A 61,062-nucleotide genomic window follows, 5' to 3' on the forward strand; every position below is an offset into this window, starting at 1 on the left:
CAGCGCTCCGGGGCCGGGGCCATGAGGGGCCGGGGCCGGGCCCCGCGGAGGGGCCGCGCCGCCATTTCGCGGCCGAGGGGCTGGGTGGCGACCCCGGCCGGGCCCGTCCCAGCCCGGGGTCCCCCCCGTGTGCCCGCTGAGGGGGGCAGACGGCACGGTGTCTCGGGTGTCCCTGTGGGAGAAGGGGTGGAAAGCCGTGTGGGTCGGCCACTTCAGCTCCCGAGTTGGAAAAGCGGCTGGAGGTGCTGAGTTCGGCTGCCTCAGGCGCGGGGGTGTTACCCAGCCAGCGTATCGAAGTGTTTTTGCCCGAGAGAAATGGCCAGGCTGGATTTATTTATTTATGTATTTCCCCCCACACACCTCGCAGGTGTAGAGGCGGGTGCAGTTGCAGAGCAGGAAGGCAAATCCCGAGCCACGGGAAAGCAGGGCAGAAGGCTGAAGCAGCATGGGGATGGCTCTGGTGCAGCACCGAGGTGTAGGAAGTGGAAGCATTTCTGAACAGCAGCAGCAGCAGCAGACGAGTGTCTCTGAGCAAGTGTCAGAGTGTCTTGGCAACAGTACAAGATGTCTGCAACTTTCCTTCACTTCTGCAGAAAACACGTCATGTAGGCAGTGCAGTGGTGCGTGAACGCAGCAGTGGAGGCTTGGTTTCGAGATTTTTGCATCAAGAGCAAAGGCTTGTTTGGTCGGTGTAGGGAGACTGAAAATTTTGTGACAGAGGCTATGGCATTTCTCGCTCTGACCATTAATTGGTTGTTACAAATCTGCAGTGCAGTCATGGTGGTTTTTTTTTTTTAATTTTTTTTTTTTTTTTTTTTTTTAGCTCCTCTCCTTCAAATTATTTATTCTAATAGCAATATTAGTTTTAACTGGTGTAGAAAATGAACTAGTTTCTTTGGTAACCAAGTCAGTTAAACACCCACACAAAGTTAGAATGTGTTAGGTGCAGACATTTTCCCTTTTGGAAAAAGATGTGGGTTTTGAAAACCTCAGCAGTAGGGCAGCAGTATATGTTCTCAGGGAGTCGTTCCAGAAAAAGTTCCGTGTACCATATGCAGATTTATATCTAAGTCCTGATCTTTTGTTTATACACACATATGGAACTTGAATATATTACCTATAAATTGATTTCTCCACTGACTTCACGATTATGTACTTCTTTCTCTTCACAGTATTTCATCCATTCCACTTTCCCCCTTACTCTTCCCCATTTGTAGGGAATAGGTGGCTGTGAAACAGCATGCAGTGGGAATACAGCACAGGCGAATAAGCTTGCAAATACATGCTGCATTACTTCCCACTTTATGTGGTGCATGTAAAAATGTGAACTGTTGCTTTGCCCCCCTGAAATTGTAGAGGTGAACCACAATGGCTTTTGTAGATAGCTTCCTTTTAGGGATTTAAATATAAATGTGGCCTTCGTGTTCTTGGTAGTTTTTTGAAAGCAGATAGGTACATCCAGGATTAAAATTAATTTGCGAATATGAATTGTAAGAATATGTCTAATAATCCCTGTCATATTGTCTTGATCACAATGAGTAGTTTAGTCTATAGCAGAAGCATAAGCTTGGAGACTTTTATTGCACTTTCTCTAGAGAGACAATAAATCTCCCCAAATTAAAATGTACATTTTTAAACATACTTGTTCCCGTGTATGAGGCAGGATTGTACTAGTACCTGAGAACTGACAGGTAGTCATAAACAGAGGCTGCGCCTGACAAGGCCATTTCATTGTTCTTGTCTGAATGAGGTATTAAAATGGAAACAAACAATGAAGAGTGAATTGGAAGGTTTTACATTCTTTGTTTTCCTGTACTGAATCATCTGTCATAAAACAGAAAAGTAGGTATGTTTTTAGGTAAATATGTTTTTATGCTAATGCTATGACTTCTAATTGCAGTTCTTCTAGAGTGGGAAAAGCCTGACACAAATACAGAGAGCACCTGAAAGTACTCTTATGCAGTACTTGTTATTTCATAACACCCGTTCCTGCACTACAACAAAGTACATAACACACTGTGCAATTCTGCACTAGAGAGCTTGAAAGGATGCATTTCCTACTTTACTGGAGACTGATGAAGATAAAACTGAGTGATAATGTAATAAACACTTTTTATAGTACTGCATAGTTAAAAAATAATCCATTATGAATAAAAGGTAACGAAAACATTAGTTGGAAGAAAAGCTTGACTTGAAGAAAACAGAAACATATTGCTTACTCTCCTCTGGGTCACTTATGTCATCCTATGGCCACACCACTTTCTTAAGCCTGCAGGGAACATTTCCCTCCAGGCTTCTGCACATTCTGCTGTCTCCTCCTGGTGCCAGACACACTGTTTTCTGCAGCATCTTTCTCAGGCGCTTCCCGTCTCTCATTGCCATAGAGACAGTGTGTGCCTATTAGAGACAACTGCAGAGATGTGCTCACTCGAAACCAGGGATGGCTGGAGAAGGCAGACCACGAGCAGACCCGTAGGCTTCAGGTGCTGGGGAGAGGATTTTGTGGCAAAGTCCTGAACTGCATCGTTGTTTCAGTACAGAAAAGCAACAGGCTTCAGGAATCCCTCAGCAGGCAAAGCGACCTCGTGAAGTGCAACCGAAAAGCTTAGGAAACCCATTCCAATGCTCTGGGAACTATATCTGAACCATGTCCTATTAAGAGACTATTAAGAGCAAAAATAACTATTTGTATTAAAGATGACGCACAGCATGATTTCATATTTTTAGTAATAACCAAAGTGCTGTACATAGCAGGAAGCTAGGGCTTTTTAGGGACGAGCTAAGCAAGGACTCAGGACAGCCTTAATTCCTCCATCTGACCCATGGCTTCTGTGTGGTCCTGACCAAATTGTCTCCCTCAGTTTCTTCTCCTCATCTTATTGGTATTACTTTCTTTTTCCCCTTTGTAGGCCAAGTAGGATCCTATGGCCACCGTCCCGGCTGATCTCCATGTGCATACACACCGTGCAGTCACTTTCACGTTTGCTTCAGAAAAGGCCTATGAGCCTTGAAGCAAGCTTGAGCAGCCGTGGTGAGCAGCCGTGTATGGAGAGACAGGCTCCACGCAAGGTGCCTCAAAACACAGCCCATCATGAAGTATCTTAAATCCTCATATGCAGTGACAGACCGTGTGTAAGCCTCTGCTTAGACCCAAACTTGAGCTAGCACAGCTACTGTAGTTGGGGTGTATATTGTTAGTCACATGGTGAGGAGCAGCTATAGGGTAGAACATTGCTGAGCTGGTCGATGCCTTCTGTGCTTGCAGGTAAGGAGCAGCGGGGAAGAAGTGGGTAGCAGAGTAAATCATGCCCCTACTTTCCCCACCTGGCCACTGTACTGGGGGAACTGGGGTGGCACACTGCATCAGGAGCAGACCCAGGGCACGCAGCACCCCTACGTGCAGGTGCCTGGTGCCAGGACCTGCGGCCCTGTGCTGGCCAAGCTGGTGTCAAGATGAAGCCTGAGTCTCAGTGGGGCCAATTAGCTTCAGTACAGCAACACGTGGCCAAATGAGCCGCAGCTCTGCAGCCACCTTACTGGGTAGTCTGCCTGGGTCAATCTGTTGTGGTAAAGCCACGAGGACAAGGGATGTAGCTGCCAGGAAGGAGTTGAGGTACAAAGGTGGTATCCATCATTGCTGTTGTTTCTGTAATGATAGCTAAAAATAGCAAAGGCCAGCATTTACAGATACAGTTTCTTATAGATATTGCAGCTCTTTTAGCTCCAGTTTTTAACTCTTTTTTACTTCAGTTAACTCCATTTTCCCACTCTTTCTGCTTTTCTCTCTTTGTACGACGCACATCTTAGTCCACAGCAGCCCTCAAAAATGTGTGTAAGAATATGTTAGCATGTTGGGCTGCAGTAAACACTACTTTTATGTGAAGAGAAAACAGCTTGCAAGAAAACTTAGTGTAAACTCTATAGAGAAGCACAACCAAGCCTATGCCTATAAAGTGAATGAGCACATAAAATACCCAGGGATGACTGGAGAAGGAAGAACATGCTCAAAGAAGGAGGTGATGGGGCATTATTCCCCAACTTTTCTGCTCCAAGCCCACTGTTGTGAATTAACAACTGAAACCCTTTATACTTCCCTCATTTAGGGAGGCCCCAGTGTGCGCATTTATTACTTCAGGGTTTGTGTTCATGTGCTTACATTTGTGTATTTACTCAAGACACAGCTGACGTTCCCACCTGGCACGAAGGTGAGGGAGGATGTGGTCACCTGCAGCGTGTGTAAGCCCTTCTGCACATTTAGTGCCTGGGTCAGGTTTGGGCTTCCTCTTATTTGGAGTCTTGCAGCGTTTAGTTTGCCAAACAACACCAGCTCCAAAGTAAAAGCGTCTAATGTAGCAAAGGCTGTGTAAGAGCTTTACGGTGCTTTCATCAAAACTTGGGTTAAGCTCATAATAATGGCCGTCATGTGCTGCAAATACATTAACACACTTCTCGGAGACGGAGCCTGCTTCCATTATGCTGGTTCCTGTGGCACACAGAAATTATTGCCTACCAGAGAAGTGTTAAGTGAAATGTCGCCAGGGGATTATCACCTCCCTTTCCCGCATGGCTTCGCTGAACTGAGCAGGAGAAGAGGAGCTCCCGCCACCCTGCTAGGAAGCCTTGAGGAGGATTCCTGCCTTGTTCTTTGCTTTAAATGTATTTTATTTTATTATATTTTCAATAAAGAAGGAAGAACCATTGTTTTGCTCCATGTTTATTTCTGCTGTTCTCATTCTCAACACTTCTAGCTGCCTTTGGAAAGCCTTGGGAGCTTTCATGCTGCCATGGCCCTCCATCTCCCCCTTCCCCTGCATGCTCCAAACACATTTCCAGCAGAGGCTCGCTGTATGTACATTGCTTGCAACAACCAACTATAGTGTTATCGCTCAAATTTTTTGAGTTAATCGTATTCCTCATCTGGCTTTTTGCTGCCAGCACCAGCCAAGGTTTCTTGACCCTTCTGCCTGGTCACTCTCACCTCCCCTGAGACTAATGTGCTGTGCTGTGAACTCTGCTCATTATTCACTGTGATCGTTGCCTAATGGTGACTTATGCAAACCGGTGTCACCTCAGAAGAGGCGTGCGTACTCCTCAGCTTGTGTACGCACACAGCTGATGGCAAGCTGCTGTTTTATGGTGTTAGGTGGTTGTGTCCTGGAGTGTATTTCGGCTGTGTAATGCTGTAGTAGCAGGGGATCATAAGACATTTTCTATAGCAAATATAACACCTGGGAGATAGATGCACAGATTTATGCAGAGATAGATTAAAACCTAATTGTGGTGCAGTGCTGATGCCAGTTTAAAAGGTTAAACATTTAAAATAACATTTGAGGCTTGTAAGCTTCTGTCATAGCAATACTGTCTTGGACAAGCTGAAGGTCTCGCCTCCTCTTTATTTTGCATTTTCCCACATGCTCCTAAGCAAAGAGGGCACCTGATGTACAGGAGCAAAGGGGCAGCCCCTGCACAGGAGATCAGGGTATGAGCAGACACTGCCTGGGGCTGGGAAGAGGCTGCCAAAGGGCACAGTGGCAGAGAGCTTCTGAGGGCTGCAGGGCACTGTGCCATGCATGCCTGCCAGGTAGGGTCCCTCTTCTGGCCCTGGTAAAGTGTTGTTTAAGCTCTGTGAGGGAAATAAAGATCATAAGCAGGCAAATAGATGCGAGGGAGCAGAGAAAAGGAGGTGGGGAAAGCAGGGATGACACCATTTCCCACTGTAGCATGTACGTATCGCAGGGTCCATTTAATTGCAGCTGTCCTCCTCCCTGTCTTTACCCTGCCGTCCCCTCTCCAGACAACTTGTGAGGGAACTGGAGTGAGGCAAGGGAGATGCTCTGGGAGTGAACTGAATGTAAAGAAGTGTGTGGAGCAGAACACGAGAGCTTGGGAAGAGGCACCAGATGCAGGGACACAGACAAGCAGATGTCCTGAGCTGGGTCAGTGGCTGAAGGTGACTTTTGAGTAAGCACCATTAATCCTCAGTCAAAAACCTTTTCAGAAGTGTAGCCAGGCTTCCCCTATTGAGAGAAATTAGGGTTGTTAAGTTGTTGTTGGGGGCTGCAGAAAAAGTCCTTGTCACAGAGATGACAAGGAGATGTATGGGACCCACGTTACTGAAGGCACAGTTGAGGAGTTTGAACTGGGCATCCTAAACACGGAGGAGATGCCTGCTCGGCTGGTTGCACAGCCAACACCGAGACAGCTTTGGCCTCCTGTAAGGCCTCCTGTGAGAGACTTCATTTTCTGTGACTCAGCTTCCATACCTGCTCACAAACAGCAGCGTGTGCATCAGTGCCATGGGAGTTGGTGCATCAGCGCTGCTAAATTGCTGAGAGCTCTTCGGAGGGACAGTGCTATGAAAAACATTTTAGTCAAAATATCTTTGTAAAAACGCTTAGCTTGGTGCCTTACCAAGAATAGTTTGTCCTTTTTTTTTTTTTTTTTTTTTTTTGATTTCAGGCTTGGGAGACATAAAATTAGAGTTTGATGAAAATTCTTTATTTCCCCCCCCCCACACTTTAATTTTTTTCCAGCCAAGAAAAAAAAATTAAATTATCTTTTTTTTTTTTTTTAATAAATTCAGATACGGAAATGATAAAATGGCCATAAACAATGTTTTCTGAATAGCAGTTTTTCCAAATTTTGTAGTCTATTGAAAATAGACTTGTCGTAGGGGAGATGAGTCTCTTCAGGAAAACTGACCCAAGCAATGGAAGAGCATTGAGCTATACAGTTCACACCAGGGAAATGCACTGTTACAGGGTAATCCAAACAAAGTGCTTTGAAACATAAGCATTTGTTGTCAAAATAACTTATTTACATTTTAATGGGACTACCTAAAATGACATACTTCTAAAAATTTTAATGGTTAGTAAAGAGAAAAATCAATATCACCCTCCCCTCACCCTACCACCAGTATTTTATTATGTGGTAGATATTATCTGCTGGAAGATCTTTCTAGTGTATAATTTCTGGTCCAATTCCACAAAGTATTAACCCAAAATATAGTGGGTGTCATCGTTGCCTCTTAACTCCTCCTGTACCCTAGAGTATTTTTTATTTGCTACAGAAATGAAGCATGTTCTAAAATGTTAGCTATCTGGTAAAAGGGAAGGATAATGCTGTGAACAGCATTTTGGTAAGTCATTAACTTTGTATTTAAGTGAGAAGTATTTTAATACATGTATGTTAGCTTACTCTTTCTATAGTTTGTTCAAGTTAAGTTGGGTTTAACACAAATCTGCATGATACAACTACCCAGTTAGGCATGTACAACAACACATGAGAGCTCACATTCACGTACATATGTGATATATTTCTATTTTTAAGACAATTCTGTTAAATTGATGAGGGTGGTGAGGCCCTGGCACAGGTTGCCTAGAGCAGCTGTGGATGCCCCATCCCTGGAGCTGCTCAAGGCCAGGCTGGATGGGGCTTTGGGCAACCTGGTCTGGTGGGAGGTGTCCCTGCCCATGGCAGGGGGGTTGGAACTGGATGAGCTTTAAGATCCCTCCCAACCCATGTGATTCTATGAAATGTAAAAGCTAGAATTTAGCCACCAGATGTGACTAAAAAAATGGATTTCTAACTCTACCTACATGCCATTGCTGAGAAAGCAGAAGAAAAAAGTGTACACATAGAGTACACATCTAATGATTTTATTTGTTGCAGTCATCCATTAGCAAAATGATAACTAACCAACCTTTTTGTCAACAGAGCACTATTAAATTTATCATTTAAGTTGCTAGGTAAACAAGAGAGTTAATGAACCAGAGACAAGCTGGTCATGATGGACAAGAAGTAAAGGGATTCTGCATTGCCTTCTCCCTTGTTCATCCTTTCATACCTGTGCTGTTTTGATTTGGCACTGATTTCACTCCCATTTTACACTTGTCTTGCACTGCAGTAAATAATTACACAAAGATGAAGACAATTGCAAATCAGGCTTGACATATTTCAGAGAGCAAATTGCAGGAAGTGTAGTTAGGACTCCTTAGGTGCTTGCCCTGGTTCTGCAAATCGCTTGCTAAGTGACCTTGGACAATTAACCTTTCTGTGTTTCTGTTTATCTAACTGTACTACCTCCCAGGGGTGTTATTAGGCTTAATTTATCAATCACTCAATACATTCTTATAAAGTATTTTGAACTGCCTGCTGAAAGAGACCATCTAGGTGCAGAACGGTATTTAGAAGGATAATTCACCTGTTAAAATTGGTTTGTAGCTAGTTCAGTGTTCTTGGTTTTATCAACAGAATTTGATCCGAAACATTTAGCAAGTAGAGACTGGAGAAAACTAGGAGAAGGTTATCAAGATCATGGGTATTTAAAAAGAAGAAAAATTTCAAGGAGTGGCTAATGGGTGGGTCTCCTAGACACAATGAATGGCACTGAGTCTTTCAAACAAGGTTAAATAAATCAATAGTTGCATTAGTATGCGTTACTCAGCAAAGCATCCTCAACATTTTTAGCTTGCAAGCCAACCCTGAAAAAGTAGGAAGATTAAAAAAAAAAAAACAACTGTAAATAAGGCTGGTCAGAAAAGACAATTTCCAGGTTTTGTTCTTATCTTTTAAATGAAAGTTTCACCTCAGAGAGAAACACAATTTACAAGGTACTTTTCCAAGCTCCTGCATTTCTGTGACTGCAAGGTTTAAAGTTGTAATTCCACCCATGAAGTAGGCAAAAAACAAAACAAACAAACAATCAAAAAAAATCCACAGAAATTCCTTCTTGGTTATGGGAAATTGTCTTAATTGACTCAAATTTCCTAAGGACATGGTTATTTTTGGTGAGAAAATATTCCTGTGTAGACTACCCCATAGACTCTGTGTGAAGCACTGGAGACAACCCTTTATTTGCCCTACCCCTGTGCAAGCCAGGAGTGTGTTGCAATGGCTGCTTCAAGACTCACACCAGAGGCCCTGAGAGCATCCCAAAAACTGAAGGCAACCATCTGGGTGCCAAGGGGAAGCTCAGCAGAAACTGGAGCCACAATGAATGCATGAAGCAAGGTGCTGCTGTAAAAGGCAGTTCTGCTGACAGCTAGAGTACTTCAGCTTCACTGGGGAGGAGAACAGCAGAGCACTTTGTGGATAGCCTGTTGGACATGTTACGTCGTGAACAGATAAAAAGGAAGGAAAAATGAATATGCAGCCACCAGGGAAGGTAGCAGTAGAGCTTGAAGGAACTGCTATTTTATAATGAAGAAAGGTTTGGAGATGTATGCATTGTACAAAATGACTTGAGATACGATGTTAAGCCTGTGTATCATTTCATTTAGAAATCAATCCTGCATGCTAAATAGCTGTGGTAACATCATTTCTTTCCTGATTAACAGGGCATTTTTCCCTCTTCTGAAGACACAGCACTGAAAAAAAAATAATAAAATAAAAATCTCCCTTATTCTGCTTATTGCTGAATGTGTTTTCTAGGATTTGGAGAACTCGTTTCTCTGCCCAGGGAGAATAGCCGGGAGCCCAGCTCGGTGCCAGGCTCAGGCTGCTGACTTAGCTTTTCTTCAGTGAGCACTGCAGCCCTTTTGCCTCCTACTCCCATCCCAAGCTGCAAACTAATCAGGCTTTTTCTCCTGCTGGCTGTGAAGAAAGAAAGCAATTGAAAGAGTGTCGTATCTATGCTGAAATACTTGGGAACGGTTGACATATTATGGGATGGGAGGGCCATAAGAGTGCAGAGATATAAGAGGATAATTAAATCGATGTGAGAGTGATTTCTGCAGTTTGCTTGTTCTGAAGCTGAAAGCACACCTTTATTTTTACATCTATTGGAAGCTCCATGGATTGTCTTTGGTGTGAGTTAAATTCTGCCTGGTTTCAAGTGAATGCTTTCAAGCCCAGCAGATGAAGTGACATGACAGCTGCCAGATCAGACCCTGCTATTCACATTAGCAGCAGCATTTCTGGCTGGAGTTTGGCACCACCTTGTTTTTAATTCTGCAGGGGAAAGGACGCTCAGACACAGGAGTCACAGCTGGGCTGCTGCTCCATCCTCACTCAGCATGGCATATCGTTAGTTTGTCATCTCCTTCCTCTGGGCTGGGTGAGGAGGGCTTCAACTCTGTGTAACCTTTTGTTCAACCACCAGCACACCTGGCTTAGGGGGTATGAGTTACAGTCCCTCCTGCTTTCTTTGGGGGGTTCAAGCTCTGTAGACAGGCGCTGATAAAGAGTCATGACTCTCCCTAAAAGTTAGCAACTTCTGAGGCTTCCTGCTACCGAGGTGTTGTGCTCACCTTCTTACAGCATCTGGCATTGTCATAGCTCAGTGATCGATTGCTGTATCTTGAGTGGTTGAACATAGTTTATTTTATTGTATGATCGCCTAATCTAGGAGACAGTGGAGGCCTGAATTTCCATAAATGCCCTTTTGTCTCATTCTGAGTCTGCTGATAGAGGTAGCTTTGCAGTACTCAGCTCAGCATTATGCCCATTTTCATCAGCCAAGAAGGTGTAGGGAGCAAAACCCTTTGAAAAACAAAATTTGTTCATCAATAGTTTATACATTGCTGGTGAGTAAATTATTTGGGAGCACCACTGCACTGCTGCCTGCAGAAGTGTTATAAACCCCAGGCTTTACTTACCAAGCCCTGGCCAAGCCTCCCCTGCTTGTATCCACTCTGTCTGGTGTTTCCTTTTTCCATTGCTTTATTCATAAGGTGGTGATTTTTATCGCTCTCTGCTCAGTAATAATGTGGTTCCTATCCTTCCTGCAAGAAGAAATTTCTTATTCTTTTTATTACGTATAATCATTCTTTCCTTAATTTATAGCGTGTCATGTATTATTCAGTGACATCTCTTGGCTCTGATTACAGGTTCTATATAATCTTACACACTTCAAAAATGATTGTTTAAATTACAATAAAATAATATCCAGCTCATTTATCTGGTGAATTTGTCTTTCATTTGCAGTTATCGGGGCCAACATTTCACAGAAAAAAACTTTCTTCAAGAGCCTTGCAGAGAGGTGGAGCTGATGTGCTGGGATTCCTTGGGAAGGAGACCGGAGCAGCCCTGGGGAGCCCTACCTGTTTTGGGGAGAGATGTTGAGGTTGGGTGACCTGTACCAGGGACAGCCACGTGTGGTGTGGTTTGTTTTCAGGTGGGAGGAAGGCTCCTACAGGAGGTAGGGCCAATGGAAGTGAAGAAATGAGGAGAGGCTCAAAAAGATGTTCTTCCTTGACCCCGATGAAATTAATTTTCACACCATTTAACAAGATCAATGAAATCCTCTGTGGTGGGGTATTTTTCCATCAATCCAGATACAAATTGCTTCTATTAATAGTTAAGTGTTGTGGTGTTGTTATGCAAGGCCTGTTGGAAATGGAGCTTCTGTTGTTTTTAGCAGTGGACACACACAGAACAGTGTACTTTCTCCTTTTGATTCTAAACAACCTTCTGCAAGTTTCAGCCAAAACATTTTGGTCCTTATATTTACCCTTTTTCCATGCATTTAGAATGTCTCTGGTTCTCTCCACAATCCCAGTTACCCGCTTTCTGTCTGAGAGGGAGAATTTCCTGCTGTACTGTTGTATAAACAGCAAGCCATAAAGTGTTCATGCCTGAGCTAAACCCTGGAGTAAAGCTACTAGAAACATGCAGGGTTTTCCCTTGCTTTGAGAAGACCCCCCGACTCAAGGGAGAAGATCTTTGAATGTTTTTTCAGAGTGCTGTAGGACTGAGTACAGCTGATGGGTGCTATGGGTCTAATCTGTCTACCCCTTCAGCTCCCTGGTCCTTATGGAGTAATGCAAGAAGTTCATATAAACTCACCTTATTTGCCCCAAAAGGTCTAATTTTTTTTTTTTTCTTACTCCTTCAGTTTACCTCTTGTTCAGAAAAGTCTGTTGGTTGCTCTTGTAGCTGGTGCAGCTCCTCTGCCCACCTTTGTGTTTAGCAGGAGCCATTTCATAGGGAAGTCACTCCTTCATGCCTCAATTCTTCCCATCAGCTGCAGGATTTATTTTGTTTTCTCATGCTAATGGTGCATCTAGGTCCTGACCCACTGGACAGGACAAACTGAGATCAAAATCTTGTATCTTGGGCCTGTTTTTAACCCCTTTCTGTAAAAGTCTGTAAAAACAGAATGGTACTTAGCGTTCTTTTCCAGGGTTACTTCAACCTGTTATAGCTGCTGTGCAATTTCTGTCTGGATGTCCAGATTTCAGCTTCAGCTGTCTCACTTTCTGAGGGATTGGGAAGGTGCTGGTTATCCACAACTAATCCAGACCCCTTGGCTCATCCTTTTTGCACTCATTTGGGTTAGGTGCGGGGTCAGCTGCAGTGAACAGCTCTTCCCCAGCTGTCAATCCCAGCATGGACCAGGAACAACAGGAAATCAGTTCCTACCCCTATCACACAGATGGCTTTACACAAGTTCTTTTATCAAATAAAGGTGAGGGAGTTCTTTGTTGTTGTTTTTTGAGGGTTCTTGATTGAAAACCTGCAGTACCTCCTTTTCTCTGGTTAGGATCCAGCACTGCAGAAACTCATTTTCACTATAGTTCAGCTGAAAACTTTAAAGACTGCAGACAGGAGTTGGAGCAGTCTCTGGGTGCTGATTCCTGTCAGGTTTATAGATGTATTCCTAAGCAAGTCGTTTCTGTTCTCTGCAGGATGTTGCTTCTATCTCTAAGGGCTAGGTTATGTAAAAATAATGGCAGAAGCCTGCCTGCCTTAACCTGGCAAAAGCTAGGAATCCTGATTGTTCAATGAAATGCTGCCTTTTCTATCGATCCTCCTCCCTAATTAGTGCTGCACGGTGGAGCTATCTTTTAATAATAGTAATAAAAAGAGTAATTTAGTTGATGATTGATTGGAGAAAACCTGAATATGTTATTAAAAGCACCAATCAGCTGTGTCAGAGGGGTGGGGGAGTGGGTAATAAAAATGGTATTTGTCAAAAATCATGAGATAGATTTGTCAATATCAATCACGGGAGTGGCTCCACCATGTAAGCATCGTACGTGATGTGGTCTGGTGTGAGAGAGGCTGCCTTCAGACATCATACATGAGGAAAAGTTGCCATGGACCTTAGCAGACCTCGCTGAAAAAAAATAAATGCATTTCAGTGGGATACTCTGAGTGTGCACAAGAATAGAGTTGGCCAAGTAAGCCCTGAGGAGTAGAATGAATGCAAAGCTGAGTTGGTTGGGATATCATGGATATGCATTAATGCAAAGATTGGTTGTGACTAATTATCACTTTTTGGCCTGACACAATACTTTTTTTTCCCACAAATTCCAGTTTGAGGGTTGGTACTAACGAGTCTCAAATTGTAGCCCTGAAATGTCATACTGTCTTGGTGTGGGAAGTACTTCCTGGGTTAAAATTCTCTTACTTTACTGCAATATTAACTTGAACAAATCGTGTGAAGGGATATGGTCTTTTGCTATTAACCTGCATTTGAGGAAACAGCTAATAAGACTCCTGCACTTATATCCCACAGGCCTCAGTACAGACATACACAAGAAGCCAGAGAAATGAATTCCTTTCATCCAGAAGAAAAAGGTAAGAAGAATCAGAGAACCTCGTCTTTGATGGTTAGATTGCCTCAGTCATGTAATGTCTCAGAAAACACAATATTATTAAAAACACCCTACAAAAATGTATGCTTACACTCTCTTGTAGCTCCTCCTAGCATAACCTATAAGGAAGTATTAGGGGTTCCCTGAAACCCCCCAAATCAAGCCTGTGAAGTCTCATACCCTGCTCTATTGCTGTGCTATGGCCTGGCTGGTTTGTGGTGTGAACTGCTTTAAATCACTGAGATGATGGGTGAGGATTAACAGGAAATGTATCTGAATGGTGCTGTGGGGAATAGGATTTTGTTAAAGGCAGGAATGTCTGTATGCTCTTTCTCAGACACAAAGGGCTGGGGGCTGCTGGTTGTTGTCCTTCGGTACTGCTGTGGGAGCAGATGGAGGTGCTGGCTCCATCCAGCTGTAAAATCCTAACACAAGAGGCTCAACGAGAAGCTCCTTTTCCCTGCTGAGGATAGACTCCTTCAGTGGGCTATCTAGCATGCTGAAATTAAACCCCGAGTTACCCTCTGGGGAAGCTTACGTCTTTCCACGGATGATATAAAGAGGCTAGTCTCCCACTTTGGGTAGCTAATTCGGTTGTTGCAAATACCCCCATAGTGCCGGATAAATAATCTGACATCACAGCCTTGGTTCCTATCAGTGTGAGCCAGGGCAGAGACTAACTGATTGCAACAGGGCTTTAAAAGGAAATGCAATTAGATGTAAGTCACCATTTCAGAGTGGTTGTGCTGACAGCTAGGGGATTAATTCTGCTCTCACTTATTAAGCATATGCTCCAGATTTTTGATATAATTTAAGTTGAAGAGAATATTACACGACAGGCATCCCTTTAAACTTTTACAACTTCTTGCATCTCCTTCCAATGCTAATTGTAATCCCAGGTGACGAGGCTGCCCATTTCATACCAACTCACTCGTGTGCTCTGCCTCTGGTGCAGCGTGGCGGAGCTCTGCTGCTTCTCTCCAGGCCTGTGACAGGGTGGGTGAAGGGACTCCCGCCTGCACTGGCTGCCCTAAGTAATTGAGTCACAAGGAAAACAAAACTCCCGTCTTGTAAATTGGCACTCCCCTTAGTTCTGCTCTGCTCTCCCTGCCTCTTCTCCTCTGCTTATTGTGGAAAAAATGTTTGTATACTGATGGCCATAGTTATGGGCTTTCAAAGGCCTGGACAAGACAGGAAGACCCAGAAAACTCATGTAGGCAGCTACAAAGAATGCTTTAAATCACTTTGCTTTAAATCTTTAAAAAATGCAACCCTTAAAATGCTTTAAATCACCATTGGGCTGGTGGGACCAGAACAAGCCAGGCTAGAGAGAGGTCATCAACACGGTGACCTCACTGGGCGTTTTTGGAGCTGGAGCCCTTGTTTCTCTCGAAGGTAGAACAACATAGGTGCTAGTGGCTCCCAGGCTGTGGCCTTCAGTGGGCTAGACTGTGAGTGAGAGTGATACTGGTGGTGTTGGTGTGAGGCTGGGCGAGCAGTCAGCCCTCTGCAGGCAGGGCGGCTGCTCCCAGGAGAGAGTCACACTGCTGGTGAGATGTGAGTACCAAGGAGCTTGTAGTAGGCAGGAGAGTGGGCATTAGGAAAGAAAGCCTTGGCTGTTTCCCTCAGCAAAATGCTCAGCTCCCTAATGCTGGTGTAGCCGTGTCACCCACCTCAGTATTGTGTTATTAATGCTGTAACACCAGTGCTGCTATTCTGTACCATGGGCAGGGGTTTTGGCTGTTTCACTAGCCTGGTGGGAATGGTGTATGGGAAAGGTTTGATGCTGTAGGATTATACTGAGGCACAGCACTCAGAGGAGCACATTCCAGGATAGCAGAACCAGTTTGGACACCAGCAGCCTCCTCACAGCACAGACTCCAGCAAAGATCTCTGACTAAAATATGCAGCTAAGACAGAGCAGAATGTGACTCATAGGCAGTAGCATGCTGACCTGAATACACTCGCCGAGTACGTGCTGTGGGTGGGCAGCTTAAACGCTTCATAAAGCCATTTCTCTTAGCCCTGTTCTTCCCCTGTCCTGGTCAATGGTGAAAACCAGGCTTGAAGAATCTGAGTTTCCCCTTTGCCCTGCAAAAGAAAGAAATGTGTGGTTCCCACCTTGCTGACATCAGGGGCTCCTCTGTCAGGCGTGTGTTCCCGAGCTGCTGCGAGGTGTGGGAGGTGAGGGTGAGATGGAGAGAGGCGGTGGGTTTGTGTGAACTGGTGGGTTGTTGGAGGGGTCTGCAGGCATCGCTACAGCTGGAGGAGGTGCGGGCACATGCATGCTGTGTTTGCTGGATGGTGGTGTTTGGCGTGTTGTCATATGTCTATGTACAGGCCACTCAAGGAAGGCATGAGCCAGCACAAAAATACAAACGTTGATAGGATTATTATGCACGTTGGCTTACAATAGAAAATATTTCACAATCCCTAATCCCTACCTTGAGCAAACAGGGATGAAACTTCTTTTCTTCATCCCCTCTGCCTTTAGGCAGCGGCTGTGGTTAGGCAGCCGGGTTGCTGATAGCCCTGATGCAGCAATTCCCATTGACTGGGTTCAGGCACACACTCTGTTACAGGCAAAACCTGCCTCTGTAAGGCAAATTCAGGAGAAAAACAGGGGCTTATACTTTCTTGACATTAATGAGAAGGATCTGGCATTAACTGAAAGTAATTGACAACATTAGGGTAATGATTAAGGGCTGGCCTTGTTGCCAGAAGGACAGATTAGAGAGAGATTTTTTGAGTCCCTGAATTATTCCAGAGGCAAGGAAGTGCATCCTCTCTAAATCCATAGGGATATATAATGGATCTACTTAAATTTTCATGTTGCAGCACAAAAACTTTCAGTCTCTGAAACAGGGAAACCATTTTTTCTCTACTGTGGAATAATACAGATCAGTATTATATGTCTGTGGAAATTGTGTAGCTCATCTAAAGGCATCTTGTTCATAACTTCTCTTCCTTACAAATAAGAGTGAGACAATTCAGCACCTTTAAAATATAACATGTTTTTTACTTAGCTAAACTTCTAACTTTTGAGTCACAAAAAGTGCTTGAGGGATTTTGACAAAGTGGAGTAGAACAAACTAAGGGAAAAGTGCAACATTCTGTAACACAAAATATTTGATCTAGCCCTAGTCTTTTTGGCATCAGCACTAAAACCCACACCATCTTCAGTGCAAGTTGAATTTGGATGAGTGCTGTTGAGTTTTGTAGCAAGAAGGTATGCCACTGACTGGTCTCTGCACATAGCTGCAGGAACTCTGGTCAATATGATCTACATAAACTTCCAAGTCTTTTGACAATGTTCTCTCAACAAAGGCCCCTTTAGGATCATAGACAGGCATGCGATAAGAAGGAGGGCCTTGTAAATGTAAATAGTTGTGCAAAAGATAGGGAAGAGAGGGTAAAAACAGTCAGCTCTCCCAATGGAGAGAGGTTACTAATAAATGTCAAGAATGCGTTGTGCTGAGACATGTGCAATTCATCACACAAATTGATGAACTCTTGAATACCAATATGAATTTATGGGAATTTATATGATTTATGAATTCATTTACAAATACTGCTCTGTAAAAGTGGGTGAATATGGACTACTGACAAACTTGGACTGATGATATTACATTCCTCAGAGCAGTGAGGGTAAGAGCTGGTTGTGCAGAACTGCACAAAGAAATTGCATTGGCTGAGGGACAATAAAATAAGAAAAATAGAAACTTTATTTAAAGTGGTGCATATCAGGAATCAACAATCCTGACTTCACACAACAGAATGATGGACTGAGCTGGCCATTAGCACACAGTAGAGGGGCCATGGCGTTATGTTGAAGGTTGGTATGGACCTTTGGGAAGGCTGGAGAGAGTCATGGAAGTAAAATCTGTGGAGATTACTGTCTGTGCAGAAAGCACCTCCACTTCAGAAGGTCCCTGAGCTGCAAACTGGTGGGGGCTGGAGGGTAAGTAACTTAAATGCCTCCCTGTTGCATTCTGCTTTGGATGTCTGCTGCTGGCTGCTGTTGAAGGCAGGATGCTAGCACAGCTGGACTTTCACCCAGAGACAGGACTGCTTTTCTTACTGTCTTATGCTTTCAAAAGATCTCTCTTTATAGTGTTTACTGTCTGAGCCAGAAATACTTCTCACTTTGGACAGAGAGTGCATAGGAAACAGAATAAAATATATCTCCAAATGTATTGGCTAAATCCAAAATGTGTAATGTGTGTGTTTAAAGTAAAAGAGAAATGAGATATACTGAACCTGTGATGCTCAGAAACATACCACTGTGCTCAGCAGGTTAATGCATCCTTGGGTCAAGATATGTGAAACTTAGTTATGGTTATATTACAGTCTGACTGTAGAAACAAAAGGATTTATTTTTAATTACATTTTTGAATCATCCAGTGTAATGCTTGCTTGTATTTGTCTCATCTTTAATTGCAGAGAGATATTCATGTACAAACATATATTCAGACTCAGTGGTTTTGGAGGAAAATATATTCTTATTTTAAGAGAAAATATCATTCTGTGCCTCGGCATCAATAAAAGGAAATGTTTTTCTTTGCCTGCTATTATTTCTCATTTTGATGATAGAAAACACAGTTAAAACAGAAAAAGGAAATTTTAGAACCCACTTACTGCTTAAGACCTTGGGATTTCTGTATATGCAAATGAGAACATCCATAGGCAAATGTCACCAGAAAATGCTTTGATAAAGACTGCTAAAAATTTATGTGCATGTAAATCCTCTCTGTACAGAGAGAATCCTTCAATCAAGGAATTATATACCTGACTTTTGGAAATTGGTGTCACCACCCTGCTCAAAAAGGGCCAAATTCAAAGTAAGACCAGGTTGTTCATGGCCTTGCCCAGATGAGTTCTGGATATTTCCAAGGTTGGAGATCCCACAACCTTCCTGGGCACTGGTTCCAGTGCCTGGCCACCCCCTCCTCAAACGTCCTGTGCTGTGACCCCTGACCATCATGGTGGCCCTCCGCTGGCCATGACCCAGTGTGTATCAGGGAGCCCCAGAATGTATCTCTCCCCACCTGCAAACCCACTGGTATGAAAAGCTCTGCATTAGCCAAAATAGGTGTTTAATGTCAATTTAAAGAATAACAATCTACAGTGGCCATCCCTGAAGCATTTGACCTGTCTACCCAGCCATGTGCAATTTTTAGCTCTTATGTACCAGTTGTAAAGTGGACACATCATATTTTTTTAATATAGTTTAAACATAAGAATATATGAATATTATGAGAAAAATATTTGGTTACCTAAAGCTATTAGCCAAACCTTGTGCACCGATACTGCATGTTTTCAAACCAATTTGGCTTCCATATGGCCACGTTGTCAGAAATGTCTGTGATAATGCTTTAAGCATTGCAGTAAAGAGCTGGCTTCTAAGTCCTTTTGAAAAATGAGTCCTCTTTCAAACCCTGAGCTGGGAGACAATCAGCCTTTAGCCCCCAAATCTAGAAACTCCAGGGATTTCTTTGAACTTTTATTTCCCAAATCCTTTTCATATCCATTTGCTTGTGTGATGAAGTCGTTTGAAAAATCAGCCTTGTGCTTACCGAGGTGCTTAAACATATTCCTAACTCAGAAGGAACCCTACTGAAGGCATCTACTTAAAGTTAGGAATGTGGTCTTTGTCCTTCATATTTAATGAGACAAGGGATATGTACAAGGAAGACAGTCCCTTACTTTAAAAATATTTGGGCTTTTTGTCCCTTGGTATAACCACTTTTTCAGCCTTAGCAAGACATTCCCTTCCAGAAGTAAATTGTGGCATATTTTTGCACAAATATTCAGGCAAGATTTCTTGTTTTAAATGTCATTTAATTTGTCAACTTTATTGCAGATTGGGGAAATGGTGCTGAATGCAGCTGTCACCCTCACTGCTTGGCCTTGGCAGGTTTTCTAGCAAGAATGAATCTTACAGCTTGTCTACCCTCCAGCCTTTAGTTAGCTGGAACTGTTTTTTGCCATTATAGCTGCTCAGCTGCAATTAAGAGGGCATCTGAGTATTTGGGAATTCCTTGGACCATTAGTTTGAGCAACTCTAATTATACTAGGAAAGGTTTTTTTTTTTTTTTTTAATATACATTTTTTTTTAATTCCATCCTTTTAATTACCTAGCAGCAGTTTATTTGAGAGGAAACAATCTAGATTGGTGAGCAATTTGCTATTTTGTAAACCCTGTATTTCAGTGACACAACTGTAGCCTTTAGCTAGGGCTGTGCGAAACCCATCAGTTTAATTTCAGTGGACCATTAGTGAGAATTTTCACTGTTTCACTCAGCTGAATGTTTCTCAGATTTGTTTCATTTACAGTTAGCACAAAACACCCATATTTACAGCAGGAGAGTCCTGCCGTGGGCCTCCCCACCTTCTGGCTTTTACTCATCTGCATCCAGCCCAGGGACGCATTGCTGGACACGGCCTCCACCTCTCCTCACCTGTCTAAGGCTGCACAAGTTAGAAGAAAATTCCTGCTGTTCAGGAAAGGCCACCTTGCTTTTGATTTTACTCCACAGCTTTTGTGTTCTGCCAAGCTGCTTCTGTCCAAAGGCAAGACTTTCCCTTTGATTCTGGTGATTGCAAAGGGCTTCTGAGCCTCCAAAAGACTACTTAGAGGAGTCTTCCCATTGACGTCAAATAGCTTTAAACCCAGGGAGGCTCCTTCTGAAGACATTGAAAACAATTCTGATTTTTTTTTTTAAAGCTCTACATTGTAATATAGATATTTGCAACTTACCTGCTCCTTCCAGACTGTTTTTCCCCAGTTGAATTTAAAACTACTAGATTCTTCAGCTATAATAAACACACACACATATATGTAACCATAGAATTATAAAATCACTTACAGGAACATTTTATTTCAATATGCTTATAGAGGTAAATATTGTCAATAAAAATTATTGTAGATAAACATACTGAGACCATTTAGTTTGCATTTATATTGATTACTATTTATTATCAGTCCTGAATCTTAAAATCATAGCTTTTTTCTTAGAAGTCATCAACCACCTTTTTGTAGAATGGCTTTTTTTGGATGGCAGAATTTCCTGCAAGTCTTGAGTGTTTTGTCACCATTTTGGTGACAGTGAAATTTACAAGAACAGTGTTGTTTTTTCTTTTTGTTTTGTTTTCTTTTGTTTTGCTGTATAGGTGTCAGCCAGATGCCGTCCAGAAAAAGTGCTAAATAATCAGTATTACAAAAAAACAAAACAAAACAAAGCAAAACCAAACCAAACCAAAACTAAACTTTGACAGCAAGGCAAGCAGCCTGTGCTTATCAGTTTGGTTGAAGCAGGGCAGTCTGCATCCACAGCTGCTGTCTGTCGCTGAATAACCACACCAGAGGAAAATGCTGGGAATGGGAAAAAGAAGGCGAGACATGCTTTTCTCACCATACCCAGAGCAGCTTTTCATCAGTCCTGTTCTTGGTCTGTCTTCCTCGACTCGCGTAACCTCTGTGGCAGTGCATGAGTGGAGATGAGGGTTTCTAGCTTGCCTGGTGTGCAGTGATTTATGAGGAATGGTTGCTTGTTGTTCTTGGGTGACTGCAGAGTCAACAGAAATATCTCACAAAAAGATAGTTCTGCTCTCCCTACTCCAGAGTGAATGTATGAAATATTGCTGTAAATTATTGGGATATGTGTGCCTGGATAGTCAGCTGTGGCTGACAACGTGGATTGTGCAGCAGCAGGAACAACAGAGAATACAGAGGAGGATCTGCAGCTTTGCTATAAAGACAGCCCTAGCACTTAGTAGTGATGGAAGATGTGAGGAGCACACAGCTGTTTATCAGTGTAAGTATCAGTATATTCACACCTTCAGTGCTGGCATAGGTGTAATGGAAACTCATGTCATGGACACGTCTCAGGGAGAAGAGAAGGGAATTGGCCCCCCTTTCTACCTGATGGGCAAGTCAGAAGATATACAGAAATTTGGCATATTTAATGTCAGTGACAGGTTGGTTGGATTTGTTCCCCAAAGGAGTCCATGTGACTCATTACTGACCGGTGATATTGCAACTGGCCTTTTTTTTAGACTGTCATGCACTGCTGTTTGTGACCTGGCACTAATTTTTAACAGAAAACAGTTCTTGGATCTTAATGACTTTGCTAGCACTAGCATGAAGTAGCAAAACTTCTTCTTTGTCTTGGAAGATCTTAAAGCCTCATCTCTTAGCTTTCGAAGGGTAAAGAAGTCCTGAGCCATAGTTTTGTTGGCAAACTTGAGATGCACCTTCTTTCCTAGAAAAGGGAGCTCATGTCTACTTGGTCATCACTTGAAACTGTGCCATAACCAGAAGGTGATCTAGATATATCCATGATCCAAGCAGCGTCATCTCATGGACTACGTCATTATGTGAACACTCGACTTCCCTGGTAATAGGATCACCCTAATGTGTGGTGCATACTGCTGCTCAAAGCATTGTCAGACTTCAAATAAAAAGAGGTCTTTGCCTGGAAAATAATGTATATACATGTATATATAATATATATATATATATTGTCACAGAAAATTCATATTGCTAAATCTAAACCACTGCAAAGCTAAAAGTGTATTGTAAAACAGGCATATGGGGAGTTGTTTCATGTATTTCCATCATCTGTTTCAGGACAGAAAGTGATGCCCTCTGGAGTGTGCCCATCTATCTCAGCTGACTACACAGGGACAAAACCTGCTGAGTTTAGGCTAGACTTGTAGACAGCGTCGTGTGATGAATCTTACCCTTAGTGTACTAGCTCTTGGTTTGAAGAAAATGGTGATACGGGAGGCAGGGGCAGGAAAATGTCTAATATCTTCTGAGCTCACACACAGCCTAACACATCATAATAATTGTCCTTATGACCTTATCTTCTGCAGAAGGACTCAGGCATGCAGAGAGCTAACTTCTCTCGTGCTGAAAGCTTTTAGCAGCAGTGGGGGTTTCTGTGCAGCTCATGGGGAGTATGCATCACTTCCCAGGATTAGGACTTTGGTGCTCCCATGCTGCTTCTGACAACTCAAAGCATCCATTTTAATGAGGGGACAGAAAAGCCTGGAATTGATTTATGACCAGGTAGAGCATGTAGGCACACTTCTCAGAGCAAGGCCTGTTGTTGTAGCTGTAAACTACCCGATTAAACATTAATCCTAACCATGTGGGACTTAGCTCACCAGAGGTGTAATTATTTAATCTGTAAATGTAATGGCTTTGGATATATAAAGAACTGTTGTGCACTTTGTTACAGACAGATGACGCAAACTGCAGTCACAGATTTGTGCTTTGAACGTACCCCATGAGTCCCATCACAATGAACAGTTCATTTGTATGTCTTGTGCTGTCCCAACTAGATGGCATGTGTGCTCTTAAAATTAAGCAAAGGAACAGTAACACACATCTATACGGAGAGTAACATAGCCTCTAAATACCATCTGCAAGTTTGGACTACTAAAGACTATTCAGTTAAGTACAATCAAAGTATGGGAAAACATTTTGTGGAGACAATGAGGCACTTTTTTGTGTCTGTACATGTACAGGTAATTTTGCATTTATCAGCTAGCTCTTTCAATTTCTGCTCACAAAGGTACCCTCTTCTGGCCTTCTGTAACTATGTTATGTAACACATAACTTAATTCATTTGCAGAAAGGAGAAATCAAGTAATGTTTTCTTCCTTACATTGTAGCTTAATTTCCCTCTCCTGGACTTAACATTGGTATAGAATGAAATGGTCTGTTAATAGCAATGGGTACTTTTATTCTGTTGTGGTCAGGGCAATTTTTAAAAAAGCTTTCTTTCTTTTTCTTTCTCTCTTCCTTCTAGTTTTAACTTTTAAGTTAATTACCTGTCTTAACCAACTTCATGACAAGAGTATAAATCTACAAGAAAGTCTTGTTCTATCTGATTTTCTTTTTTCCTGCATAGGGAAGAGAAACACAGCTAAAAATATCACACAGTTTGAATCGTGAGCATAGAAGAGAAACTGGATGGGGAAGAGGGGGGCAGCAAACTTCAAACACACAAAAGGCTATAGCAGGAAGCAAAGGAGCAGTCTCTTTTCCAAGCATATGGTAACCACAACAAGAAGTAATGAGCTTAATTTGTAGGAAAAGAGTAAGAAAAAAATTCTAAACATAGATGAAGTTGCCTGAAGGATGATCTTATTGGAGATCTGTAAAAAGAAATCAGGCAGGCACCTGCAAGTAACAAGATAGGTGTGATTAATTGGACACTGGGGGGCTGAGGACCCTTCCAGCTCAATTCATTGGCTCTGTGATGTAGAGCTTTCTCCTTGCCATGAGATCATTAGGGAGATGGGGCCAAGTGAAGGAAACCTATTGATAGGAGTCACCCTTGTGCTATAGTGGTCTTTTTGGGAACAGACAATACAAATGAGAATGAAGAAAATATGTTAGACAGCCTGTTGGTGATGGAGGACTTTGCTGAGTGTGTTCTCCCAGGCTGCAGCTGATCTCAGTCCCTACAGCACCTTCTCAGCCCAGTGTCCAAGTGCTGGAGGATGAGGAATTACTTGTTACTGTGCAGGTAAGTCCCCATTTATCAAGCAGAGCATTTACTGGCTATCAGTGAGCAGATCTTGACAATGTTTATTTTTCTGAGTTGGCCTGCTCCTGAATTTTATGCAGCTTAGGTCTTATATTGCTCAATCAGCAGATCTGATAGAGGAAATCTGCACAATTAAGATGATTAATTTTCTATGCCACCTGTCTTAAAGTATATAAAGTATACCTGTTCTGCCATGAATGATTACTACAGATGATGAATCAGCAAGGATGGGCCCATGTTTAACACTTTGGTTCGTGATTTTGTTATAATCTCTGACATGACTGATTATGCTGTGGCCTGGAGCAATTTATCGAATTAATGAATTACTTACTAATACATGAGTGTGATTAATTGAGATGCCTGTTTGGATCCTATTCTGTGTAATGAGGCTTGAGCACTGACAGGTGCAGCCTGTGGGCCTGATCCTGCCTTCCAGGAAATGATGGGAAGTCACTGAGATAACCCATGCCAACAAAGGTCACAAGACTGTGTCAAGTGAACTCCCATGTTGAAGGTAACTGGTACCCCTTAGTTCATCTACCTGGTAGACTTGCAACTGTGCATTTCTCACAAGTGAAAATGTTGTCCCCCTCCTGCCACCTCCTCTTCCTTTTCCTCCTTCAGCTCTTACTTTTCTGTCTACTTACTCTAATTTACTGCCACCACCTGCAATGACAAGTAGCAGAAGCTGGGGCCTGCTCCTGGAATGCTGGTGTGGAATTAGGACCTGTATTCTTGAAATGCAGATGGTGAAAGGAAAGCCCTTGTAGAGCCTGGATCCTTAAATGTATGTTTTCAGGTCTGATACATCAGCATTCTGACTATGGCAGCACCTGGTCTTCTTTTGGATGATGACTCTGAGAGAAGTTTTTGCACTGACCAGCAGTAACCAAACACTTGTATATTCCGTGCTATTCTCACCTTTGACAGCAGGTAGGAGGTGAAAAAAAGAAAATCCAGTTGTGTCAGATTAGTGTTTTTGCCCCCAACGTTGCCTGCTCTGCACGTGCAGCTGGACAGGCAGAGGGGACAACAAAGCAATATGTCCTGGGACAGTCCCCACTGCGTTCTTCCTCCTCAGCCTGCCCAGTTTCCACACTGGTGGTGGGTGGCTGTGAATGAGAAACCCAGCTAAATTGCTTCCCCCTTGTTTAGATGAACCATGAAGGAGCTAATCTGAAGAAAGTCAACAAGCCTTGCTGTATGACAGGAAAGTTGTAGGCTTGATACTTTCCTTCTCAGAGGCGTGACTTGGGCCTGCCTTGGTAGAAAAAAATGGTGTAAAGCTACTTGAATGAGGAATTGGGTCTCTGTGTGCTTTGGTTGTGTGTGGCTTCTGGGAACTGAGGAGTAAGAAAGGTGGACACAAGGCTCTGTGGCCTAATTTTTGTGCTGCTATGCAGGATGCATCTATATAGGATCATTGTTATTTTGCGGAGGAGCTGACTTGTTGATAATGGCTAGAAAGCCACAGAGCTTATTGTTCCACAGAGCAATACACCCTTTTCTACAAATGGGCTATTAGCACTTGTGGCACAATGGAATGACTGTCTTTTCCAGTCCCTCGTTACAATAGCTTAACTGTAGTTTCACTTTTGCTAACTCTTACGGAACTGAAGGAAAAGATGTTAGTAGGATTACTGGAGAATGACTTCTGGTGGTAAAGCAGAAGTATTGGGCGTAAGTAGTTTTGGTCTCCAGGTTAATGGGTTTCAATTTAAATTGAGGAAGCTTCTCTTCTACTGAGCACCTTTCCTTAGGGTGCTTCTGGTGATTCACTTCCATGGCAGAGCTGTTTTAAGTCTTCCAGATTCTCTGGTGCTTGTACTCCAGCTGTAGCTCCTGGGTGCCTGCACTTGCAACACATTAACTACACCTGGAGTTTCTGCTCAGCACCCCTTCCTACTACTCTGGTGAATCTGAAGGCACAGCTTTGTAAGACTGAACAGTCTTGCAGTTCACCTGGCCTTGGAAGGAGAAGCAAGGTGAAAGGGGACGGGCTGTGTCAGAGGCAGTGTGTGGAGCAGCTTAGTGAGGAGCCTTCCAAGTAGCCCACTTGGGCAGCTGGGATTCACTGAGGGTAAGAAAAGTCTGAGAAGTCCATGTGACTCACTGCTGGCTGTTTGGGTTCCTGCCTGGAAATCAGGACCGAGGAATTCAGACTGTGCAGCTGTTAATGACATGATCTCTTGAGAGCAGCTTTGCATGTGAGGGATGTTTATTTTTTGTGTATAATTTGTAAGGCCATCATTAGCTTTTTTCTTGACCCCTATTCCCAGGATGGTGGAAAACAATTTCATCTGCAAATAGTGTATTTCAAGGTCTATTATTTGAAAAATCTTCTTGAAACGGCAATGCAAATACTTAGCACTGTCTCTGTGGCCCAGAGCTTGCATGGTAGCTTCCTTACTGTATTAGTGCCTTAGAGTATTTTCCTCTTATACAGGCTCTCTGCAATAGAGATATTGACAGAAAGATCCCTATGATTCTAAGTATAACTCTCTGTGAGAGAATAGAGAAAGTTATTTGGAGGAGAGTGGGAATAATTGTTTTTTCCCAATTGATGTGATGTATTGAACAATGAATTTTTTTCCACTCTTCTCCATGTGAAATAGACGTTCTATGAATTTTGGGGCTGAACAAAAGATTTCAGCTAGTCAGACAAAAGCAAATGCAAAGGGAATAATCTGGGGAGAAAGAACCAGAGGAGGATAACCAGAGATATAAAATGGAGTTAGCAGCTAACTGCTTGAAGCACCTGGCTGCCTGTGTTTGCAGGGGATTAAATGCCCTTTGGAAGGGATATGAGGCTAAGTCACTCAATCAGTGTGGGTGACCCAAAAGGGCTGGACAAAAAAGTTCAAAGTTCTAACAGTACTAAGCTCAAATGAAATGTTCTGGTTCATTATTAAGACTTCTAAAGATTTGCAGTAAAAGAGAGCATCACTTTACTAAAAGTGTTTGTGCTCTGGGGCTCCTGTCTCCATGGCAGAGAGCCTGAAGTGCTGACCTGGATCATTACCCCAGAGCTGGAGAGCTTGGAAAGAAACATCTCTTCTGGGGCTTGTCTCAGAGCCCTTTGGTGGGAACCCTGACTTTGGATTTGCCAAAAATTCACCCTCATGTTGTAGCTACAAGATGTTTGTGCAGTGGGGTGGTGTGTACATTTTGAAGCCTCTCTAGAGTGTGGTCTGTGTAAGTGCCATGATACAGGTTTCTGAAGGGTAGACACTCTCCTGGTTTTGGCTGAGATCATTTTATTTGTAGAGGATAGTATGATGCTGTGTTTTGGATTTAGGAGAAAAATAATGTTGATAATGCATGGATGTTGTTGCAGAGAAGTGCTTACATGGAAGCAAGGAGTTTTCTGCTTGTGCTGGCCTGCCAGCAAGGAGGCTGGGTGTGCACCAGGAGTTGGGGGGAGGACACAGCCAGGACAGCTGGCCCAGGCTGGCCAGAGGGATAGCCCATACTCTTCGGTGTTGTGTTGAACTAAAAAAAACTAGGGGCTGTTGGCTGGAAAGGCAGCTGCTGCTCAGGGGTGGGCTGGGTATTGGTTGGCTTGTTGTGAGCAATTGTGTTGTACATCATTTGTTCTGTGTATTCTTTTATCATTATTATTATTTTCCCTTTTCTGTCCTATCTCAAACTATGAGTTTACTTTTTCCCAAATCCTCTCCCTCATTCCCACTGAGGGGGGAGTGAGCAAACAGCTGTGTGGTGCTGAGCTGCCTGTGGGGCTGAGTCCTGACACAGTGCTAGGTACCAGTGCGAATGAAGCCTGAGTGCCACACAAGAGGTGCGTGAGGACAAGGCTTTCAATTTCCACTATACGGCCATGGATAAAGACTTAAGTGCATAAACAAGAAGGTACAAGTCATGATTTCTGATGCAGTAATTTTCCTTCTGCTGTGTTTCTTGTGTGTTAGGCGTAGACTCGAGGCATGCATAGTGTTACAGTTTGCACTAGTACCCTCTGGATTCTTATCCCACTGAACAGCTGATAAATTGCAGAAAAGCCACTGAAACACATGACTTGACCTGCCTTAACAAACCTCAGCAAAAATAGCACGAAAGGGAGAGAGTGCTGGGTCCTCCCCGAAGGTGATGCCTTGGTTCTGCTCCCTCTGCTCTCCTGGGGCTTTCCCCGGCATCGTGCTTTCTCCAGGTGCTGCAGTACAGCTATTCCTTAAAAGCCCTGCAGTGCCGGGGGCATTCTTTTCCTTGCTTCTATTCATTTTACTTGATGTGCTGACGTTGCTTTGTGGAAAGAAGCCCTTTGCTGAAGCCTGTATGGGAAGGGAAGCGACAGCCAGCGCAAGCTGTGGCACCTGGACCAAGTGCTCAAAAATCAAATTCACTTTTTCTTTCTCAAGCTATCCCGCTGTGCAGGCAAGCGGGATACATTACTCCTGATGGTCGTGGGTTACACACACTGGAGTAATGGCACTGAGAAACTGTGAAATAGCTTTCTGTATGATCAAATACTGTTAAAGATCAGAAAAAGCAACGAAAACCAGGGTATTCAGGCTTACAGTCAGATTTCTCCGTTTCAACTGTGCCTGCCCCCTGTGGTGTTCAGAAGTTGGACCTCTGAGCAGCAAAGTACCTCCTCCACTCTTCCCCTTTTACTCTGGTTTTGTTATCTGCAGCAGAGTGAGTTATGGGTGTCTCGCTCTGGAGGCTCCCTACACTGCCATGAGGTCAATCATGAACCTCCTCCCATGTGAGAGGAAGCTTCTGGGTCCAGGGGAGGACACCTGGCTGATGGAGTGACCCATATGTCTTCTGCACAGGGACACTTAATCACAGAGCTCATGACGCCTGACAGAGAAAACCAAGCCCAGGTGGGCAGATCTGCCTGCCCTATTGGTTTTGCAGAGGGCTCTGAGACTTAGTGTCCTCTCAACAAGTCACAGGAGCCCCGTCTGGTGAGAAAAGAGCCTCTCATCACAGTGCCTGATTGTGCTGGATAATTACAATATCCTGTGCTTCAGGGAACTCCCTTCTTCCTAAATCTCTGCAAAAATGACTCAAGGAACTAAAAGGGTTGCACTGTAATCAGCTGGGGATCACTGCCATCTGATAGGTCTGTAGTGTCTGCTCTGATTTTCTGTAGCACCCTTGATCTCTGCAAGTAAGCATGGAAAGGAAGTAACAGGCCTGGAGAAGAAGCAAGCTGAACAGAAGTACCTTTTTGTAATGACAGGTACAACCCAAATGTGAAGAGTTAGAAGAAGGCATAGACTCTTAAGCATGATGTTTTTCCAGGGGTGGGGTGAGATCCCTGAGCCAAGTGAAGGTGCAAACCTGGCTGCATTGGCTGAAAATATGCTGCTTAATAACACACAGCTGAGGAGCATCCTTGTATGCTGGCTCACTGATTGTCGGTGCTGCTTAAACAGCAGGCATGATCCCTGACTGCTTTGGCTCATGCCTCTTAGCGCTGTCTGAGGTGCTGTCTAGCTGGTTTGTGAGGCAGCTTGTAGCAGTGACCATGTACAAAAAGCATAAAGCTTTTCTCCTTGTGCTTTAAGCAGCCCTCTTCTGCTATTCACAGAGGTGTTGCACCTTCAGATGCCCTGCTATGCCCTATTGCCATCCCCCAGGCAAGCAGTGAGTGCTTTTGTCTTCACCATACAGGAGAGACTGTGATTTCACCCCAAAGTTATGTACTGTTCCCTCTGGCTTTCCCTCTCATTCCCTCTCTGTTCCCTCTCATTCCAGTAAACTTGAATCTCCTCAGTTTCCAGTCACAGTGGTACAATTCAATTGTGTTTGTACTCCTATAGATATGTAATTGGGGACTGGAAAAAGTGGAGCAGTTTTGAGCTGATGGATGGGAGTCCTCCTATACTTCAGTCCTTTTGCCCCAGAGATCTGTCACTCTGCCTTTAGTGAGGCAAACTAAACATTTATTGCCCTCACCTGCCCCAACCAGTGCCAAGCAAGCACAGTACCCCTTAGTGAATCTACGGTCCATGCAAACAAAGGGTTTTTTTTTTTTTTTTTAGCTTTTCTGATTACTGGTATCCTTGCAGTGCTGTTTCTTCTGACTCAGTCTGTAATCCTTTACTCGCATTTACACTGAAGAATTTTCCTGGGGTTGTCTTTTCAGTGCTATTACAGGTAGCAGGTAAGTAAATTACCACTGCAGAGCATAAGCCATGAGCACAGCACCAAATGGGTGATGAGTAGCTTCATCTTTCAGAGGTGCACACACAGAGCAACTCAGGAACACAGAGTATCCCCTGAAGTGTGGCTTAGTTTCATCTTTAAAATCTTCATTTCCTATTGTCATAATTCCTGGCTCACAGGACAAGGCAAGAAAAGGGGGACCTTTCTCAATGGCCAGTTTACCTGTGAGAAGTTTTGTTCTCTCTAGCTGTCAGTGCTGTAGAGAAGCATGTGGTACCCCAGGACCTTGTCTGAGAGCTACTGCTGTGTCTTACTGGTTCCATTGGTGGAAGGTACCAGTCCTTTGGGGCTCTGTGTGGTTCCATCCCTAATGGATCTGAGTCATGAATCTCCTTTCATAGTGTGTTATCATTGGATTGTGCTGTTCCTTTATACCTGCAAGTATAACTAATCGAGAAGGGACAGATGAGCTTTAGCAGGCGATATATTTTACTTACGGTCCATAAATGACAGTTTTGTTGTTTAATTCCCATTCTTTAAGAAGACCTCACAGGAGAGCTTTTGTGTGGCAGTGTACCATATGTCATTTTTCTTCTTCCAGAGAAGAGCTTGTTTGTGGAAAGGTGTATCCACAAGGACTAATAAAACAGTCCAAAAGGCACCTGCTGCTTCAGTGATTAGCGGCAGCACCAGGACATCCTACAGCATCTCCAGCCAAAGTGTGCAGCCCAAGGTGGCTCAGCTTGTTACCGGCTCCTCCTTCCCTTGGAGTTATCAGTCTGCTTTGACCTTTCTGTCACCTTTACCAGCAGACACTTGGCTGCTTGCTGCTGACTCAGAAGCTGCTGTCTCAGCTGAGAATACCCTGCTTTGTGAGTCATGCACTGTCTCTACAGGCAAATGGCTTAAAGGGCATGGTTGAAAGTTGGCTCTTTCTGTGCTCCTTGAGCCTCGTGCTGCCAAGTGGATTGGAAAGTGTAAGCAAGTGTTGAATCGTGTATAATTATCATTCTGGGTTTCCTTCTAAGGCCACTCTGTATATCTACTAGTAAAAATCTGTGATTGTAGTTCATATATGTGGCTGACGAAGAGGTGGGCAAGTCCTCCTTCCTGGCTGATCTTGTGATGGGTACGGCTGATGTCTCAGACAGTGAGTCATCACAATTTTTTTGATTTCATGGGGTTAGGCTGTGTTTTTCCAAGTCCTCCAAGTGGCCATAGCTGCTTCCTTGAGTGGTTGACTTGGGAGAAATATCAGGATCTGTAAGTAGGCATTGCAGATGAGTACGTGCCTGCTTATTCCGTGTGTTAACATCTCAGTTCTACTGCTCATTAGTAGTCAAAATGTAATAATGTTCTGTAATGGGAAAGTCAACATATGTCAAACTGGTAGTGGAAACACCTTTACCTAGAAATATATGCCTATGTATAAAATACATATGTAGGTATTCACACGTACACATTTGTGTGCGTGTGTTTCTGTTATGATAAACTGATGTCCTGGGTGCATCAATCCTAAACATTCATGGCAAGGATGGGTGTTGCAGCTACCAAGCTGGAATCAGAAATATTTTGGAAAGTCCTGTGAAACAAACAGCTTAAAACCTAGTGAGGCAATTTTCCAGAACTGTGGAGAGAGAACAGTGAAGGTCCGTATCATCAAAGAGCATGTGTGCTTCTTGGAGTTAGCTCTGGTAGAATGAGGTGCATATTTTTCTTGTAATTCTTGTAATTGCCAGGCACCTAATTTTTCAACACTTCATGTGTAATTATAAAAATTACTCTGCTATAACCTTTATGTACAAGCAAGATGATTAGCCTGCTGCCAATCACAGTGGTCTTTGTTGTACAACTGCGCATGGCAGATTTGATACCTAAAATGCTCTGTGTTTCTGCTAAAAAAAAAAAAAACACTGGCTCTTCAGGATGTGTTTGCTAAGTAAGATTTCGGTGATCTGCTCATGAACCTGGCTATGAATTTGTTTCTGGTTCATAAAAACTTTTGTCTGTTAGGTTTTCTTTGGAGGGGATTTTTGGTTTTGTATTTTGCAAATGAGTCCAAAATTATGATTGTTCCTTACATTTCAAACAGAAATTGGCAACATCTGTTGGCAACAGCAAGTGTTAACAGCACAGAAGAAGGAAAATATTTGTAAAAATCTGCAAAGAATTACCGTTTCTCAAAAAAAAAAAAAGTTACTTACTACTGAAGACATATGAGGTTACTTTCCCCAGTGGCACCTGGCAGAAGGAGGGAGAAATAACTAAATTTATCTGGGATCCAGTTGGTCCCTGCTGTTTCATTGCTGCCAGCGAGGGGGACCTGGCCCAAAGCTGGACGAGGAGCAGAGCTTGGGTTTGTTGGGACTCACCTGGTGATGCCCCAGCAAGTTGTGATCAGGCGTGAGCTCAGATGGAGAGCGAGCAGAGGGGTGATGCTGCCATAGGGTCTCTCTGCCTCCCTCCCAGGAGGGCAGGAAGGGGAAGACTGTGACTGTGGTGCTGCCCTGGGTGGTGCAGTTTCTGAGGTGTGTGTTCCTGCAAATGGGATGTAGGGGTGCCTTGCCATTTCAGTAGTCATGAGCTGGTCTTCAGTTTGCTGGTGTCTGAATGTGCTTGGTTACAAATGGGTTTAGGAAAAGCTGTGCAAAGTGGTAATTCAGAGCACATTAATTTGGCCCCTGCTGTAAATTACCTTTTGGAGAAGCCTTGCTGCCTTCTTTCTCTGTAAAGAGAGCTAGACACTACTAAGGTCAGACAGTATGAATATCCTCCAGGGATATTTAAACCCTGATAATGCAGTATGGCTATTTAGCCTGCGTCATGCAGCAGGGGCAGAGCAAAAGGGCTTGGCCATAATCATGCGCTGGGCCTCTGACTCTTGTTTGGGACCTGGCAGATCTTCTTTTAAAAAGAAATTCAGTATCTATTTAAAGACTCCAAGTGATGAAGAATACTCCATATCCCTGAGTAAGCTGTTTCAATGATTAATTATCCGCACTGTTAAAAATTCACACCTCATTTCTAATCTGATTCTGTCTAGCTTCAGCTTCCCAGTGTTGGCTCTTTAATAGCTGGGAGAAAAAAGACAGGAGATCTATCTGTGTCTCAGTGCAGCCCCTTGTAAATTGTGATCAAGTCACCTTTTAACTTTCTCTTAGATGAACTGCACATATAAAGATGACTTTCACTGCAAGGAAAGCTTTTCATTTTTTTTTTTTTTTCATAGCTCCAGTCATTTTTGAGGTTCTCTCCTGGGTTATTATCTTAAGCAAGGTGACTTTTGGGTGCATGTGGTAGCTCTGCATGCTCAGGGCTGGGAGAGACTCACAGAAGCCTGGCTTAGGTCTGGGATATCCCATGGGGATGGAAGCAAACCCATTTTCTCCTCTGCCATGCATGGGAGGGGGGAGGGAATAAAAAACGTCCATTACTCCTGCCCCGCCCCCCCCCCATTAGCTTTCAATGGGGCGTTTAAGATAATTGTGCCATTTCAGAACAGAAGATATTTTTTGTAGAACTGGCTTTGATGGGTTTGCACAGATGTTTTCTCCACTCTACTCTTTGTTCACAGATGGGGAAAACCTCCCTAAAGCCTTTTTTGGACAGTGGAAAAATATCCTTAATGTGTTCTCCGAAACTGCACATGATGTGGAGGGACAGCTAGATTTATGAATAACTGGGGAAAATGGGTATATCAATCCTTTTCACATCCAAGCTTGTCAAGCAATTTAATGTCCTCAAGCAGCAGACAACATCAATACAAAGATGCATATTACCTTTGTTTTGGTCTGACTGATATTTAGGTGGGGATGATATCTTCCCTGGTTTTTGGTGACCATGGCTTTGGTTGAAAAGGACCGGGTGACCATTTTGTCTAATACATCTTGACTGAAACATGCTAGCAGCTTGTAGGCAATCCTGGGGGCTGCCCCACGTTATGGGACCATGTGGATCTGGATGTTGGCACTGTGACTGGGTTTGCACTGCTCTTTTCTTGGGCTTTGCCAGCATTGGCCTGGAAGAAGGAAGATGCCATGCAGGCTTCAGACATCGTGTGCTTATCCTGGGCTACATTTGGCCATGCCAGGCTAAATTTTTGAAGGCTGTTGCTACTTGAGTTTTGCAGCTCCAAAGTCTCCTCAGAGCTGTCTCCTCAGCAGGCAGTGTGTGCAGTGGTATTAGTGGTTCTTTGAGTCCTGAGAGTAACTGGAGAAAAAGCTACCATGTTACCCTCAGCTTTGTGAAACTGGTTATGCAAATTATACCTGAGTTAGCTCACATTTGGCAAGTAATTTTCACAGGTCAATGAATTTCAGGTGAGAAACCCTTGTACTTTAGTGCCGGTAGAAAGCTGGCAACCTCACTGAATGTCTTTTTACAGCTGGGATGCTCCCAAGCTCTGCTGCTTGATGCCTTGACCTAAATGGCTGCTTTGCTTTGAGTAGTGACACCTTATCTACCTCTTCCTCGCCCCTTGTCTTAGCCCTTGTAGTTTACTGAGTGTTGCCAACAGTCTTAATGGAAATAGGAAAGAGATGCATGCACTTATGTGGAATGAGTTTTATCAGTCTTAGCTTTACTTTCAAATGGTGTATGTTTACATTGGGATTTAAATCACTGATTTGTAATTGTTATGCTGGCTGACTTGCTGGCAGGGTTCTGATGTAAGAGGTGTTTAGTTCTGCTTGCAAACACTTTACTTTAAGCTGAGGTATCCAGCCTTCCACTAACTTCCACTTAAAACTGGATCATTTGCACAGCTCACTTTGGGGCCCAGGAATAAGTAGCTGATGGGCAGAAGCAGCCACTGCTGACTGACCTGTTATTTGCTGTATCAGGGAGCTCCATAGGACTTTTGAAGCCATGTTAGATATTGGCCTGATTTCTCTTGATTTGTTGAGCAGGCTGTGGGTGAAGCATTACTTTTATATAGCAGAGGCTGGGTGCTTTTGCTCTGAAAGTCATTGTGACAGAGGGCATTAGATTTGACCTGCCACAGTGAAGCCTCGACTTCTCTTCCCAGGCAGGTGTGAAAAGCCCTGTGGTAAAGCTTGCAAATAGCAGAATATCAAGAGCTGCCTGGGCCAGAGGTGAGTACTACAGCTGTGTTCTTCTGACTAGCAATTTGGTACCAAAGCCAAATGGCTTTCATTCCCTTGTCAGTGGCTGTGATCGTACCTCAGCCTCGTGGAGAGGTGATGTGCTTGTCATATGCACAAATCAGAGAGATGTGAAGCCTGACAGCACTGCAAGACCTCTGCTTTTTGAGCTGATCACACAGTCACTGAATTCACCCTGGACTGAGGGAGGAGGAACTGCTGGGGACACCTGGCCAGAGCCCCTCTGTAGATTGTTAACATTGTGTCTTAGTGTCAGTGCACAGCACGTGGCTGTTGTCTGTAAATGTCCTTGGATTTCCTTTGTGTGGGGTAAGTGTGAGCCAAATGAACAGGCTGGTCTTTTTGTAAGTTTGGCTCGACTGATTTTTTTTTTTTTTTTGTGTTGACTGCAAAATGGGTGATGCAAACAGCACATTTTGTGTGCTGTGATGAAATGTCTTTACCTATCTGTGTTCAGGTGTATGTAGAAAGATGCTAAACTAAGTTTTGGTATGCTTATCTAGAAACTAGTGTTTGTGCCTGGAGAAACAGGTTCATAAATGGCAGTGGGAAGTCCATGATGGATGAGTAGCAAGATTTTAGGATATCCCTCTATGGGCTCTTCCAGAACTTGCCTTTTCACTCTCTCCCTACTCTTTTTCTCTTTGGTGAGCTTTCTGCTCACCAAATGCACCCTCTTCCTAGCTCCTCACAGTGGGTGAATCCCTGCTGTAGGCCTTGGGCTCGAAGCTTGCTGTTCTGCTTTAGGCACTCCTATCAGCTTATCTCCAGTGTCTCCACTTGGCTCAATGAGGTGTGGTGGCATGATGTGTGGTGGTATTTCAGTGCGTGAGAAGATACTATTGCCACCATCCCAAAGGCCTGGATGCCAGGAGCGTGTCTCGATTAACGGAGCCAAAATGTTGAGTTTTGGAAGAAGCTGTTCTTGTATGTATCTTCTGCTTTCTGTTGCCAGAGTGTTTGGACATCTCTTTTGTCTTGGAGCTGATCTCTAGATGTAACATGTAGAAAAAAAACATCAGACTTCTGGTTTTAATCCTTTCTGTTAATCATGTGAAAGAAGGCAGGTGGTGTTGACAACTAGTAATTTGCTGACTTGGCAAGAGGGAAGAGACTTGACGATGACTGAGGAGGAAATGTTATCCATACCTGTTTCAAACCCTTCATTTCATATCCATTGCATCTTCAAGATCAGTGTCTGCTTCTGGCAGAAAACAAATGGGTTAAAGGCTCAGTGCTGTGACCTTCTTCCTTCTGGTGTGAAGTGTCTGCAATAGCTCTCACCCTGAATTGCTCCAGCAGAACAAGGACAGGACATATTCCTCATCCCTTCTTCTTCCCCTATTGCTCCTAAAATACTTCCATGCATTCATTGGTTATCATGAAGAAGGGCACACTCTCTTCTTGTTGTGAGGCAAGAGGGGGAAGAAAGGAAGGAAACACCTTTTCAGGCTGCCTGTAACAGGAGCTGACAGTAGCAGCCAGCAACACAGAGGAGAGGATGTGTATTTTGGTCAACTAAGACACTTTTCTGTGAATCACCTTCCCTTTTTCATTCAAACCCATTCTGCTCCAAGAAGCCATCAACAAACTCAATAACTCAACAAAAACAAACCGTATATCTGCTCAAGAACAGACCATTAAGTCTGTAGCATCCTGCTTGTGAGCTGTATAGGTGTGGATCAGTTCCATGTAGTTAGGGATCCTGCCAAAGACTTCTCAGAAGTGACTAATGATTCTGTGTGCATCAGTTTTTTGGCACCTGAACACCCACCCCCTGAAAGTCTCATCCATTATACATGCTGTTATATAACAAGCAGCCTAGTCCTTCCTCATCAGGGCGGTGCTCTGGTTTCCAGGGGGAACAGATTAAGCCTTCAGGTTTCTCCCTCCTTGCATTCACCAAGAGTGTTCCATAAATAGTGTCACCCCTACGTACAAACCCTCAAAACCCATCTGGATAGCTGTGTACTGCTTAGGGTAACTTCAGTGCTAGGATCATGCAGAATTAGAGCAGTTTTTTTTTTTTTTTTTTTTCCTCAGCAGAACTGGCAAAATATTATCTAAATGCCACTTCATTTTAAATATATCTCTTCATCTGAGTTGTTTGGTACATATTTCTCTGGGTTGTTTGCATAAATTTAGCTATTAAGAAAAAAGCAGAGTGGGTTGGAGGAAACCACAACAGTGTTCCTTACGCATCTCTCTTTCACCAGCAAGCCAATGCTGTTTTGTACAGCCCTTCTAGGCGCTTGATGCATGTTTTTCTAGCAGAAGGAGCAAAACACCAGCAATTGCTGAAATGACTGGGAAATCCACTGCTGCGATCAGCAGAGCCAGGAACATACCTCAGGTGCTATGGAAGCACCCTGCAGATGCAGATATTCTGGCAATGAAGAAGAGTCTGAACCATCTTCCTCGGTTGCAGCTTTACTACAAAATCCAGATATAGGTCTAGAAAGTGGGTTATTTCAGTAGACCACTCCGCATGTCAGGAAGCTCATGGGTTTGGGTTTCTTGCTGGCTATTTTGGCTGCTGTTGCTGCTATGGGCAGGGCCGATGGGTGTGCAAGGGAAGCTGTTACCTTCCAAAAATCACCTGGATCAACATCAAACACTATTGTTGTGTTGTGTACCATCAGGCACAAACCCCAGGGCCCTCTGGCTGGCTTATAGCCGTGCTATACCTCCCAGAGTTTTCTTGGCAGGAGTAAATTTGTGTCATGTCCCTCTTCCAAGGGTAGGTGTAATGCAGTTCTGCCCACATGGATGAGGTGTTGTGAGCCTGCTCTGCCTGGTGTGAAGCTGTGGAGCTTGGAAGTCACGGTCTGTTTTGAGACAAAGCCAATCTTGTGCTGCAAGAGTGTTGTTACATTAAGCAAAAGATCATCAAACATTTCAGAATGGACCTCACTAGTTATATCACTTACGTACATGTAAACGTAATGAGTAATGGCCATTGTTTTTGCAAAGCTACTTGATAATTGTCAGCTGAGCTTGACATTTCAGCTAATGGATTAATACAGCTCATTGTACTGTGGAAGGGACCTTCTGTGTAGAAGAAGCCAATCTCACTTTCAGTTCCATGTGGGAGATAATGCCCAGTATTATTACTAGAGACATCTGGATTTAAAATCAAAGGTAATTTCAAATATAATTCAACTTTGTGCAAATCCCAGGTCTTTTTGGCCTGGCCAAAAATATAGTTATTTACTTTACTTAGTGATTAAGCTGAAAGCATCTCTTTTTTTCCTCTTTAGAATAGCTGTTACCCTTTAGTGAGATAAGATTTGAGTTCTGACTATCATTAATTCTTTCTATAAACACCCTCTGATGAAATACATTTGAAAAGCACACACAATGCACTTCTTTTCCTTAGCCACAAATCCTGCACACTCTGGTCTGCAACTCCTGTCTGGTCTCTCATCTCCCTTATGGACATTGGTGTTTGGCTGGTGGCTTAATTTTGATCTCCTTTCAACCTCCAGTATTAGGAAGAAAAGGAAACTCTTCTAATAGGATAGATTATTGCCACAATATACTCTTGTATTTTATATTTTTGTTATTGTTAACAGTCAGGAAGACCACAAACCTAACGTCTAGAAAGAAATTTTACAGATCAGCTTTAGCAAAATAAATGTTTCAGTAGGAGGAAAGTTTTAATTGGATGTAGATGGAAAATATAATTAATTAGGCTGTATTATGCTCTTGACAAACTGCTATCTGTTTAATATCAGTTGCTGAATTGCCCCTGCTGGAATCTTAAGGCTATTGAAAAACAAAGTTCAAGGAGTTGTAGCAATCAATAGGAATGTGGTTATTATTATATTTGCAATGAAAGTCTTAATATTTTTTTAAAAACTCTATTGACTTTTTATACTCAAATATTTTAATTAGTTAACAGTAAAAACATTTTTTCTTTGGGTAGTTATTTTTGCATGAGTTTTCATTGCTGCCATGTTCAAACATTATGGCTTTATTTATTTATTTATTTATTAAATGCACTTACATGTATTTCCTTGAAATTCCTGCTGGCCCAAACTCTTATAAGCTTTGTTGCATGACATCTGTGTGTAAGGACGAATTTGATTTATGATCTTTAAAGCAAAATAAGCAGTCCTTTTATCTTCATATACTGGTTGTTATTGCCTCAATATGTCTACTAAATGGGCAGATTTACTTGATGTTCCATGAAACAAGGCAAGTGGCAGAAAATGGCATTATCAGCTCTATGTGGAAAAAAAATCCATTCTTCATATGAGAAGCCAACAAAGCCAAAACTTAAACCAAATCTTTTGCCTGTTTGAGTGTGAGGACACATCTTTGATGCTGTCTGGCTGTCCAGGCTCCACCTGTGAAGTTCTGTGAGGAAGCAGACTACACCGTCTCTCTTTGAATGTGACCGTGAGGTACAGAATATGGTTGCACAATATTGGTGGAAGAGTTGGCCCAAAAGAATGTGTCCATATCATTCAAATACATGTTCTCATCCAGATGTGGCAGTTGGTTAGATCTCAGAATACTTGCTGCTTGACCACAAGAATTTCTCTCTCTTTTTATTTATTTTTTTGCAAGACCTTTTGTCGCAGAGCTGTACTGAATGTCTAGCTTCCAGGAGTACAATTTGATATTTCTGAGGTGACAGATTTTTTTTTTTTAGCAAAGAGGATTAGCTAGGGGAATCAATGACCAAGGGGGGAATGATGGATTCTTGATGTCTTGATATCTTCATAGCCTGTCTGAGTGCCTTTCTGAATGGTAATCAAAGAGGCGTTGTCTGGCTCTGTGCAGGGGCAAACGGGTGATGCTCTTTGGCTTGTGCAATGAGCAGGACGAGCTTAGCTGCTCCATTGGCCTCTTCTGGCCAATCTTTCTTGAGATCTAGGAGCTGAGGACAAGGCTCCCTAGGGAGGTATACCCTGGTCTGCTGCTTCACTTTCCTGGCATAATGACATTGATACCTGGTGGTTGAAGTACAGCTGTTGAGCACAGCACTGGAAGCTCTTGGGCTGAGGCAGTGAAACAAGTCAAAGGACTTGGTGCAGTTGTAACTGGGATGCTTCTGCCCTATGCAGATCTATTGGCTCCCTCCAAATTTGAGAAACTGTCACCTCATCTTCATTCTAATCCTGCTCTTCTTACTGCCTGTGCTTCATGCTGTCCCTGTCAGCACCCTTTTTTTTTTTTTCCCTTCTCTCTCTTCAGTGTCTTATAGGTCTCTCCTAAATTGTCCCACTCTCCAATATGATATGCCTTTCCCTGCGTATCTCACCCTGCTTGTGTGTCTCGCCTCCCCTCTCTTTTTCTTTCTTACCTACCCAGACTGTAAATTCCCATGGGTCCTGCTACTTTGTGCATATTTGGTAGAGCTGGCTTTTTAGGTTAGTGCTGTAGGAAGACACAGAAATATGCCTTTTTTGACCTGTTTGTTCCAGAGTGGGTCATGAGGAGGTAAGCACTCAATGCAGAGGAAGGTAGATCCCCATTTATCTACATTAATGCCTGGCTACATCCTCATTAATCCTTGGTGCTTCAGTTCTACTGTAGAAAATGTGATTAATAATAACAATAATAATTTGCAAAGATTTTTGTTTAAGGGGGAAGGAGGAGAGAGAATTTAAAACTTATACAAGTTATCCTTCAGATCATAAGGCTGAAAGTTGCACAGAAATTAAAAGTTGTGATTTCTTTTCTTTTAGTTTTGTACTATCTAGTTTAGTATTCTGCCTTTGCCCTAGAACAAAGGTTTGTTCTGAAGGTTGTGGTTTGCAGCTGAAGCCACCACGAACCGAGGACCAGCTGGCCTATTCACCTAGAAATGAGGAAAGGAACAATTTTGAATATGGTGGTGCGTCTTGCAGAATTTCCTTGCTGAAGCAGAAGGAGAGATGAAGTACTACGGTATTGCAAGCAGGGGTCCAACACTCACTTTCTCTTTAGTGGCCTGACCATGATCCTTCCATCCAGTGGAAGAAGAAAGCAAAACAGCGTCACCAGAGCTCAGCAATCTAGTCTCACCCCTGAAAATCCTGGGACTGAGAGATCCTGAAGTGTTTTCTGAAGTATGTTGGTGTTTACCAACCTTGGACTTCAACAAGAGAAGCAGCAATGGGGACTCTGGTGTGCATGTACATCTGAGTATGTACATGAACTCCCGTTAGAAGGGAGGGGGGAGAGAGAGAAAAAAAAAAACATGTGCCAGCAACATTGCTTACATCTCCTTTACCTGTTAATGCCCCTGAATAATTACAGTGTTTAAATATTAGCCATTCCTTCGGATTTTTTTTTCTCTTTCAAAATTAATATATTTTTTTCAAGCTAATTTGGGCCAGAAGGTTGCTCTTATTTTGGAGCTGTGCCCCTCTGAAGCAACCAAGGTGTGTATTTCTGCTGGCTGGGGCGGCAGTAGCCCCTTCCACCCCATTTACCTTGGTGCATACTGGCTTCATGTGTTGTCTCACAGTGGGGACAAAGGACCTGTGCCAATCAGTTTGGAAAGATAATTGACTTCGGACTGGTGACTGGTACTGTGGTGATTCTGTTTGGTGAGCAAAATATTGACTTTCCCTGGTAGGAAATGAATATTGTAGAAATGACTTAAGTGTCTTTTTTTCCTTATTCCTTTTTATAATTCTAAAAAAAAAAAAAAAAAAGAGAGAGAGAAAAAAGGGAATGCAACAGGAGGAAAAAAAAAAAAGAAAGAATGACTACCCTAAAATATGTTTTCACTTGTAATATTTGCAATATACTTTGGAAACTGGGAGATTAAATTTCTTTTCCTATTGCTGTTTGCCAGAATGGCACAAACTGTGCCTGTATTTTCTGTTGTGATTCAGTGGCACAGGAGCCAATGTGGACTAGTTTTTCAGCATTCACTGTGCACGCAGCATCTTTGATAATATTAACAGTGATGTGTACAACTCTGGGAATACTATTTAACTGCAGCAAGTAGGCAAGCATGTCTTCTTCTGGGAGAGCCAGGCTGCTGTTTTCTTTCTATTTTTTTTGGAAACATTCTTATCTTAGTGTAGTGGTGTGTATGTATATATTTTTTTAATGGTAAAATTTTACTGGTGGGTTTGGTTCAGATTCCCAGACAAATACAGTTCTGACTCTGCATATGCTTAACCACATGTGTATACTTTATGTATATAGTGCATATGACATTAAGAAACATTTTAATAGCTTGAAAAATATTTTCAGACTGTGCTCCTGAAGTCAGTGGAACTCTCTATGTACATGCAACTGCACACAAATAAATTGGTTTTGATCCTCAGAAGATTTTTGTTGCATCCTATTTTTAAGCTTAAATGAGAGAAGCTAAATAAACTGTACAGGAAATAAGGTGTACACACCAGCTAGCTATAATCACCTATATTCAGAGACTTGTATCCCTAGGGTCTCTCTGTAGTCAGTGGAGATAGAGATATTACTCCAGAGATGATTCAAAGCTCTTAATTTAGACACCTCAGGAGACTAGTCTTCTAATTTAGGTACAAAAATTAGGTGGTGTGAATAGCCCTCCCTGTTTTAATTCCTGGATGCAAGTCATCCAGAAAATGGTTGTTGTCGTGCAAATAAATAACGGGAACACAAACAGCACTGGTGGCTCTGACAAAGGCTTCCCGCGCCCCTGGCAGGCTAATTAACCTCCCCGTACAGCTCCGAGCCTCGAAGATGGGTGTGCAGCTCTGCGCGGCTTTCTTGAGCAACGCTCATTAATATTGGCAGCGTACCCTCTGACCCTGGGAGGGAATCGGGGAGCGAAGAGGAAACATTTTTACAGTACGCAGCCGCTTGATGTCTTCCCTATTAAGGGAGGTGATGAACGTGATGCAGGAGTGCTCGCTGGGAGGAGGGATGTGTGAAAAGGGCTTCTCTCCTTGGGGAGTGGGTGGGGAGGAAGGGCGGATGCAGCTGTGGGTACAGATGTGGTCTGATATCTTCCGTGCAGGGTTTGGGGACAGCTGGGCACACTGCTGGGGTGGAGGACAAGAAGATCTTTCCTCAGTCTGGTGGAGCACGTGGCAGCGCTGCTGCTAACAGCTCAATGTAAAGAGCTGTGAGGCACAGGATGAATGGAGGAGACAGGCTCTAAAAAGGCCCAAATTCCTTCAATACACAGGTGTTCCTGTAAATAAAGGAGGAAAACACAGCTTAAGTGCGTCACCTTGCCCTGGGAAGCTAGGCAACACCTACCCATGAATCCTATGCAACCCTGCCTGGCCTGTGTCCCGGGGGTGTTCCTGAGTGCCAGGTGCCCAGCCGGGAGATGACAGCTCCCCAGCTGTGTCTGTCATCAGTACAGGGGCAATGAGAATGAGTTTGGTGTCTCTGCTGCAGACTCCAGCCTGAATTTCCCTTACAGAAAATGATGGTGGCTGCCTTTAAACTGCAGGGGCAGCAGCACTGGAAACCAAAATGCGCAAGGTGGGGGGCGCACTGAAATTCATCTCTAAGTGCTGCGGACTTGTGAATTAAGTCTTTTACTATTGGAAGACCCTCGAGCAAAGCAAACTGGACTCTGGGCCCAGCAATCCTTGCTGCAGAGCAGAAGGTGAATTTTATGTGTTTTTTTTTTTTTTTTTTTCTCTTTTTTTTTTTTTTTTTAATTTCCCCTCCTGTTTTGAGCCTCCCCAGCTTTCCTTTTTGTGAACTGACTGTGAAAGGTGTTGGTTGTCTCTGAAGCAGCATGGGCAGACTCATGCTGAAAGACTTAGCTCTCCCATGAAAGGCTGAGTGGGAGGACTGGCACAGAGCTGGGCTTGATTAGTATTGAGCATAAGTTTTTCCTTGACAAGGCTTTGGCACATCTCTGGTTACTTACCTTTCCTCTGTGCCAAGTCCTTGCAAGACATGTACCAAATGTCCGGTGCCAAACAATCTTTTTAAATATTAATCACTAAGGAAGCACATAAATTCTATGGCTCAAAAGCTGTGTGTGTGTCATTTGATCTAAAACAAAACAACACTGGGCCACATTTGGTTTCAGTTTTTTGTTTTCTGTGTTTTTGAGATTTTTTTTTTCCCCTTCCTATTAGCCACTTGTCCATGCAGACCAGATCAGGTGTATCCCTAGCTTGTGTGCAAAGGGGTGCTATTCTGCTATTAACACTGCGCTAAGGCCAGCTTAACTTCTGGTCTTGCTGCCACTGTGGGTGGCAAGAATGACCATAGCTGGAAAACCCTTCTGGGCCAGGGCTGTCACAGGTTACAACCTCAGCCATGGTGTTTTCACCACGGGTAACTTTTTGCTCCTGCCCTACTCTATGAAAAGATGACCTCAGGTTTATAAGGCTATATCTTAGCAGTTGTCTCGGAGCACAATCAAGATTGGCAGGAATGTCAGTAGTCTTTATATTGCTCTTCTTACGCGTGAGGTCTGGCCAGATACTGAAGGCTAAAAAAAGGTTTGTGGGTGGCAACACAGAAGGGACCTCTTTTGCATTTTGTTTTCTCAGACATGTAGCCTTCCTACTTTACCTGCCCTGGCTCTGACTCCTGTCTGAACTGCTGGTGAATCGGTCTATATTTGCTCATCAAAAAAAAAGAAAATGATGCTTTCTGCTGGTTTTATGTGCAAAGGAAGAGCCATCTTGTGAAATCTCACCTTAAACTTTGCAGCCAAATAAGGTTTATTCTGGTCAGGTTGCACCATATGTTCCTCAAGTCAAGTCTAGGGAAACAATCCAGAGAGGATTTCAGCTCTGTGAGGACTGTATAGACATTGTTTTCTTTAAGGAAAAGATAGATACAAATAGATAAAAACCCTTTGAGATAAAAGGCTGAATAGAAAAGATGGTGTTTCCCTCACTGGAAGGGAATGCTTCACAGGACATAGCTGGTAAGTAGGAGACACCAACATTTTTACTTTCTCCTTTTTATTTTACTCAGATCAGCAGGCTTTGGATCTGTAATACCCCTCAGTGATGGGCTCTGGAGGCAGAAGATCCACCTGACTTGCTCTCAATCACATTTCAGTTCATGTTGGCAATGTAGGAGAAACTACTGCTTTCAGGGAAAACACCTTGTTATCAACCTTCAAAATGTGTGCATTTTGAAATTCATTTTTGTTTGGCTTCAGAACAAAATCCAGAATTTTTAAGATGTCACCTTTCCAAAAGTTGTTGGGTGAGGTAAAGTTTCTAAAATTTTAATTCAAAGCCCAGAAATGTGTTTTTCAGTTTCACACTTTCACTTGCATTTTGACTGTCTGTGGCCTGCCGATAATGGTAGTGGTGTAATATGTCCTGATCCTGTTCATTTATTTTACTGTAAAAGTAAAAATATTCTATTATTTTCATGTTTTTGCCTAGGGATAACTTATCAGAGGGGTAGTCATATGAGACTGATGATGTACCATAAACTTTTCAATTAAAATTTGAAATCAGTGTTCCATTTTAAATTATTACATATGAATACAGATCAAAGTGAACTTATTTTATGTAATATCAATTCTTAAACAATGTATTTTTGACCAGCGAATGTAAAAATTTAAAACTTTGTTGAAGTTTTTACAACTTGGCTTCCCTTTAGAAGTTGCAGTTCAAAGCCATAGGGAAGACCCATGATATTTTTACAATTTGATATATATATATATTTTTGTCTAACACTTGTCAGTTTTTCTTAAATATTGCTGATGCAGCCAAAGAAAGGGGCAAGTAAGTGGAGATAATGAACATCTATTTTGTGCAAGGATTTGTTGGTCTCTTTCTAGTTCAGCCCCTCAAAATAAGTGACTGCATACATTTTATTTAGCTCTGCGCCATTAGCAAAGCTGTCTTAACAGTAAGGTCGTTCTTTTGAAATGCAGAAGTTACAGTGAAATGCAGAAGTTACAGTGATGTGATGAGAGTCCCCAAACCATTTGTTGTGGAAATGCAGCCATCCCATTTATTTACAAGAAATCTGTCCCTACTTCTGTGTCCAAGTGAAGCGAGGTTAGCTCACTTTCAGGTTGTAAAGTAAACTCCGGCTGTTGACGGTGATTGAGATAGCTAACCCTGTGGTCCAGCTGTGGGACAGAGCTTTTCACTTTAAGTGTAACCCAAGGAGCATATCACGTCATATCATGTTTAAGTCTGCAGACTTATGGTTTCACTGGGAATAGCTCCAACATAGTGTGTGAATGGAAAATCATTAAAAAAAAAACCACACAGCTTCAGAGAGCATTGCTGAGAATAAGAGGCATGCCTTCCTTGCCCAAATTAGCCATGTTTGAGGAGATGAAGCAGTGGTGGTGGAGAAAGGACTGGAATTAGTCATGGTAATGCTGGCTCTGGGTTTGATCCAAATGAAATCAAGCGAATCATTTCTGTAGCTTTGTGTTTTCCAAGGCCTGTACGTTGCTATTTGGACAAATGATGTACTGCAATTCTTTCACATCCACAAGACCCCCAGTTATGTTTAAAGGATCCACCATCCACTCCTCTCTGCTGTCCACTTGAGGACATTTCCATCTCAGACACTTGAGCTGCTTGACCCTGCACCTCTGAAGCAGATCAAGTCACTTACCAAAGAAGAGGTGGCATTTCAAGCCCCTGGCAGGAGGAGAGGAGCTGGAAGACTTGGGAGTGATTCTCAGTCTCTTCATTAATGCCAGGTGTTGGGGCTGGCCATGGCTTTCAGAGAGTTGAGTGTACACTGGCTGGTGCTCAGCCAGAGCCCTTTGTAGGGCATCCTGGTGTTAAACACCCCAAAACTATAGGGAAAGCTTCAGAAGGATGTCTTATCATTCCCCTCCCCCAACTTCTCACTTCACCCAGGAACATGATGCTATGGAAAAAATTTAAAAAATGATCCACTCGCCGCCCCCTCCAAGTAGGCTAAGTGCTGATCTCCTTCATGTCTCTGATGTCTTATCACATTTCAGATGCTGTCACTACACCCAGCTGGGATATTTGCAGTGGAAATACCTCAGGAGAAATTAGAACAGTTTTGGTAAAAGTAAATATCCAGATCTCAGCCTCCTCTGCATTGCGATGTGATGGGATTTGGAAAGAGTAAAGAGATATGTGAAGGAAAGAACTTGTTTATGCGGGAAGCTGCTGTGAAGCAGGACAAACTAGGCTTCACATCTCTGTGCTGCCGTGCCCAAGCTGTTTCCAGCACGGGAGTTAGGCATTTGAAAACCACCTGTGGTGTAAACAGCCATCCGTCCTCCTGGGGCTTTCTCTGCAAGCCTCTCACTGGTGCTGTCATGAGGCAGTGCCCTGGCCCCTCCATGTTGGGGTGCAGGCATTCTCACCCCTTTAGCCAATTTCTACTTCACTCAATTAAAAATGTTGTGCCTTGCTGTATTACATGGTTGGCGTGCATGTATGCATATACTTCATGTACTTTGCAAGTCATTTGCAGCTGATAATACCTCACAAGTTGAGGATGCTGCTGTATAGCCTCAAAACAGGAATATAACCTCAGATAAACAAGGGAGAGGGAGCTGCTGTGGCTGGGACAGAGGAAGCTTGCTTTTTTTTTTTTTTTTTTTTTCTTCTGTCTTTCAGACCCAGGATATTGAGTTATTGCTTTCACACGTGTTAGCTTGGAGATTGCTAGACCAGAGAGCTTGCACACATTGATGGGATCAGGATCAAGACTGAGCTGCTAAAGACGTAATATATGGTTTTCTTAGAAAACTGCTTTCCTTCTCCAGGTGGTTGAGTGTTTGTCTTTCAGGGTCCAAACTGGTGTGTCTTTGGCCTTTGACTAAACTCTGGAAGCCTCGTAAAAAACCATAACAAAGTACTGAAACAAGTACTCCAGAAACAAAGCAGCAGCAGCAACAATATCCTCTCCTACTGCAGCGTTTTCATTATAAAGCTAAATAATATTTACAAGATTTGTACACATGTCTCTAAGGAATTCAGAAAACACTTTTAGAAATACCTGTCCCTCTTTCAATTATCTCCTTTCAGCAAGTAGCACTATTGCTGCTCAGTGGGGTCTGAAACATTAATGACATTTCCCAGCAGGGGCCCAGATGGATGAGGCAAAGTAGAAAAAATTGTTTTAGGCATGGAAAAAAGCATTGAAATCAGAAATCTCAAAGTTATGCTAAGTTTTGTAATTTTATTAGTTAATTTAACAGTTCGTTTAACAACTGTTAATCAGTTTTTTTTTTAAATAATTCAATCTAATTAGAAGCACTTAATATTATATTGGTATTCTTATTTAAACCTCATGGTTATCTTTCACTTGTGAAAACTATAAATTTAACCCTTTATATTGAAAACAGATCCTCATTATTTTGAATATAACTTTACAACATGGATATTAGATGTTCTGTGTAATTAATATTTTTAAATTATCATGAACTTTTATCTACGAACTGATAGAAGAAAAATAAATTAAACTTTCTATAAATCATTTTTTTTGGAAGATCTTTCAGATATGTTTACTTGAGACAAATTACTCATCCTTTATTTTTTTGAACTTGAGTGAACTCTCAAATAAACTTTCCCAAGCTTCAGATAATGTTAATAATCTAAAACTTCAGAAGGGAAGAAAACTATTTGTTTTCTCAAAAGGAAATTATCCTGTCCCATCCTATCCTATCCAGTCCCTTTTCCTGGTTTCAGGTAGTGATAATGGAGTGTTTTCCAGAATTATCTCAAATATATTCTGTTTATTAATGCTGAACTAACACTTGTTATTCGAATTTTATTCTTGCTCTTCTCCTCTCTCCCCAAGGGCAGGATTGTTTGAGCAGTTCAGTTTTTAAATTACAGTAGACTTTTCCCTCTTTTATTCTAAATGTACCTGTCACTTGGTGTTACGTAGGGAAAGAAAAAATGATGGTTGCAGTATTGCACCTTGCAGTAGGAGCTTAATCTGGTGAGGTCCGCAAGGTCTTTGCGTTCCTCCTTACACATCAAGCAACAAAGAGAAACCTTTGTTTCCTGCATAGACAGTCTTTGTCCTTGTGCAGTAAACCTCTGCTTCATCTTGGACTTGAATTCACCATCCTAACAGGAAGCAAGCATGTCTTTAAGAACCTGAGTGTTCAAAATGCTGATTGACCCAAGCTTCTGGAGAAGGGGAGAGTCGTAGATGCTCAGTGTTTAACAGGGTGAATTTTTACTGCCTTTAACACACCGGCCCATGAAATGTTTTTGTTTTGCTTTGATTTTCTTTGTTTTTGGCAGTTTTAAAGACTTTCTATTTCAGTGTTTTTCAGGTCAGGTGCAGTCTCTTTACTGAATTCTCCTGAATTGTTGTGGAATATGAAATCTGCAGCTTTGCTGCTGCAGCACAGAGCTGAGGGCCTGGAGCCATTTGATCCTATCAGGTTGTAAACCTTGCTAGGGTTGCTTATAAAGAGATAAGAAAGGACTGGTAGGAATAAAGGTTCTTGAAACTCTTTCCAAAGCCAGGGAGACTGAAGGTAAGGAGCATCTGGGAGCACTAACCTGGAGGGGGCAGAGCAATTGCTTTGCTGGACATATTATTTTTATCTGCAGAATCAAGCAGCCCTGAAATTATTTAGGCTTGGCACTGAATTGTTAATGAGCTTGTTGACATGAAGTTAAAAAGATTTGAAAAAACAACATATGGGCTAAGATATGATAAGGACAGAATGCGTCTCAGTCACAGAAATACTGGGAAAGAGTTATAACACTCAGAGGTTATATGGGATTTCTTGAAAGCATGTCTTGTCTTCTTACCACCTGCCTTTTTGCAAGTGGGACTCAGGATAATACCCTCAAGGGAGATCTCTCCTCTCCTGCTGTTTCACATTATCAGCTTGCAAAAGGAAGGTGGTTGGAAACAGCCCAGCTCCTGGAACTCCCCAAGTTATCTTGGCTCCAAGCTATCTGAAAGACTGCTTTGCTTAGGTGTGTTATTTCTATGGAAGTATAAACAATTTTTATTTTATTTTATTTTATTTTATTTTATTTTATTTTATTTTATTTTATTTTATTTTATTTTATTTTATTTTATTTTATTTTATTTTATTTTATTTTATTTTATTTTATTTTATTTTATTTTATTTATTTTATTTTATTTTTTTAGAATAATCACTTTAAGTCACTTTAAGGAATGCTTTCAGATAAAAAAAATAGCAAAGCAAAGGACTAAGTTTTTGAATATTTACTGGCAACCAAGTTCTAATGCAGAAATATGAAAAAATCAATGTAGACTTCAAACATACCTCACATCTACAGCTTTCACTGTCTGTCACATAAGGTTTCTTTGTGGAAGTCTTCTTTTCCCTTTCTAATCCACCTTTTAGCTTATTCTGCTTTAATACCCATTGAGAATCTTTGCAGTGCCTTTTTTTTTTTTTTTCCCCTCATACCTCATTCTCCCACAATTGTAAATACAACTACCCATCTGTAATGTAGCATTTGCCTAAGGCTTTTCATAAAGTTTCTTTTAGAAAAACTTCAGATTGTTATTTAGTTTGCTAATTTTTTTTGAATATTAGCTACAGATGGAAGGGGAATGGGACATGGAAAAAATATCCCTCTTCAATTATGTTAATTTTAGGGTATATCTTTTACTGAAACCTGAAGTAGTCCTATTATATATGTGTGTGCTTTCATGTCATTTAGAGCTTGCAGGTAAGTCTTATGCTTCATGACAATGTACGATCCTGGTACCTTTAAAGTCTTACCCTAGTATTACTGAAATTTATGGCCAAAAATGCATCTTTAGGATTTAACTGTGACCTCTTAGGAAGGAAAAATATGGGCCTGAACTTAAACCAGAAATCCTAATCACAGGTCGAGGATTTATCTAGTTTTCTCACTTATGTCTATATGGTTTCCCGCAGTACTGTATGACTGCTATATCCTTAGTTCTGTAAATATAAATTTACCAATGATGCCACCATAATTTTTCCAAATAATATATGTTCACACTATGTTTAAAAGCTGCTAGTAAATTTTGATTATTCCAGCACATAAATCTGCAACATGTTAGCAGTTCCTTTCCAAAATGGGAGAGGCTTATCACTTACAACTCACTTACAATCACCCTTCCAGGCTAGTTAGGGTAAGAAGTTTCAATGTATGATTCATCATGATATAGATGAGATTATGCTTTCAAATTCATCCTTGGCTCTGTCTCTTAACATTTCCACTAAATGCTGAGCTGACAGCTCATGTCAATGCACAGGCTTTGCATTTTGCCTTACTGTTATGAGATTTTGCAAGCTTTCTGCAATTTCCATAATAAATAACTAGTTTAAAAAATTGATGATGTATGAAGAAAGTTGCTGGAAAATTAGTAAGCTCCTGAGAGGTCAAAAATAAGTTCTGTGGATAGAAACAACGTCTAGTGTGCCATGCAGACCTTGTGCAAATTAGCTGTTATTTATCTGTCAGAAATAATCCTAGACATTGGCTCATAGAACCAAAATTTGGGAGAAGGTGGAGAGGGTTTGCCTAATTAGGTGGCTAAGGATATAATTCCTTACCACAGGTAACGATAAACAAATTTTAGTACACATTTGCTCCCAGAGCATTGACCCTGATAATGACATGTTAAAGAAACAGAAAGAGAGAGAGAAACTCTTTTTCAATAGCACTTCTAGTCTTATTAATAAGTGATTACATCTTGGCAAGGGACAAATATATAGAAAAATCAATAGTAATTCATTTGGATCGCTCAGCAACATATGATATGATGGACCACAAATCCATGCTGGGTTCCTGGTGACTCTGCTAGGGGTAGATATTTCTGTACTTCAGTTACTCCATGTCTTTCTTGAAAACTCTCAAAAACTGACATGAAGGAGATTATTATTATTTTACTTGAAAATGATATTTGATGTTCTGATGTATTTGAAGGCTGTTAGACAAGGCAAAATTCCCTAGGATCCTGCCAATAGGTGTATTTCTCACCTTCTCTGACCTCAGGATGGTTCTGTATGACACCTGGCAATAGGCTGAAGGTCATCAAATCATTAGTGGTGCTGGTAGATTCCTAGAAGCCCTAACAAGCATAAGAAAGACAGAGGATCTCTGGTCTTTCTGTTGGTGTTGGTTGGAGGCCTCCTTTCTCTGTGTTATTGTTTGCTGTTTCCAGACATAGCCAGAGGTAGTTGCAAATCTCCCCATCGATACATGGACTTAATTTTTTTTTTCCCTAGGTTCTCTTTTCTATATTTAGCTATACATCTGTAAACTTCCAAATAAATGTATATCACCATTGTTAGCACTGAAGAAAGCTTAAAAGCTTTGACTAAGCAGGATGTGGGTGGTAGGCTTATGTGAGTACTGCTCATACTGGTTCAGAACAGTTTTGGCATCTGTATTTCCTCATGGATTAGTTGGTATGAATAACTTTGACTTGTGGTGTTGTTTATAAACTGTTCATTTAAAACAAAAAGGCACTGGTTGCTTAGGTCATATGACATTTCTTTCCCTCATGGGACCACTGAGATCTTTCTGGTTTAAAACCCACAAAGTAAAAGCTCCATTAATACTGTTAACAGCACATTGAGTTCAATAAATTGTTAGTTAAGAGATCTATGCACAATGTAAGTTTCAATCAAAGATCTTTGCTTGGTATCAATTGTCATAATTCTACTGATACCAATGTAGTTATCCTAGCCTATGTAATTTGAAGATATGTCCTTCATAATAAGACTTGCATGGTATGTTTGCTCTTTTTCCTAGGCATGTTTTTTCTGTTGTCAGTGTGTCTGAATTATCTGTATGAATTTTTTAGTTTTGTTAGTTATCAATTTGTAACAAAGATTGTGGAAACCCTAGAGTTTTATTTGCTCATGCTGCTACTGATACTTAGTCATAGGCCAAGACCCACTCTACTAAGTACCGCACAAACTCATAAGAGGGAGTTTACAGTCTAAGGCTAACAAGAGACAACTGATGTCAACAGCATATAGAGGAGCACATGGGAACAAGGAGGTTTTCTTCAGGCAGCTCAGCATGACTGTGCAGTGATCTCAGCACACTAAGAGCTCAACTGCTGACAAATTTTGTAGACATCAGGCAAGAGAGTGCTTCAAGGAGTCAAGAAGACATGATAGGGATGTCTTCTGTTCACTTTTTTTTTTTTTTTTTTTTCCCTAGCAGCAATAGAAAAACATAGAAGGTGCTTGCTTGCTTAGAGAGATGTGTTACATATAACTTTAGGACATAAGTCAATGTACTGATTTGTTCCTGACATGGTTAGGCTATTGGTTCTTTTGGAAGAGGCCACCTTCCCTTTTGTGCAATTTAACATATGAAATAAGGGACATTGAGCTCACATCTGAAGGTTAGAGTTCAGAGTTTGAAGTGTCAGTGGTATATAGTTCTTACAGTAGAAAGCTCTTCTTGTACTCTGACAGAGCTCAGACCCCACTTTTAAGGCATAACAGTCTGCTCCCTTGAGGTTTTTCATGTTCCAAGTGTAGGCTGACTGAACTCTCTTAAATGCTTTCCATATTTTGGTGTATGTCAAGTTGTTCTGCAAATGCACTGAGTACATACTTATCTCAAACAAAACAGCAACGAGAATTTTTAAAATAAATGACTGAATCAGTACTTTATGAGGGCCATTTACATTAGACAAGTACTGACGGATCTTATGCCAAAGCTCTCTCTTTTGGACTATTAGCAAAATAAAAGGCTCATATGTTTCAATATCTAAGGTCTAGTTAAAGACATCAAGCTGAAATATGCTGGAGTTAGATATAGCCATAATATTTTTATATGGGATCCATCAGCCAGAAAGTGCATGGGCCTCAGGAAATGAAATAACAAGCTTAGTAATGGTGGGAGCTTAGAGGGACAATATAGTTAATGTAATTAGAAAGAGTTTCAATCAAGGAACAAGTTCATCTTACAAGTATTCTTCCACAGAGAAAGCACTTTCCATGAATGACTTTTGCTGCCCTGGCTTCTTGATCTTCATGCAAAATTAACTAAGACTTATCAAAATTTCATGGCCTATAAACTAAGCCACTTCAGTTTAGTGTCACCCAGATGAAATATTGAAGTGTGACCATGGCACTTGGTAATAAACTATCATTTAAAAAGAATGGGTGGGGAAACCTTTGGTGCTGAGGAAATAAAAAACAATTAAAATATATCAAAGAGGAATCACAAGAAGGAATTAAGATTCCAGGGAATGACAGTGAAACTCAGGGAAATAATTCAAGGAAGAAATGTCATACTAACCTTTTAAAATATTAAAAAATTAATGTATCTGAAATATCATCAAAACCCCAATCCTGTAAGCAAATCTATATTCACGGGCCTTCATGTCTGTCTTTACAGTGCTCTTTAAAAGTGCAAAGCATTGATCTTCTGGCCTAAGGAGAACCCTAGAGAAGATGTAAGATCAAGTTATAACTACAAGGAGAATGATGTTGAAATTTATAGATCCTCTTTTTCTTCTGGATTAAATTTTGGATTACATAGTAATTTATAACAAAGGATGACACCCAGGAAATCTTTCAAGAAATTGTACTCTGAAAAGCCTGTTTATAGCTGACACAAATCTATTTAGCAGGCTTGTTTATCAGATTTACTTACGTTCCTGGACAACTGAAAGGTGTTGATAGATGTAATGCGTCTGCTAAGCTCCAAACAGCTGCTTGTTGCTCTTGTAGCATGCATGAATGCTAGCTTGTAAAATGTAAATGATTGACTGATTTAATATCAGTGTTTATTTATTTATTTTTGATGTGGATTTGTATGAATATGTCAACACCTATGGGATTATCTTTGAACAATGGTCACAAGCCATTAACTACTGCTGGTGTTCCACCTCTGTCATCTGGCAACTTACAGACAAATTTTGTTGAAAACCCATTGAAAAGCAGGTTATAAATCACTAGCTGATGCTGTTAAGTGTCATGTGGCATTTACAGTAGTTAGGGATGTAAATCATTCATAATCCAGTATAAAACCGAAAAGAGCAAATGAGTTTGTCTCTAGTTAGAAAGAATAAGGTATCGATTACCATAACAAATTAACAACTTGAAACCTGATATATGTCCTTTGAGCGCTGAGAGCTGTGAACTGGAACAGTCATGTATTACACATTAGCCTCCCGAGATTTAAAAGCAATTGCAGTATAAGAATAGCTAGTTATTAGAAGGGTTCTGTAAAAATGATTTTAATGGCATTTACTGCAGGGCTAGAACAATTACCAACCTGCAATCAAACTAATAGCTTTTCATTAATTAAGATAGTTGAGCAAGACCCTGTCTTCCAAGTTTTGTTGTGGGAAATTATGCTGAGTATACTTTTTATGTCAGATAGGTGTGTGACAATGTGAGCTATTGCAGGATGGTAGAGGGAGCTAAAAAATACTTGTCATTTCCAGAGGCATTGAGATGGTTAGATGTCAGCTCTTGATAGGACTGGATTTGCATAGGGAATGGAAACTTACAGGGAAAATGAACCTAGAAACTCTGTGGGAGAGTGTGTGTGTGAGGGGAAATAGGTTAAACCTCTACTGATAAGCACTTTAAGGATGCTTATATCTGCTTTGGATTTTCTCTCCTTTCTTTTGTTATGAAGAGTGATTTCACCAGCTAACAGAATAAGATGTTAATATAAAAGAGCACTAGTTTGAATCAATATCCACCGCTACCCAGCAAGCAGCTTTCAGAATAGTACTTCCAATTTTGCTAATCCTGTAGGAGCCTGGAAACTGCAAAGGAACAGGACAAACATTCATTCATATTTTTAAGAAACTTCTCTTTGACGGTACTCACACTTACACACTGTCTTGTTTATGCAAATGTTTTTCTAAAGTGGTTTGTTGGCAACAGCATTCATGGAAGTTGAAAAACATAGCAAGTACCACAAATGATGATAGATTTCATTTTTCATATCCATTGTAGGGTGTGTGGGGAAAGCCACGAATTACATTCATAGTCACAGAACAAAAACACATCATTTGATTATTTTGTAAACCCAAATGCTTTCAGTTGAAGATGCTCAAAACTTTCAAGATATATTTTTCTGATCAACTACAGGTAACTATTCTTCTGGGGCTACTCAACACTGCAGAGATACTGTGGTATGTTGCTAGATATTTTGAAAATTTCTATGTTTTAATGAGTTGTTTAGCTGGTCTTATAGGCATTATAAATGATCCTTTTTGCTTGACTGAGTATTGAAAGAAACAGCTAGTAGACCTATGAAGCTAGGGAGTCTCCAGGATGCCAAAGGAGAGATTCTTTAGGTTTACACCTGAAATGAAAGCCTTCTTGTCCCTCCTTTAAGCTTCCAGCAGTGAGCTGTCATATGGAGGAAAGTAGTTCAAGATGTATGATGGTAAAAATTGAGTTTAGTAATTATTTAATGAGGGACAACATAATATACCATTGTGATTGGCAAAATGGAGTTTTCTGGTGAGTTCTGGCAGAAAGCAGGACATGATGCGGCTGTAAAATCTTAGTGAGTACTCAGGGAGCTTTGTCTGCATGGAAAGTCTCTTTTTCCCCTAGGCATCTCCCAAACTCCTTATCTAGTCTGATCTGGCTTGGGAGGAATGTCTAATACTAGAGTAAGTTGTTGCTGTAGTGAAGTTGATGATGTGTGTTGATAACATTTCATGTTACATGAATATAAGAATTGCATAAAAACTCACTGGAACTCTTGAACTAGTTGACGGTTACTTTAATAATGTGCAGAGAGCTAGGAACACCTGTGAAAACTGCTGCTGCGGTTTTGAGAAACTGAAATGCCCTAAAGAGTTATTTATTTGGTGACATATGACAAATTGTTCTATGAGGGCTGGGCAATTGCAACTTAAAAATAAATTAAAGCCTCTCTCTGGGTGTCCTGCCCAATTTTGGTATACAACACTCTAAACAGGAATCTTGGCTGCCTGGAATGTGTAGCGCTTGAAGAACCAATTAAAATTATAAAACTTTTGTGAAATTTCCCATCAACATTATTGCTTCTTCACTTTGTTGCCTTGTATATTGTATCACTGTCTGTTGTGGATATGTTTCTCACAGTAATAGAAGTGGAGTTAGTTCTTAATGCATGGAAGTATTCACTAGTGCTCGAGGATTTATGTGCCAAAGACTGCTCCATCCTTCTCGTCTTGGCTGTAACACCACTCAAAGGGAATGAGTGGTGGATAAGAAATGGCTTCTGCCCTTCTAACTTGTATCCATAGATGATACAGTCCCACTTCAGACTGCAGGAACTTTTTCATCTGACTTCAGCTGAATTGGCATCTGGCTGCATCGGTAGCTTCATGTGCCACTCTTGTGCATGGACAGTTGTCTCACTTTCCTGTGCCTAATCATCAATCAAAAAAGTTGCTAAAAGTGGATGAAATGTTCATTATCACTATGGTTGCCATAGAAAATTGGGTTTTGAGCAGATCAGTTCAGTGGAAGCACTTTTGAGCTTGGAATTGATTTGGAATGACAATTTAAGTGGTAGAGATTTTGGCACAGTAATATTCACATTCATACCCATCTCATAAGCTTTGAGGGGAAAAGCTTTTAAATATATTATTTATTTATTTTAAAGGGTGTTCACCTTTCTTTATTTTTCCATTATAACCTGGGGCTGCTGTAGAGTGGATGAGGCTTTGTCTGGAAAAAGAAATATCCCCACAGTGTAATGATCTGGTTGTGCACAGTGAATTCCCTCGTTTGGTGCTGCAGCCTTTGTAGATTATGCTGCTGGTTGGTGGAGTTACCTCTTCTGTGCAATCAAAGCACCCACTCATTTCCATTTCTGGTAAGGAAATTAATATCTTGCTGATGTAACTGTATATTGCTTTTAATTGGTATAATATTAAACTATCAACTACTTGAATGAAATGTTGTTGGAAAGTTTGTTTCTAGAAGGCAGTTTGTCTCTGGACAATTATAGGGTGTTTATTTCTGTGTTATTGATTCACAGGAGGGAATATGTCATGTAGAAAACGCTATTTCCAGAGAAAATAATGACCCTTTCATAAAACAATGAGCATTTTTTCTTAAACAAGATGGCTGACAAAAATGATACCACCAATTTGGTTGGTAACTAATGTGTCCAATAAACAAAATGGGTAAATATTTATGAACTGCACATCAGGAGCAATCAGGGAGAACTGTCAGCTTAAAACATGCAAATAATCATTTTTGACTATCAGACCCATTATTAACTTCCTAGAACAGCATTTCTTTGGGTTGGAAAGCCCTGCAAGCGACCCTTCCCTCACTGTAACCAGCTCAGAGTTGTCAGCCAGCTCTCTTCCCATGAATATCAGGATGGTTACTTCCATGTCACCTTGTACCATGTCAATGTCAAGATCTCATGAAGTAGACACAAACCTGGTGTAATCAGCTATTGCTGGAGCAGACTATTCCATGAACTTCTCTGGGTGCTGCAGCAGATGACATTAGGAATTCAGTTGATGACATTCTGGTGAGAGACAGCATAATACTTGTCCCTCAGCATGATGTCAGGATACAGTGCTGCTGAACAATGTGTAGAGCTGCTGCTAAGACCATCTGTAGGTATTAAAGATCTCATGGCTTGTTTTGTAAAACCTGGAATATCTTGTAATCCTTGCTACATTTCCACGTATGTAGGTATGCCTCAGGAAACAATCTCTCTGCAGTGCTTTTAATTCTGATGAGGAAGAAATACATGGATTTTATGTATTTAGAAGAGACTTTGACATAATCTGCTAAGACTACTGGGACTCACAGGTCTATGTATCTCACCTCAGTACTCCTCTCATGATCCCAGTAGTGTGTGTTTGGATAAAACATGTCTTCAGAAAAGCATCCAGGTTTGATTTAGAGACCTCTAGAAATACAGAATCTGGCACATCTCCAGACTTTCTCACTGGTCAATATCTTCCCTACTAAAACTACATGCCTAATTCCTGACCAGCTTCAGCTCCCAGTAATTCTTCCTTGACATACTTTTCTCTGGTAAAGAGTCCTCTTCCACCTGGCAAAGCTTGCCCAGGAAGATCCTTAGATACGGTAATCAGGTGACATCTGAGTCTTCTTTCTGTGGAGCTTTTAAAATGCCTTGTGGTGCAGAGTTATCTCCAGCCCTTGAATCATTTTTGCAATTCTTTTCTGAGCCTTCTATATTTTCAAAATTCATTTTAAAGATTTTGCAGTCTTGGTGTGATATATAGTGGGGGAAGATTCATACATAAACACATGCATAAATACAAGTGATGTATTTTGGACTGATTTCATCTTAAGTACCATATGAAATAAAATGTAGGTGCAGCCTTTTACATATTAGATCATATTTAAAAATAAGATCTCTACTATGTATTTGAAACAAATGTTACACTTACTGGACTTGAAAAGGTGCACTTCATCAGAATAATCTGGTTAATGGGTATTTTGCTTTCATGGCCATCCCCCAAATTATTGAGAAGTTCTTGTGGTCTGATCTGAAATACATTTAGATTTTTTTTGGCAACATGTATCAAAGGCAACTCTTTCAGGTTGACCATGAAATTTTCTTCAGCAAATAGTATTATTTAAAAAATGCTAATGTAATTTTACACTTAAGTTTTTCTCCATTTTCTACTGCAACTAATTGCAGGGCTGGACTAAGTAATTTGTAAGTGAGCATGCATATCAATTGATAAGATTTTGTACAGTAACAAAGGAAGTTTGTACAACTGAATACATCAGTCTTGTGTGTAAAGCTGCTTTGAAGCCATGGCTCCCATAACAAAGGTGTAGACTGGCTCCTGGCCTGATAAAGGGGGAGCACATCTCCCCGTGTCTCCTCTGGGGTGAGCAGAAGGAGTTCTGTTTGGCAAAAAGAAAAGGAAAAAAACAACACCCATAGACGGGAGGCCTTGGCTTGAGCTGGGGCAGGTGCAGGGATAGTCTGCTGTGGGAGAGAGGGGGCAGAGACCCACCAGGCTAGGACAGGGTCTTAGGGCCCAGGAGGTGAACTGGAGACATGGGTCTTCGGTGGGGTTGAGGAGGGGACAGAGCCAGGGAAGGGAGCCAGGGAGGGTCCCCAGCAGGGCCTAGGTGTAGACTGGGATGGGCAATGAGGCAATCTGGCCTGTAGGGAGGGAGGTAGAGGGGGAGTCAGTTCCAGGCTGCTAGAAAGATATCACAGATCTCCACGAATTCAGTACAGCAAATAGATGACTGCCATGAGCACCTAGCTGTCAGTGCCTACAAAATAGGTGGGTGCTACTGGCTTTGATTGTGACAGTCTTGTGTGTCAGGCTCGGGGCTGCTGTGTCACACCAGCAAGGGGTGAAAAACTCACCTTTAGGGACAATGTGATCCAACTTGTACTGTGTCCAAACTCTGACACAGTAGCAGACAGCAAAAGATCCAGCTCCTCGCTAGTCAAGCCTGTATGCCCTCAGCAGGGCTGGGGTCTGTGAGGTCCAGAGTGAGGGGAGAGGTATTCATACCACTGCAGACCATGGTGGGTAGTACTGACGCAAAGCTGTGAAGCCCTGGTTTTATGCTGGGGTGCTTCTTGAGCATTTTGTTTGTAAGGTGACTGCCACTGCTACAGCGTTTTGTGTTGTTCTCTTGCTTGTGCTCCCCTTCTCCCACTGATTTGGTAGGTCCACTCTTTAGTCTCCTATTTTCTTGGCAGGGTGTAGCACTGCATAGCAAACACTGCTTCTTCAGTTACACTTTGCACTGGGTATTACAGGCTGACAGTGACTCCTGATGTGAAGAGGGGGAGTGATTTATGGAATTATGATCAAGAAAGAAACCACTGATTGCAATATTCCCCTTCAAACCTCACTCCACAGCCC

General features: G+C 41.9%; 1 long non-coding RNA gene across 2 annotated transcripts; it reads left to right on the top strand.

Annotated features, from left to right (window-relative positions):
- Positions 1–23,691: 23,691 nt before the first annotated feature.
- LOC137858940 (uncharacterized) lies at positions 23,692–42,646 on the top strand. Of its 2 annotated transcripts, none has more exons than XR_011098087.1 (3): positions 23,692–24,085; positions 24,543–24,620; positions 41,106–42,646. It is a non-coding gene; the product is annotated as an uncharacterized lncRNA (long non-coding RNA). The 2 variants fall into 2 exon arrangements; XR_011098082.1 differs by having other exon boundaries at positions 23,701–24,085; positions 24,511–24,620.
- The last annotated feature ends 18,416 nt before the right edge of the window (positions 42,647–61,062 follow it).

This window comes from Anas acuta, chromosome 1 (genome assembly GCF_963932015.1).
Source record: "Anas acuta chromosome 1, bAnaAcu1.1, whole genome shotgun sequence".
Taxonomy (NCBI): domain Eukaryota; kingdom Metazoa; phylum Chordata; class Aves; order Anseriformes; family Anatidae; genus Anas; species Anas acuta.